The sequence below is a fragment of the Pecten maximus genome, chromosome 11 (genome assembly GCF_902652985.1).
Source record: "Pecten maximus chromosome 11, xPecMax1.1, whole genome shotgun sequence".
NCBI classification, from domain to species: domain Eukaryota; kingdom Metazoa; phylum Mollusca; class Bivalvia; order Pectinida; family Pectinidae; genus Pecten; species Pecten maximus.
In genome coordinates, this window is record NC_047025.1 from 1,642,295 (window position 1) to 1,708,000 (window position 65,706).

General features: G+C 37.3%; 4 protein-coding genes across 5 annotated transcripts; all 4 read left to right on the forward strand.

Moving 5' to 3' along the window:
* The first annotated feature begins 220 nt into the window (after nt 1-220).
* On the forward strand, nt 221-29,250 carry LOC117338038 (bactericidal permeability-increasing protein-like). 2 transcript variants are annotated; one of them, XM_033899197.1, is made up of 15 exons: nt 221-377; nt 2,186-2,285; nt 3,424-3,558; nt 11,655-11,737; nt 13,370-13,530; nt 14,355-14,418; nt 22,354-22,445; nt 23,532-23,708; nt 24,319-24,396; nt 24,482-24,652; nt 25,171-25,238; nt 26,134-26,176; nt 26,340-26,403; nt 26,732-26,808; nt 27,253-29,250. In XM_033899197.1, the coding sequence occupies exons 1-15, from the start codon at nt 254-256 to the stop codon at nt 27,295-27,297; spliced, it is 1,482 nt and encodes a 493-aa protein (XP_033755088.1). In that variant the 5' UTR covers nt 221-253; the 3' UTR covers nt 27,298-29,250. The 2 variants fall into 2 exon arrangements, with proteins under 2 accessions (XP_033755088.1, XP_033755089.1); XM_033899198.1 differs by lacking the exons at nt 221-377; nt 2,186-2,285 and adding an exon at nt 2,894-2,958.
* A 6,523-nt stretch (nt 29,251-35,773) lies between these two features.
* LOC117337716 (tyrosinase-like protein 1) lies at nt 35,774-39,907 on the forward strand. Its single transcript, XM_033898814.1, has 3 exons — nt 35,774-36,148; nt 37,541-37,668; nt 38,377-39,907. The coding sequence occupies exons 1-3, from the start codon at nt 35,774-35,776 to the stop codon at nt 39,860-39,862; spliced, it is 1,989 nt and encodes a 662-aa protein (XP_033754705.1). The 3' UTR covers nt 39,863-39,907.
* A 5,213-nt stretch (nt 39,908-45,120) lies between these two features.
* Nucleotides 45,121-49,514, forward strand: LOC117337997 (tyrosinase-like protein 1). Its single transcript, XM_033899157.1, has 5 exons — nt 45,121-45,370; nt 46,510-46,613; nt 46,827-47,109; nt 47,540-47,667; nt 47,899-49,514. Exons 1-5 carry the CDS (start codon nt 45,368-45,370, stop codon nt 49,469-49,471), a joined length of 2,091 nt encoding a protein of 696 aa, XP_033755048.1. The 5' UTR covers nt 45,121-45,367; the 3' UTR covers nt 49,472-49,514.
* A 3,034-nt stretch (nt 49,515-52,548) lies between these two features.
* LOC117337717 (enoyl-CoA delta isomerase 3-like) lies at nt 52,549-63,634 on the forward strand. The gene is made up of 7 exons (XM_033898815.1): nt 52,549-52,721; nt 55,904-56,082; nt 56,914-57,049; nt 57,777-58,005; nt 58,280-58,301; nt 62,673-62,826; nt 63,330-63,634. Exons 1-7 carry the CDS (start codon nt 52,597-52,599, stop codon nt 63,559-63,561), a joined length of 1,077 nt encoding a protein of 358 aa, XP_033754706.1. The 5' UTR covers nt 52,549-52,596; the 3' UTR covers nt 63,562-63,634.
* Nucleotides 63,635-65,706: the final 2,072 nt, after the last annotated feature.

The window sequence follows — 65,706 nt, forward strand, 5'->3', positions numbered from 1 at the left end:
GCATATTTTGAACCACATAGGAAGTATGTATTTGAAACTGCTACAAATTACAGACAAACCACGCTTGGACCACATGTGTAAGGTATACATACTTAACGGATCACTACCCAACAAAGCGCTCTGTGAATGCCGGTTTATATGTTGTATACATGTACGTATGCGATCGGGTATTCCAGGTTTAAAAATAAACCAGGAAGTTATCGTTGAATTATTTCCTAAGTCTCATTTTAATTGAACTTCTGTTTCCGACAATATGGCTGTCCGTGTCCTGCTCGGCTTTTCTACTTGTATTATAATTTGTATCGGAGTCTCGAGAGCTTCAGGAGATCCCTTGTGTGGGTTGAAAGTACGGATAACGTCCTCCTGTCTAAATTACGGTTAGTATTTCGTGTTTTACCGCATTAACTTAAGGGCGTATGTGTCTTTCATTTACCTGACATGATGATTATCAAAAGTTCTGATTTGAAAATATCTATTTTCTTAATTTATGCATCTGTATGCTTCTTTCATTTACCTGACATGGTAATTAGCAAAAGTTCTAATTTGAAAATGTAAATTTTCTTAATTTTATGCATATTTTTTATAATTTTATATGTATCCAGTATTTCATATATTACTGAATTCATGATTTATTCTGGATTTAGTGAAACTTAAAAAAGACAAAATTTAAAGAAAAACGTTCTTGTTATAGAGTGCTATATAAATACATTGTATATAACATCATCTTTCTCGCTAAATATCCCGATATCTTACTTCAAATTCTTAATAATAATGCTGCTATTTAAATGACACCCAAATATCGTCATATCTCTATTGAAAACAAGTCATATTTTAAAAACGCCGACAACTTACTGAAAATTGTTAACTCAATACTTTGTAGATTGAAAACGAACTAACAGATTTAAAAACAAATCTCACCGAAAATATTAAAGGCAACTGAAATTATATTAACAAACAAACATAAAAAAACTGAATGTTGGTAGGTACACTAATCAAGCAAATTGATATCCCCATTGTCGGTAACCCACGGTAGTATCACGAATTTCCTTCAGGTACAACTGAATGCGTATTATCAAAGATGGCGGTTTCCTTATGGGATGGCTGTATCTATAATTTCTGTGACTGTGAGAAAATGTTAATAAGCATTTGAAAGGTTTGTGTAAATAGAAGTAAATCTTACACGGAAGAGTTTATAAGATCTGTGTATGTAGTGTTTGGGACATTAATGTAATGGCCCAGCGCCAGGTGTGTTTGGACCAGGAAGTTAAGTATATAATGTACAAGTTCACATACAAAATAATTTATACGCTTTGCTCCCAAATGCTATTACATGTAAATCATATTGTTAAATAAACTTATGACGAAGTGAGTCATAATACCTGATATGGACACTGAAATACACACATAAATATACACATATGTTTTAAAGGTAAACATTTCAAAACCTAGGTCTACTGTACAATAGGGAATTTGATTTCGCTTTATTCGTGTTAATTGATAATATTTTTTTTATATTTTTATTTTATTTTATTTATTATTATTAATGTTCATTAACATAGTGCAAAATAAATAACCATTGAATATTAATATATGTACAGTATATAACAAAATGACAGCAGTGTTTACTGCATAACGATTGCACTACATGACTGAAACGTAAAATTACCAACTAAACAACATTTGATATGTTTATTCAAAAATCTCCAATCGTCATTTGTTTACACATTTGTGTTTTTGTTTATGTCATGGAATAACAAACAACACATGGAAACTGATTATGTTCCTATTTAAGCTGTTTAATAATCAGTGTATGAAATTTGAACCAAGATAAGAATTTTACGTTGAGTGATCGGTAAGTAAGACTTTTACGTTGAGTGATCGGTAAGTAAGACTTTTACGTTGAGTGATCGGTAAGTAAGAATTTTCCGTTGAGCGATTGCTAAATAAGAATTTTACGTTGAACGATTGCTAAATAAGAATTTTACGTTGAACGATCACTAAGTAAGAATTTTACGTTGAACGATCGCTAAGTAAGAATTTTACGCTGAACGATCGCTAAATAAAAATGTTACGTTGAACGATCGTTAAGTAAGAATTTTACGCTGAACGATCGCTAAAATGCACTAAATGCGCTAAAATCTTATTCACTATGCTAATAAATCGTTTTCATATTTTCCTCTTTCAGCAAACACCGTCATGATCAATAAGGTAAAAAGGAATACAGAGGGAAACACCATTAAGGACATAAGTCATGAAGGTCATGACCTGAGTTATTGGCTTACCAGGTAAGGCATTGACGTGTTCGTTAAAGGTTTGTACAACAGATATCAGCAACTTTCACAGCAATGTGGGATTTGGGGCTTAGAGGAAAAATGAGTTAAGACTCGTCGGAGATGTTAGGGACATCATACAGCCGTGTAGTCCTTCTATGACTTGTCAGTGATGTTAGGGACATCATACAGATGTTTCGTCTTTCTAGGACTCGTCAATGATGTTATGGACATCATACCGCTGTTTCGTCCTTCTAGGACTTGTCAGTGATGTTATGGACATCATACAGCTGTTTCGTCCTTCTAGGACTTGTCAGTAATGTTATGGACATCATACAGCTGTTTCGTCGTTCTAGAACTAGTCGAGGATGCTATGGACATCATACAGCTGTTTCGTCCTTCTAGATCTCGTCGGCAATGTTAGGGGCATCATACAGCTGTTTCGTCCTTCTAGGACTAGTCGAGGATGTTATGGACATCATACAGCTGTTTCGTCGTTCTAGAACTAGTCGAGGATGCTATGGACATCATACAGCTGTTTCGTCCTTCTAGATCTCGTCGGCAATGTTAGGGGCATCATACAGCTCTTTCGTCCTTCTAGGACTAGTCGAGGATGTTATTGACATCATACAGCTGTTTCGTCCTTCTAGGTCTCGTCGGCAATGTTAGAGACACAATTTCAGCAATGGTAAATTAGCTCGTACATTCGTTTATGGCACAAACAATATCAATGTCATATATCATTACAGCTTTTAAGTGTTAACAAATGTTGGCAGTCATACTCCGGCTGACTATTTGATATAATTATTTAGGCGACAGGTGGGGTTACTGGTCAAGATGAAGTATGTGATTGGTCATTGTAGCGTTAAATACAAAATGCAGATATGCAGTTAAAAACGAAACAAAGTTAAGAATGCAGGATGAATAAGTGGATGTTTCTTTTCAAATAACACTTTAATAAAATTATATTCCAGATTAAAATGCAGTCTTATTATGACCAAAAATGATTCAAACTGATCTAATTTTGTTATCCGTGCTGAAAAGCATTAGTTCGTTGATTTATTTACACCAGCAGTTTTACATTATAACAACCAGCATTAAAACTATGCCTTTGATCTTTTTTAAAGATATTTCTTGTTACTTTTGATTTCAGTGTCTATGTCAAATCATTGTCCCTATCAAGTAGTTCGGTCACCATACATAAAGACACAGGGATACAGTGGAGCGCTCGGGATATTGACATTTCTGTCAGTGCTAACTATAGATACAGATACATCAAACATATGGCGTGAGTGAATCTCTAAATGTAGTCAGATTTCAATGGAAAATAGTTACATAGACAATGACAATATTTTATTCTCATAAACATATAAAGTGTAGAGAATTATATACATACAGAATTGTACAGGACATATGATATAATACATGGATACATTTGGTAAGCAAGAGATTATCTTAAATATTGTTGAGTCGTAGGGGGGGCCGCGGTGGCCGAGTGGTTAAGGTGTCCCGACACTTTATCACTAGCCTTCCACCTCTGGGTTGCGAGTTCGAAACCTACGTGGGGCAGTTGCCAGGTACTGACTGTAGGCCGGTGGTTTTTCTCCGGGTTTCCTCCACCTCCAAAACCTGGCACGTCCTTAAATGGCCCGGGCTGTTAATAGGACGTTAAACAAAATACAAACCAAACAAACCAAATGTTGAGTCGTAGTGATAAGGTTGCCTTCCAGTTTCGCGATTGATGGATATCTCTTTTGCTCCATCGGGGATTTATGAACCGGCAAGCAGAGGTCGGGGGTTTGATTCCCGATACAGTTTGGTTTGTATTTTGTTTAACGTCCTATTAACAGCCAGGGTCATTTAAGGACGTGCCAGGTTTTGGAGGTGGAGGAAAGCCGGAGTACCCGGAGAAAAACCACCGGCCTACGATCAGGTACCTGACAACTGCCCCACGTAGGTTTCGAACTCGCAACCCAGAGGTGGAGGGCTAGTGATAAAGTGTCGGTACACCTTAACCACTCGGCCACCGTGGCCCCTCCCGATAGAGACACACAACTGGCTTTCTACTGTCTTATTATATCATTATAGCGTTTAATAGTTGAGAAATGTGGACAGTAGCATTTATGGTGAATGTATGATATAGTTACAGTTAGATAGTGATACGGTTGCATTCTAGCTTTGCGACTGATGAATATCCCTAGAGCCCAATCGGGGATAGGTGAACCGACATACAGCACAGGCGTCTGCAGTTCTGACAGTAAACTGAGATATAATACCATATAAAAAATAAGAGTATCTACTCTCTTATTTCATAGTAGATACTCTTATTTTTTATATGGTATTATATCTCAGTTTACTGTCAGAACTTCAGACGCCCTGTGCATGCAGAGGGTCGGAGGTTTGATTCCGGTGTCATATAAAATATTGACCCCCCATAAAATACCGACCCGGGTCAGTATTTTATGCATAAAATAATGACCTACCCCATAAAATATTGACCCCCACCTAACTTGTGATGAAACAATTTACATAAAAGCAAACTTGACAGCATTATTAAATCATCTAAGCTTTTATACATAATTCTTACATGTCAGTCCTGCAAGAAATAAACAGGTTGTCAGTCTCACACCTGAGGATAGGGCCAGGGGGCTAATTATAATCAGCTGCAAAAGTGAGATCATGACCAGTTGCTATAGGTGACCAGCACTCAGGTGTGGCCTTCAGGCCTATACAATATTACCAGGTATATACAATGTATATGGCTAAAGAAAGTTTATAGTATTAATGATTAAGTATCAATTAATCTATCTATATTTTTACATTTTAACATGATATACATGTATATACTATATGTTTTTCTGATTTAAATAAACAAGGATATGATATCAGAAATCTGTATAACTATATACTGTATATACAAATGAAAATGAAGTAAGTTATATATACATCTCTGATTAATTGATTCTTAAACTTTGACAAACGAAAGTTAAATGCTGTCTAATGTCTAACATCTGCATTTTCTGTACTTTACAAGAAAAAAATGATCTACATAATTATGTATTTTAAATCAATATGGCAGAACAAGATTTTATGTTAGTTTTGGGGTAACTCATACTTAAAAAGATATATAAGTTATGATGCATAAATTGAAGATGTTTTAAACCCTACTTTAAAACAATGTTTTGTAATTTTATATATATATATATATATATATATACAAGTATATTTTCATTGCTTATATGAGGATATACATGCATATAGATAATATTACTTTCAAACTATAATCTAAATAAATAAAATAAATGCCTCAAATAAAATTCAATTATCATAAATGTGTCATCCTGTTTTCCCAAAAACTGAAATCCTGGATGCCCCAAAAACTTATAAAATTTATAGAATATTTACCAATTTTACTTTAATACATACATATAATTTGTGTAGAAAAAATACTTCACATTGCATGGTTTGATGAATAGGATGAATAATAGGGAGACCAACTGTTGCAATTAAGACTTTCTAAATAGACAGTGTTGGCAAATACTTTAGACATATCAATTTTTATAATTAACTTTTTTTCCAAGTGATATATTATATTAGTACGAAAGCCGATTGGGACCATTTTCGTAGATGAAAATAATATTCTTTTCGCGTCATTACGCGAAACTAACGCGTATTATTATATGACTGTGATTTTTCCCATTTCCTGATTAGCCAATTCTAAACATTCTCACTGCTCAAATATTATTATCAACCCCGAAACCGCGCTACAGAGTGATATAACTACACAATAACTCGAGTTCGTACCCGAGTATAATAACAAGGGACTTTCCTGCAATCCGTGACGTCAAATCCAGGGTGACACAACAATCCAACAACTCGATTACCCACCCAAATATAGTAACAAGGGAATTTCCAACTATCCGTGTCGTCAAAAATGTATGCTTACATGTACATGTAGGTATGTGCTCCTAGACCGAGTTAAATAGAATGAAATCTTAAATGTTTTAGCATTTACATTTTGTTGAATTTTAAGCAATAATAAATAATGAAGTCTAAATTCATTGCTGACTTTGACTTTTTAATTGTCATTTTGAACTTTTCTCCTGTCGATCACTAGTATGTATTCAATCCTATGACAGGTAATGGTAAAACATTCTGTAATATGAAAATGTTGCAGTTTTGTCATATAAAAAAGCAGTTATCGACCTGTTTTCAGGTGAATACGATGACCTTCGGCCTCGGTAAATATCATTTTCTCGAGTTTATAAATCATCATATTCACCTGAAAACAGGTCGATAATTGTATAATATCACGAAACTTCAGCGTTATTATGCGAAGCAGGTTATATCAGACGATGAAATGGTTTCAGAGTATCAGATACTGACTGTAAAGATGGTGGGAGAGAACGAAGTTTTTTTTTTCTCTCCAGAATTTTGTAATTCATTGAGAATGAATATTGCAACATCGTATATAACAGAGAACTTACTTCCTTATTGTTAAACACTATCGTTTCAAATATCGTTTAAGTGTTGAATTGCTTAGAACAACTCTATCTGCTATTGCTAAAAAAAACCTCAAAATTTCGGCTTTGGATAGGCCAAGCTCAAAATAAAATCTCACTAAACTGTCGTGTCTCATGTCGATAATCTTCAAAAGTAGCCGATACTTCTTATATAACACGTTAGTTTCGCGATATAACACGTTAGTTTCGCGTAATAACGCGAAAAAAAATTATTTTCTTCTACGAAAATGGTCCCAACCGGCTTTCGTATATTAGAGCGGTAATGTGAATAAATTCATACCATCACCATCTTATTATATGCCAGAAACAGTCCCCAATAAAGAACACCAACCTCTATGATGCATCCTCCTACCGTAACTACCTCTATCATACAGCCTCTTACAGTAACAACCTCTATCATAGACCCTCCTACAGTTACAACCTCTATCATACAGCCTCCCAAAGTAACAACCTCTATCATACAGCCTCCCAAAGTAGCAACCACTATCATACATCCTCCTACAGTAACAACCTCTATCATACAGCCTCCCAAAGTAACAACCTCTTTCGTACATCCTCCTACAGTAACAACCTCTATCATACATCCTACTAAACAGTAACAACCTCTATCATACAACCTCCCAAAGTAACAATCACTATCATACATCCTCCTACAGTAACAACCTCTATCATACATCCTCTTACAGTAACAACCTCTATCATACAGCCTCCTAAAGTAACAACCTCTATCATGCTTCCTCCTACAGTAACAACCTCTATCATGCTTCCTCCTACAGTAACAACCTCTATCATACATCCTCTTACAGTAACAACCTCTATCATACATCCTCTTACAGTAACAACCTCTATCATACATCCTCCTACAGTAACAGCCTCTATCATACATCCTCTTACAGTAACAACCTCTATCATACATCCTCCTAAAGTAACAACCTCTATCATGCTTCCTCCTACAGTAACAACCTCTATCATACATCCTCTTACAGTAACAACCTCTATCATACAGCCTCCTAAAGTAACAACCTCTATCATGCTTCCTCCTACAGTAACAACCTCTATCATGCTTCCTCCTACAGTAACAACCTCTATCATACTTCCTCTTACAGTAACAACCTCTATCATGCTTCCTCTTATAGTAACAACCTCTATCATGCTTCCTCCTACAGTAACAACCTCTAGCATACATCCTCCTACAGTAACAACCTCTATCATACTTCCTCCTACAGTAACAACCTCTATCATACATCCTCCTACAGTAACAACCTCTATCATATATCCTCTTACAGTAACAACCTCTATCATACATCCTCCTACAGTAACAACCTCTATCACACATCCTCCTACAGTAACAACCTCTATAATACATCCTCCTACAGTAACAGCCTCTATCATACATCCTCCTACAGTAACAGCCTCTATCATACAGCCTCCTACAGTAACAACCTCTATTAGACAGCCTCCCACAGTAACAGCCTCTATCATACAGCCTCCTACAGTAACAGCCTCTATCATACATCCTCTTACAGTAACAACCTCTAGCATACATCCTCCCACAGTAACAACATCTATCATACATCCTCCTACAGTAACAACCTCTATCATACAGCCTCTTATAGTAACAACCTCTATCATAATTCCTCCTACAGTAACAGCCTCTATCATACAGCCTCCTACAGTAACAACCTCTATCATACTTCCTCCTACAGTAACAACCTCTATCATACAGCCTCCTATAGTAACAACCTTTATCATACAGCCTCCTACAGTAACAACCTCTATCATACAGCCTCCTATAGTAACAACCTTTATCATACAGCCTCCTACAGTAACAGCCTCTATCATACAGCCTCCTACAGTAACAACCTCTATCATACATCCTCCTACAGTAACAACCTCTATCATACATCCTCCTACAGTAACAACCTCTATCATACTTCCTACTACAGTAACAACCTCTATCATACATCCTCCTACAGTAACAGCATCTATCATACAGCCTCCCAAACCAATTAAGTTATATGTACTCCCATAAAATACTGACCTACTCCCATAAAATACTGACCTACTCCCATAAAATACTGACCTACCCCGATAAAATACATATCACTAATACCCTTTATAACACACCTATCAACTCCCACAATGTATACAACCACCCTATGTTTGGCTTACTAAGAAGATATCCATGAAATACATTTTTTTGTAAAATGCTCATATATTCTTTTTTTATACATTTGTATGCATCCATAAATGATGATGTGATTTACATTATCATTGTTACTATGTTATACAGTGATGTCAAAAAATAAAACCTTTCATTTCGCACAAAGAACTTTTAATTGCTCTGCAAGCAGGTGAAAATACCTTGATAACAATATAAATATCATCAGTAATAATATATATTAAAAAACACGGATTCATTTAAATTGTTATATTGGTATAAAACTTGTTTCACTTAATTAAATTGTACATATAATTATACAATAATATTGTCATGTTCCTCATTAAAGGACAGAATAAAATCATCTTTTTTTGGGGGGGGGGGGGGGGGATGCTATATCTTTGGCAAATGATAATTGTATTAATGTTATTGTTATATATTAAATCTATGGAAACTATACAATAATTATAGATGCATGTATGCCAATCAATTAGAAAACAAATTTACCTATATATGGTCACCTACTTGGCAACATGGTGTTTATGTTCAGTTCTTCAATATCGAATGAAATTTACAGCATCACCAATTAAATCAATGAAATAATCAATGATTGATGGAATTCTATAATCTTACCATCGGTAAAAACTTATTCCACTTACACACCTCCTTCCAAAATTTGTTTAAAAATATGAAAATATGAAGGAGAAGTTTGCATTGTATATATAATTAAACATATCATAAAGCACTCATCTACCCTCATAAAACATAAGATATAAATGTTTATAAAAGTAAAATTTTAGTGTATAATCTTAATTCATTTCACTTCTACAGTATTTGATAATTACAAGCTTTATAAGGCTTCAAATTAATTTCTCTGCAGTAAAATATCACATCTTTACAGGTGTGCTGGTCACCCGTCTGTGTCACCTGCTCACACATGTACTGTTATAACTATAATTAGCCCCTGGGGTCCCACAACACAGGTACACATATATGACACCCTGTGTATTACCTGGGCTAACTTGTGGAAACAATGAATTACAGATTAGATGATTTAATAATGCTTGAAATCTTGTATTGATGTAAATTGTTTCAGCACAGTTACGGGGGGGGGGGGGGGGGGGGGGTGTCAAGATCTTATAGGGGGGGGGGGGGGGGGGGGGGAGAGAGAAATATTAATAATGACCCGGGTCGGTATTTCATGGGGATCAGAATTTTATAGGACACCGGTAGAGACACACTACTGACACACTACTGACTTTCCTGTTGCAATATCATGAATCGTAAATCACCGAAAATACTTTGCATTCATAACAGCCGTGAGGAAGTTTTTAAATGCAGTATTTTATAGATGCGATGACTCAGACAGGATTTAACTTCAGGAATATAGTTCCGACATAGTAAAAATATTGTATTTGTAGTCGATTTTGACCTAAAACTAAAATGAGAGTTAAAACGCAAGATAAAGATATGAAGTAAATAATGATAAAAATAGCTATTCTTTCTAGCTTTAAATACCTGCATTTAATGCAGGGTATGATATTGCGTAATTAAGAAAATTACACCAGGTATACCCAGGTTTAAATTCTTCAGGATTAATTTCAGACAATGTCTTTTAAAAGAAATTCAATGTTGCCAAAATAAAATGAAAAATATCACATGGAAATAAACTGAATGACATTATATAAAGTGTGTTCGAGAAAATAGAGTATTGTGGAAGAAAAGAGATAATGGTCAAATATAGGTACTGGATCCTAACATAGTATTGTATAGGGTCTAGTAAGTAATGATGACGGTACGGTCCAATATAGGTACTGGATCCTAACATAGTGTTGTATAGGGTCTAGTAAGTAATAACGACGGTACGGTCCAATATAGGTACTGGATCCTAACATAGTGTTGTATAGGGTCTAGTAAGTAATGATGACGGTATGGTCCAATATAGGTACTGGATCATAACATAGTGTGGTATAGGGTCTAGTAAGTAATAACGACGGTACGGTCCAATATAGGTACTGGATCCTAACATAGTGTAAGTAATAACGACGGTATGGTCCAATATAGGTACTGGATCCTAACATAGTGTTGTATAGGGTCTAGTAAGTAATAACGACGGTATGGTCCAATATAGGTACTGGATCCTAACATAGTGTTGTATAGGGTCTAGTAAGTAATAACGACGGTACGGTCCAATATAGGTACTGGATCCTAACATAGTGTTGTATAGGGTCTAGTAAGTAATAACGACGGTACGGTCCAATATAGGTACTGGATCCTAACATAGTGTTGTATAGGGTCTAGTAAGTAATAACGATGGTATGGTCCAATATAGGTACTGGATCCTAACATAGTGTTGTATATGGTCTAGCAAGTAATAACGACGGTACGGTCCAATATAGGTACTGGATCCTAACATAGTGTTGTATAGGGTCTAGTTAGTAGTAACGACGGTACGGTCCAATATAGGTACTGGATCCTAACATAGTGTTGTATATGGTCTAGCAAGTAATAACGACGGTACGGTCCAATATAGGTACTAGATCCTAACATAGTATTGTATAGGGTCTAGTAAGTAATAACGACGGTACGGTCCAATATAGGTACTGGATCCTAACATAGTGTTATATAGGGTCTAGTAAGTAATAACGACGGTATGTATTAACAGAATGAAACATTATTATTACCTTCACTATCTCAAAGGTTCATCCCGATACATATCAGTGACCATGGAGATATCGATGCAACCGTCAGCGGTGCCACGTTTGATGTACGGATGGAAATGGGTAAGTCAAAAAGTAACGCTATGAACACACAAAAAAAACTAGTGTTTAAAGTAGACTGGATTACCTGCCTTAGTACCATTTCTCTCCGCTAGGCTGCACTCATGAATACTATTGTATTTTCGAAGCGAAGTCTAGCGGAGAGTAGAAAAACTACGGCAGGTAATCCCGTCTAATGTTAAAAGGAAGTAAATAAAAGGATCTTTTCATTCTGAATAATTTCTTGTATCATGCATATCATTTTATGTGACTGAAATTCTAAAATTAAAGTTAAAAAGTCAAATGTATCATGAAAATCGGTAATATCAGATATCATATTCGATATATTGTCTTTAAATAGCATTTTTGTTGAACATGTCAGATATTTTAACACATCAATATGATTTTTTTCAGTTTCCAATAAATTTATTTTTGAGAAACACAAGCAGTTACAAAAATGTCCTCATACAAGAGGGCTCTCACTCGTCACACATCATTTATTCATTCAGTCCGGATAAATTGTTTTTGATATAATTGAATAATTATTATATACTTCTGTTTACTTCCGATGATACGATTCCACTACGGTAAATATAAAGTGTTTTACTTTTTTATTATAACGCGTCTGTTAAAATAAACTTAATAAACACTATAATATCGGATTACAGACGTTTTCTCTACCGGAAAACATGGTCTAATTCTCATTGTACTTTTTCAATTGTCTTTATGCAAATATATAATTTTTGTTCATATTTTGATCTCGTGTTATCGGCTTCATTTCAATGCCAGCATCCGCTGATATTTTAATTGTTACAGCAACTTACAGGTAACAGGACAATTAGTGACTGATGAAGTGGCTTCCTAAGTTAGCATTGCTGCCAGGGGAGTTGAGTAATTAAGGCTTTGCTTGTTATTTAGAAACGTTTTACACACAAATATCAACACGGCTATGGTTTCACGTGTCCGTTATACAGAATTTTTAACAACTTTACGGACAAAAATAAGTGTCCGCTGTCCGCATTAGGAAGGTGTCCGCTATATACATGATATTTATATAGTGATGTTCATTGGGGATTCCTGGAAGTGTCCGTTATGGACAGGTGTCCGCTATATAAGGGTGTCCGCTATTACAAGTTTGACTGTACTTTACTTAATTGCCATCCTTTTTTAATGTACACCATGTATATGATATAATGAATATAAATCTTGAGAATATCGAGATAAATATATTCAGAAACGGTCAAGGGAAATACAATTGTGTACAAAGAAACAGCACATGTCATTAGTTAATGATCGAGATAATATCACACGCCTCCCTTTTAATTTGAGTTTGTTTTTAATCACCTTCCTCAGAAGTTTATTATTAACCAATCAAATTTATTTCTAAATGCATCATATCTATATAAAAATAAATGTGTAAGTTGGTGTTAGACATCTGATGGTTTTAAAATTTGATGAATATCAATTCATTGAGAAATCGTAAAAGAGACCGAAAGCATTTAAGATATGGAACTCTTGGAAGGAATTAAAAAGAAGCATGACCAGAAGAAGCAACCTTTAAAAAAGACACGACACAGGAAACCAAATGTTATCTCTAAATGAGGAAATTTTTGGACCTTCTTTAAAACTTTTTCCAACTTTTATATTTCTCCACAGGAATCGATAGCACCAGACGACCAAGTGTACGTTCTGCATCATGTCACTCTTATATAGACAGAGTCAATGTCCATTTCTCTGGTGGAGGACTAGGACCAACGATTTTGAACCTTCTCAGCTCGCCGATAGAAAGTTATTTCAAAAACGTTTTGAGATCAACAGTAAGAATACTTAGATGGTGCATTTTCAAAAGTTTTTGTAGCTTGATTATATCGTATATGCCTCTCCACTTATAATAAGCATAACACAAAAACAGCATAAAAACGAATGGCAACCAACAACGTTGAAATTGGGAAATTGGGCTTCTAACTTCACATTTTGTTTGATTATCGATTGAATGAGAACATCAAATATAGAATATAGAGTAGTTGCAATCACACAGATGTAGTAATTGGAATCAAAATATAAATATAAAAAATACTTGAGTGGGCTTCCAGAACACGCCTTGCCAAAGTCCCAATACAAAATACAAATACGACGATGAATATACTAATATATTCTGTGCCAAAAACTTATCAAATGAAATTAATAACAAACCTAAAGTCAAATGAGGGTTGGAGGAGTATTGTTGAGTGTGATAGGATTAACAAGATGGCTACCAAAAGCTAAGAGATGCGTCCCTTTATGCCTTTTTGGTCATTAAGTATCTAGTATTCACATCACGCATCACTACCTTATTAATGTGTTTTACCCCTCCCTATCCTACCATGATGTCTTTGGTAGATAACTTGTTGAAAACATTAAACACGTGTAGTCATAAATGCTTCAAAGATTATTTATGTGGTGTTACACGCATAGCATAAGCTAATTCATTATTTCATTCACTTCTAAAAAAATACTTACATTATTGTTGTTTTTTTTCATAATTGTTGTAAGCCGATTATAACAAAAACATACGATTTCGTCAGACCAACAAGATAAAAAATACATATATCTAAGATAATTCTTAATTAGTAAATCTTCAATTTATTTTTTTTAATTCCAGTTGTGTGATGCTCTCAAAAAAGTGGTAGATGAGGACTTAGAAAAGTCACTGCACCGTGCACGCAGTAAGTATTGAGAGATGGGTTGATTTCTAAAGAAATAAGCATGCTGGACATTGCTAAAGCAATACATGTCCCCTACTGGCCAAAGTTAAAATAGTAACTCTAACCTTGAAATTTGCCCGAAAATCCTGAAACTCGACTTTGATCTGAGGTTACTCATACTGAAGTCACATGCCAACTGTCACTAACAAGTATGGCTGAGAAAAGTGCGGTATTTCAATTTCAAAATATTTTATTAACAATACATATATAATACATACAAATATGTATGCATGCAAATACAGCATTGTTCAAATAATCAAACAGGTTAAGCCTATATAAGTCTTCTTCCAGAAAAAACTTCAGCTTAAACCTGACAGAAAGATGTTACGCTCCCTCTTTTGAGGCTAAAGTATAATTGTAAAGAATGTAAGGTAAATTGAGGTTTTTAAAGTAAAACCAATTTTCATGAGGTAATACTTACCATAACTTTAGTATGCATATTCATCACTTACACCCATCTTTGTATCCCCAAAAAACAAGATTCAAAAATCCCGCCCTCCCTACCGTCACGTGACCTGTATCTTAATGATTACGCAACAGAGTGATCTCCCATCCTCAAAAACCTTTATGGAGCCACATGGGCAGCCAGGATAATGAGTTAAGGGGAGGAATAAAAGGGTGGGACTCCATAAAGTTATGGTAAGTATTACCTCATGAAAATTGGTTTTACTTTAAAAACCTCAATTTCATTTCAGTAATAATTACCATAACTTTAGTATGCGAATTCGTCTTACCGTAGTGGAGACTCGAAGCCAGGCAGCCCATAACGACGGCACAGCAACCCAGACGCAACTCCAGGTAGGTAGGGAGATAAATAGGTTCAAGAACCCCCCAATTTTAGCCGACAATGATTAAAAAATGGCAACTACCTCCGCGTATGCAGAGCAGGTGTACCATTGTGATGCCTGATCGCATGATAAAATAAAAAACCCTACAGATTACTGTGGAGGCACAGCCACAGACTGTGCCACCACCACCGGACCAAGAGAGTACAACCCATCTGAATGCGAAGCCAATGACCGGAGATAAAAATCTGTAAAGGTATTCTGCCCACGCCAGAAGGCAGCGGACATGACATCCTGAAAGGAGGAGCCATTGAGAAGAGCCCATGATGTAGCAAGGGCCCTAACCTCATGAGCTCTCACCTTGTAACGAGCCTGAACCTGATCATCAGAATGGTCATAAGCAAACTTGATAACCTGACAGATCCATCTGGAAATGGACTGGGAGGAGATCTCCTGCTGACCCTGCTTGATGGACAAGAAAAGCCGGGATCGAGTACCCCGCCCCCCCCCTTGGTTTTCTCAAGGTAAAACCTAAGTGCCCGACAGGGACAGAACCCATTGAGCCCTGCAAGGAAGGGATCTTGATAGGCTCAGGCAAGAAACCAGGAACCTGATTCTTAGCCAAAAAGGCAGGATCAGTGAGAAGGGTCACGGCAGAAAAGTTCCTAGCCCAACGGAGGCAAGAGGGGTGAGAGGACAAAGCATGGATCTCACTTCTCCTACGACCAGAAGCCAAGGCGATGAGGAACACCACCTTGAAAGTAAGAAACTTCAAGGTGGCCGACTCCAAAGGCTCATAAGGAGCACGCGTCAGAGAATCGAGCACCAGAGCCAGATTCCATTGAGGAGCCAACTGCCGTATTCTAGGTCTGTCCAACCCAAACCCCCTAATCAGGGCAGATAGAGAAGAGGATGAGCTCACCTCTGATCTACCCTGAAAGGAAAGCACACTGGCTATCGCCGTACGATAACCAGCAATTGTGCCCGGGGCAAGATTGCGATCTCTGAACAACCAAAGCAGAAAATCAGCAATCAGTTGTACAGATGCCTTGACCGGATCAACCTTCCTGCCGACACACCAATCACAGAAAATCTTCCATCGTGATTGGTAGACGGCAGAAGAGGAAGACCTAATCGATCGAGCGATGCGAGCTGACACGTCTCTAGAAAAGCCCGCCTGAGCGAGGCCTCCTGAGATAGCCTCCACGCGTGAAGGTGGAGTATCTCTGGACGAGAGTGCATCGTCCTGGACCGAGGCTGGCGAAGGAGATTCGTTCTGAGTGGGAGAATCAGAGGATCTTCCACCAGAAACGACAAAAGCTCCGGAAACCAAGGCTGCCTCGGCCACAGGGGTGCTATCAGGAGCAGGGAGCAATGATGCTTCCGAAACTTCTGCAACACCCTGCCCACCAAATTGAAGGGGGGGAATGCATAAGCATGCATCCCCTCCCAGTCAAGAGATAGAGCGTCCACGGCCCAAGCCCTCGGATCTGGAACCGGAGAGACAAACGTTGGCAACTGATTGTTCAGGGATGTGGCGAACAGATCTATGTGAGGTCTGTCCCACACCTGACAGACTCCCTCGAAAATCGAAGGATTCAGTTGCCATTCCGTCAACACCGGTTGGCGGCGCCTGGACAGAGTATCCGCCAACACATTCAATCTGCCCGGAAGATGCTTGACAAGGATAGTTAATTGCATCTCCTGGCACAGAAGAAGAACACGGATAGCGAGGGCACACAGGATGTGGGACCTGGTACCCCCCTGCCTCTCCAGATACGCGACAACTGTTGAGTTGTCCATAGCCACACAAATCACCTTGGATTGCAAGATCCCCCGAAGAGACTGCAATGCCAATAGAACAGACCTCATCTCGAGCACGTTGATGTGCTCGGAGAGCTGTTCCCCAGACCACTCCCCCGACCGGCAATGCCCGTCGAGGTACGCCCCCCAACCCGTCATGGAAGCATCCGTGAACAGGGTCATAGTGGGAACGGGCTTGGACAAAGGAACACCACGGAGAACGTTGTCCTGAAGGGTCCACCAACGGGCAAACTCCTTGACCGACTGGTCCAGAGGAATCCAAGCTTCCCAGTCCCTTGACGAAGGGACCCAATTGCCAAGAAGGAACATCTGGAGAGGTCTGATGTGAAGTCTCCCCAAGGGGACCACATCTGCCAGGGAGTTGAGAAATCCCAGGAAACTGAGAAACCAACGCACCTGGACCCGAGACCAGCCGATGAAAGTCAGGGCGAGATCCCTGGCTTTCTCGAACTTCTCCATTGGTGGAAGGGCAATGCCCTGAACCGTGTTGAAACGGTTTCCCAGGAAAACGAAATCCTGAGATGGGGTCACCTCCGACTTCTCCCTGGATGGAATGAAACCGACCTTTAGGAAGAGTTTCAGGACCAATCGGGTGTCCTGCAACAAGGATCTCCTCACTAGGTGAAGCATGAGGGAATCGTCGAAATAGATGTGAACATCTATTCCCCGAGAATGCAGGAATCCCACGACCACCTGCAGCAGCTTGGTAAACACCAAAGGTGCAGTCGTGAGCCCGGATGGCATGGCCCGGAACTGAAAGACCTTCCCGTTACAAGTGAACCGGAGGAACTTCCGTGCCGACTTCTTGATGGGGATGTGGAAGTAGGCATCCTTCAAATCTATTGAAGTGGCCCACATTCCATCTCTCACGGAGGCGATTATGCCCCGAGGAGTCTCCATCTTGAAGTGAGGAGAATCCACGTGCCTGTTGAAGGCACTTAGATCTATGATCGGGCGCCACGCCCCGGACTTTTTCCGTACCAGAAACATTCTGGAATAGAAGCCGGGGGTGCACTCCGCCAAAGGTACCTCCTCGACCGCGCCCTTGACAAGCATGGTCCTTACTTCCTCCTGGAGAGCCAAAGCCTTTCCTGGATCCCCGGGAGGAGGAAAAAAGATTGGCCTTGACGCTAACGGCGGATCCCGCAAAAGCGGAATGCCTAGCCCCTCCTTGACCACAGACAAGGCCCAGGCGTCCTCCGTGATCTCCCTCCACTCTGGAAGGAAGGCGGATAGACGTCCCCCCACAGGAAGATCTGGCCGTGGCAGATCGAGCCCTTGCCAAGCAAGAGAGTCGTCTGCCAAGCCTGATCCTAATCCTGCGAGAGACGGACCGGAATCTGAAACGGGAGGACTGCACTCCTCCCGTACAAACTCCTCGTCTGAAAGGACCAAGGAGGGTAGAAGAGAGTCAGGAACTCTTCTTCTTACCCCCAGGAGGGTTCTTCCCTTTCTTACCTTTCCCTTTGTTGCCCTTGAAGGAAGGCTTCGCCTTTGGCTGAGCAAAAGTTTGCGTAGCCGAAGGTTTTGCCTTCTTCTTAGGAGGCGCTGACCCCTGCGAGGTGCGGGCCTTCTCAGCCTGAATCCTCTTCACCAAAAGTGCTGAGGCGACTGAGTCCTCCTTCAAATCCTTCTGAACAGAAGGAAGGGACCCTCCAAAAAGAGTGGACCCAGAGAAGGGGGCAGTCAACAACCGGGAGCGGTAAGGTTCATCGACCGGGCGGTTTTTCAAAACTGAAAAACGCCTAGCCAACAAGACATTGACCAGCAAAGACACCTGCAAGGCTGCCAGAGCTCTCAATGCCCCGTTCAGGGCAGAGGTCATCCTGTCCTGGATGTCGGCCTGTTCTGTCTCGGAAATCCGACCCTCAGGCACATCGGAAACCCTATACAGACAAACTGTCAGAAAGTCTATATATGACAGAATCTGGATGGAAAGACGCAGCAGTCTCTCCATCTTGTGGTGCTCTTTAGATCCAAACACCACCTGATCCACTGACTTACCGGGCCAAGCCGCCAGCTCTCTCGATTCCAGTCTAGCTGGTTGAGAAACAAGCAGGCCATCATGTGTGGCATAGTCAGAGGGATGAACCTCAGACAGGTCACCAACACTGAGCTGCAACCCAGCAAACCCAGGCGTACGGGTTGAAGACGAATTCTTCTCCAGAACCCGTGACTGGGCAGTGGCCAGAGCTGAAGACACAATAGTGCCTTCTGGCAGAGAGCGGTCCGACTGGGCGGATGCTCTAGGAGCCACCAAGGAACCCAAAAGGGTGGTGGACTCCGGGATAGATGACGCAGAAGGAGGTGGGCAAACCTTCTCCCCGAGAATCCGGGAAACGTCGGCCCTAAGGGCCCGCATACCGGACAAGACGTGCTGGGCCTCAGCCTCAGCAGCCTCAGGGTCACCCTCATCCTGGGAATCCCCACCTAGAGGATCGTCATCAGACGACCCGGACAGACCAGCGTCTATGTCCGAGCACCCAGGAGAGAGATGAACGACATCCTCCTCATCTGCCATACCCGCGTCCTCACAGTCCATAGCCTCCACACTAGCGGGACATGAAGTCTCGACTGCATGGAACGGGCCAGCCATAGGAACCAATTCAGGAGAATCCTGAAGGGGCTCCACAAAACGGCGTTTAGGTGCAGATCGCCTAACAACCGTGGCTGCAGGCTTAGACTTAGAAGTCACAGCCCTGCCCTTGGACCCGGAGACAAACGAGTCCGCACGCGAGGCAGAAGTCCTAAAGGTGCGGCAAACCTTCTTAGGACCGGCCACAGTGGCCCCCGAAGAAGCAGAGCGCTGGAGGGGGTCAGCGGAACTGCCAAAACGTCTCCGTGAGGGGGAGACCAAACCCCAAGGGTTCCAAGCAGGAAAAGCCATAGGGTTAAAACCATATCCCTGAGGAAATGGAAAAGGTCCCGCGGGTTGGGAGTGACCCCAGAACTGGTCAAACTGACCCGCCTGAGACTGGGGCTGGCCACCCAGTCCGAAAGACATGGGTGGACCACCACTCCCACCAGGTGGAAACCCGGACATGTGCGGGCTAGGCCCGCAACTGCCGGGATGCTGACGATACCCAAAACCATCCGCAGGCTGGTTTGGGTGGCCCAAGGATGGTTGCCCGCAGGCAACCCTATACCCTGAACCAGAGGGAAACGGCGCCTGGAACCCAGTCGCCTTTCCAGCAAAACACTCCCGTGGGAGAACACCCCCTGGGAAACCCGAACCAGCACACTCCGGGCTGGACCTAATAGGACCAGGGCCGGGTAACTGGCCAGGATGAAAAACCGGACCAGAATTGATGCAGGAATAAGACAGCTGCGCATCCCTTACCCCAGTGGAAGTGGACAATCCCGCAAGAAAATCCGTAACCCCTGGACCTGAACTCGGAGGAACAGGCCCTGCATCAAAACTGCCCCCATCGACAACACCACCTGGATTGCCGAGATCACTGACCAAACCAGTGACCGGCGGCTGAAATTCCCTACCCAAAGGCAAGCTCGAAAGCTTACGGGAATTGTCAGCCAATTCGACCCTGGGCAGAGTTAAACCAGGGTCGGGATGTCCCTCCCCTACTCCAGGGAGTTCCTGAATGGGAAGGACCACCCTCCCGTCACGAGAAGAACCCGACGACACGGGAGCTCCCGAGATAGGAACAACAGAGTTGACAACCGACTCAGAGCCGGGAGCAACATTCTTAACATGCTTCCCTCTCTTGCCGGAAGATAAAGACGAATCCTTCCTACGGGAAGAAGAGGGTCGCCCAGGTGCTAGAGAAACCCCGTCATGAGGTTCGTCCTGAGTAGTAACGCACGGCAAATCCTCATGACCGGAACGATCAAGGGAACATATCTCATTAGAATCCCGTTCTCCGTAGAGATAGGAACGCTCATGAGACGAACCCCGTCGTAGTCCCGAGCGAGACATACTACCTACTAGCACACGACGTTTGTATTCAAAAAACAACAAACACGTAAAAAACAAACTAAAACATACAACGTACGTAAACAAGAATGAACTTTACATGCAGTGTAAAACAGGAACGATGTCAAAAAAAAAACAACGAAAAACTGCTACAAACGGCCGAACAAAGACCGGCGATTTACAAACGACAGCGACTGCAAAACAATGGCGGACCACGTGGTACACCGCCCGCACACGTGGAATGTAAACACCGGCCGAAAACGGCACAAAACAAAAATATGTATATACAAAATGTATGTAACTCAACACAAAAGGGGAGATGGGCAAAAAGCAAACAAGCGTTGCCAAAATTTGACCAAATAGTCAAAACAAACAGCTAAATAACAATGTCGGGATATCCACAAACTATGAGCCGTCAGCTATCAGCAAGCGCCATAAAGGAAAGAGGATGGGAGATCACTCTGTTGCGTAATCATTAAGATACAGGTCACGTGACGGTAGGGAGGGCGGGATTTTTGAATCTTGTTTTTTGGGGATACAAAGATGGGTGTAAGTGATGAATATGCATACTAAAGTTATGGTAATTATTACTGAAATGAAATGTATTTTTACAAGAGTAAGACGGTGAGAGAACAGTACATAAATAGAAGGCATACTTTATTAAATAGTCCAATGGCGTTGCTAAGATTCATAAAAGAGCACAGCATCTTTCTGCCATGCCTATGAACGATGACTTGTATGTAATAAAATAAAGATTCACTCACACATTCGTTCACACATTCATACTAGAATGTTGTTACAATATACAAAAACAAAACTTGCTAGAGATAGAAATATATATCTGTATATACTATATAGTATGTTTGCTAACAACGTCATGTTACATAGAGAAACGTTTAGATGATTTAATATATTGGTTAACATGATTAAGTATGAAATTATTTAAATGATTAGATGCATTGAGAATACCGTATAATAAACAATGAGGATTTGATAAATTATAAATGATATGGTGTCTGAAGTTGGAATATAGGGGACATTGAAAGAAAAAAATGCACAATATCCTCTCTAGGTGCACCACGGGAACAGAAAGCGTTATCAACCAGGTGATCTTGGAATTTATCACTATTTAAATTACTTTTAAAATTCCAAGTATAAAGAGAGTTTTCTGTAATAAATATTCCGTAGGCATTAAAGTAAGCTTCCGTAATATGATATAGATGTCTTTTCTGCTCAAGTCTCAAAGATATTATACAGTATAAAATATAGCTATAAATTAGAGTAAACTCAACACAAATGTACTAGTATCAAAGCCAATAATATTTCAATATTTTGTTTTCTTTCTTTTTTCTTAAGTCACTTCAAAAATTGGTTCAAAGTTTGTACTTGACTATGGGCTACAGGCGCCTCCCGTATTCAATACAAGATCCATGGAAACATTTCATAAGGTAAATTTATCTTGAATCATTTTTTACTAATAGTATATTGATATTAATTCTATATTTATACTGAATTTTGGCAGAAAAGCAAGGTTAGTTAAGGAAACAATAATTTGTGGATAATTAGTTTTGGATATTGTAATTCATTATCAATGAATAAATTTAAATGTATCTATGACTATAATTCCGTCGAATTGAGGTTTTCAAATAGTAATTTGTCATGATTTTTGCCCATATGTTTACCAAACCGTACTGTGTATTTCTTTTTTTTTTGCGTTTTCCAAACGGTACTGTGGGCATACTAGAAATAAAATGGTCAAGCGACACAAATGCAGCTTAAATGCTTTAAAAAGCAATTATTATTGAGATGTTAACAGTTGAACACTTTTGCATCCACATATACCGTACATGATGTACATAACGATAGTCGCCTTTTATGACCAGTTTAGCATCACTGGCGAGGTCAAGAAGAATTTGAAACAGCTGTATGATGCATTTCATTTTAGCTCTACTATATCTCTCATCAATTTGCTTATATCTTTTGTCTTTTGTACAAGCCTTCCGTTAGCAGCCATAAATGACAATAGAGACCACATGTATCGTGGTTTATACTAAACAGCGTACACACGTCAGTAAACTTTATTTTACAACAACTGCGAAACAAGTTATATCAACTTATATCAATCACGCTTGTTGGCCCGGATTGAAGCGCTCGAGGGGTTGGTCAAAATAGAAATTCTGGCAACTTAAGTTATATATAAAAAAAACTCCATGCAGATAAGGCCTTGTTATATAGGGAACAACCAACTAATTGTAAAAATAGACTTTTGAAACATCCCCTGTGTATAGAAAGTTGAGACAGGGATAACATGTATGGCAGCCACTGATTGGCCAGTATGTTATGAAGTTACAAAATAGTTATGTAGCATAATAATTAACCTAAACTTTTGTTATAAAACATAATTGCCATATTGAATTCAAGAATTTCAATGATATACTCCAAAAAGTTAACACTCAAGTCTATGGATAATAATTGGTTGATTGGTCGCTTAAAAGAATCATCTTTGTTTCATTCCTTTTGCGATTTATTTTCAGGGTATTATATACTGGAAGAATAAAACCGAACCTTTGCCATTCAGTCCGAGTCCATTCCCGCCGGCTACCAGCACCAACAAAATGGTGTACGCATGGGTGTCGGGCTACGTGTTTCATTCGTTGACTTACAAGGCGCAGATGAATGACATTCTGAAGAAAACGCTCACGAACGATGACGTATATTGATTTATATTTCATGATAAGGTTTCCATAGCAACTACTGCATATTCCACAATAAACAAATATTTACTAGCAAATGAATATATGGTACCAATGTAGCAAGTATGAATTCACAACTTGGATATCGTTTTCAACATGAATATGAAAAGAGTCTTTGACTTCAAATTATTGTTTTAGATTTGATTTTCATATACATTTAAACATATATGAAAATGTTTTTAATAATATTAATAATTGCATTGATGTATATATAACAGCTACATCAGACCTACTAATACTAATGTATAGTTTTTATGTAGAACCTATATATTTAGTATTTAACGCGAAGCTGTACTATTTTTGTTAATAAGTCTTTATGTTAAAATTATGTGTGCGGTTGTTAATTGGCATGTTTTATGCCTGACCTATGTATATTGTATAAATTTGATTTTGATGAGAGACCCAATAAACATGGTTTAGGAATATCCTTTAAATATGGTATCTATTTCTACTCTATAAGTTCATTATATTTTGAAAAACTTATACAACTGACCCCACGTTTAATTAATTTACGCTAGAGTTCGATAAATCACGGCAAAGTGTGTATGTAATATTTCATATATTTCAGTTTGCAAATGGCATTGGTGGGTTTCTGAATACATCGTGCAAGTTTGGAAGTATGTGTGTTGGAAAGTTTTTACCGCAGGTGAGTGAAAAATTAAATTATCTGAACTTGTTATTTAATATGAACCAACTCAGAACGAAATTCAATAAAATATTATATTTTTCAGTTGCAACATCAATTTCCTCATCAAGTTGTTGAAGTAGAGTTAAAGTCTAGAAAAGCCCCAAATATCGTCTTGGTAAACGGAGAACTGCATCTGATAATGAATGGAAGCATGGCTTTGTATGTGAAACCGCCAACTGCACCAGAACGACAATACCTCTTTACCATGGATGTGGTAAGGTTTGATAATATATTGATGACAGCATTACACGGTAATCTATTGTATATATATAATATATATAATTTGTCAAGTAGTAATAACGACAGTACAGACAAGTAAATTGTCGAATTTTCGAGGCAATCTGCCCCTTTATCAAGACACAAGTAAATTACAAACGATTACATATAGACATAGAACATGGAAGAGTCACACAAATATGGTAGGTATAAACAACTATACATATCGTTATGTTGTGAAAACGATCCCCTCGGTCGATAATTAGGGTAATATATATATATATATACAAGTATTTAATATAAGCTTAGTGTATACCCATCTTGTCATGTTGATAAACACATGAATGTAGAATATGTCGTGTTTTGGTAACTGTACAAGTAAAAGGTAAAAGTCAGATTAGTTTATGATGTTGATGATATAACCAAATCTCTTATTTGTAGTATCATCACCTTCTGATTTTCGATATATATATTTTTTTTCAATTGTGATGTATTGATTCAACTTTTCATATTTAGGATATGGCGTCTTCCATCAAAGTCAGGTACTCCGCTGGTTACCTGCATTCAAAGCTAGGGAAAATGAAGTAAGTTTTTTGGCCTGTAGCCGAGGAGTATTTAGAAATATGTAATCTATATTAACATATACTGGACGAATTTTAATATATACCCTCATTGTTTAAAGATGGAGAATTTAAAAACAGAAGTTTTCGAGAGATGCTAGTTGATGAAGACAATGTCAAAGTTCTTTGGTCGACATCATGATTTCATTTGAACATATTCTTTTCTTTTGAGCGATTCAGACGTTTTTGATGTTTGTTGATATACTCAATTGTTCCGTTATCACCACCTTAGCTTTCTTGTTTTTTAATATGACTTAGCCTAGACTTGTACGACAGGTGTCGTCGATGAGGCAGAAGACGCCTACTTTACTGGAATTCCTGGTCTTATTCTCATTATACTTTTTCAGGGATCTCCATGCAAATATATATTTGTGTTTACATTCTGCCCTCGATGTATCAATTCTAATTTCTTTCCATTATTATGTTGGATTCTAAGAAAAAAAATCATGTCATTTTATCAATAAAAATAGCTCGATCGGCTTTTCCTTCCTGTCTGGACAGGCATTCAGATGTTTTTGGGCATTTTTTATCAGTATAAGAGGAACTACAATTAATAGCGTCAATCTTTCAGACAAAAATTATGGGATGATAAACCAAGAAAATAATGTAAAGGACTTTACATGATGAATATTTCTATGTATGTATTTATCTGTTTATATATTAAGCTGCATATATTTATCTGTGTATATACTTACCTGAATCTATTTACCTGTGTATATATTTATCTGCAATACCTGGACTGAGCAAGAATAAACAAATCGCCTGAAGATGGCCAGCAAGGCCTGAAAACGTTAGCGAAAATGCCGTGTTGATTTCATTATTTCTGTTTACCTGTATATATATTTTTTTCTTTAAACAGCTTCAATATCTGCATATCGAACTCAACCCTGCATCCACTTTATGTAAGTAAATGGTATCATTTCAGTTAATATAAGTTTTGTACAATATATGATGAATTTACACATTCTATGATACGTATATACGTACACGCCCTCCCTCATCCGACCAAAATGCCTTATTTATCTATGAACACCACAATTGAACAAAAACCTTTATTTTCCACAGGAACACGCCCTCAATTTCATTATGCAAAATATAGTGAAACATTACATGCAACCTGAATTGGATGGTAAGTAATATAAGCTTTCATGATATTTTAAACCTTTCAACTGAAATGATTTTACAAAGACATACAATATATAAGTCTCCTTTAAACTAACCTGAGAGATACATTATCTTTACCACCTATACGAATTTCCAATTACAGTCTGAAGCTCGTTATTTCAAAGTAAGTGTGGTCATAATAAACTTCGAGATATCCCGAGTTATCGAATTTGAGATAACGCAGTTTGACTTCATATGGAATATAAATATTCATATCAACTTGTTGATTATATGTTTTTGACGCCTGTGTTTTTACTTAACGCTCTGTTCTAATTTAAACATATGTTTTATAGACCAAGGAGCGAAAGGTTTACCTTTGCTGAAGTCGGATGACATCAAACTCATCAACACAGACCTAACACTCACACAGGTACATTGTATTTCTTTCTCAACTTAATTCTCGTCAATCATGGAAAGTATTTATGTTGAGGCACGGTGGTCTAGTGGTAAGACAAAGGGTTTAGTGACTGAAGGGTTGTTAGCTGGAGTCCCGACACTGGCGGTGTGTTGTATTCTAAAACTAGATACTTAACCCATTGTTTTCCAACATTTTGGCTAAGCTGTAAGTGAGTATATGATAGGACAGTACGAAAAAATTTTTGTGTACGCTACTTGCGCAAAAATGGCAGCTCCGGCTGGAGCTTCCGAAAGTATTGAAAAACAAATTTGCTGCTAGCTAAAGACTCAATAATCATAGATGATGATTTGTGAACCGCTTTGAGACGGCTTTTATGCTGTGATACAGTGGTATATATAAAGCTAAATATTATTATATAACTATGATTATATAATTATCATTTCTATTTTTTTCCAGGACGCCATTATCATAGGTACTGATCTGGAGGTCATTGACATTTGATTGGATGGTCCAAGTTGTCATCACATTACCTGAGATGACCTCCTGCGCAAGTGACAAAAACAACAAACAAAACCAGAGTTCGATAGAAAGTGGACAAAATTAAGACTGACCAACGACATGTCACATGTACATGATGTTGCTAAAATTGCATGGATGTTTAAAAACAATGATCACAAACGCGTGGTAACCAAGACCAAGTAAATGGACGTATCTTGTATCATATGGAAACCTTACGTTTGGCTATAGTCTCATAGTTCATCATGAAGAGTTGAGTTGAGTGGCCTCTGTATACAGACATCCGAAACGCGTACCCTGACGCCGACTTGCACAAAATTATTTTTGTCCAGTACTACGCAGAATTCAGAATAATGTGTTAGCGCATTATGCTATGGGCTTTAGTGGTTTTAGGTCATATGCACGATACTTCATCAAAACTTTTTCTAACGAGGAAGAGTTCAAATATATTTGCCATGTTCTGTTTTGATGTTACTTCCCTATTTAAAATCATTATGATACGAATGAGATTATTGTATGCTGATGCAGTTTGTTCATGACCTCTTCGTAAAGGTCAGAGTATGATGTTCCATAATGAAGGAAGAAATATATTGACATCCCCACTTTCTACACCACTACAATACAGTAATCTACAGATGATTAATCTGTTTACCTTATCTACATCAGAAGGTACGATAATGACAACTACTGTATAATACACACACACACGTACGGATGGAAAAGCCCGAATTTGGAGGAGACCGAAATGTCTGGGGAAACCCCACGTGGTCCGGCTACCTCGTAACGTTCCCGTTCGATCGAGGAATTGAAGCCGGTCGCCTTGGTGACAGGCAATGTGTAACCACTGTGCCATCCGACTACAAAACAGTTCTTCCTTACTTTTTCTTATTTGCTTTGTAAAGTAATGTAATGTGTGTAATTATGAATTAACTTCAGTTTCTTTCTATAAACATGTATTTGGGGTTTTTTGGAGGGGGGGGGGGGATTTATACAGTTTTATTTTCTATCATTTGTATTAAAAAGACAACTCTGCACATTTTGACAAACAATTTCCCGCAATAGGTTCGGTGGCCGAGTGGGCTAGGTACTTTATCACTAGCCCTCCACCTCTGGGTCATAAGTCACGAAACCTACGTAGGGCAGTTGCCAGGTACTGACCGTAGGTCGGTGGTTTTTCTCCGGGTACTCGGGCTTTCCTCCACCTCGAAAACCTGGCACATCCTTAAATGACCCTGGCTGTTTTAATAGGAACTTAAACAAAATAAACCAGATAAACCAAATTATCCTGCAACTATCCCTTAAATGTCAACGCATTGGCAAACAACATAGAAGAATGCTATAACACACAGAAATACAAATGGTCGAAACGATTTTTTCAAAACAAAATTCACGAATACCTGAAGTAAATGGAGCAAATTATTAGTCATCTTAATATTTAATAGCTAAAACTTATGCCTTTGTAACTTAAAACTCTGTCCTTATCCACGTTACTCCCCACATCTCAAAACCTAGAGGAAACTCTCATCATTCGATTTCCATCTCTCAACAGAAATAAATAAGTTAATATATATGTATAACTGTTTTCCTTGTTTCGATCTCTTTTTTCTGTCTCCGCCCCACCTCCCATCCCCCACCCTCTCGCCATATTTCATATTTAGTGTTTTGAGTGTGGAGATATACTTTTCATGTTTGCATGTAGTCATGGATGTAAATGAAAGAACGGCTGCATATATAAATATTGATTCAATAAGTAAGTTTGTAATAGAGTATATGATGATATATGTGTGTATGTAAGAATATATGTGTACTGTATGAATGAAAATGCAGTAGTAATAAACTAAATATTAATTTGTAATACTGTCTCTGTGTGTCATGTGATTATACATGTGTGTAATATATTATGTTTGTACAATATGATTTCAAAATAAAAAAACAAATGAAATTAAAAAAAAAATATCCCGCAATATATAATGATAAGACTTGCAATCACGGAGACAAGTCGACCCCATCATTTGAAAGCGTCATGATATACCACTGACGAGAACGCCAGTTCGTTATTGAGACATATATCTCGATATCTTTAATAGTATATTCAACGTTTTTAATGTGCCAAACGGTACATTAATAAACCACCTCTTGTTGCGTATATACGTGCTTCGCTCTAATCCTGTAATGGCGGACATTTTGGACAGATACTTCTGCTCGAGCGGTAACGTGTCCTTTGACACCTATGATATAAATATCATTGTAACTTGATTTATTATTCAAAAGTAATTATCACAAGATGAATTGTCGAAGCTCGCTGTGACATTTAAAGCCCTATTTATGTAAATACAAAGAATACGGATGTAGATGTAACACATTTATTGCCATGTACCAGCTAGAACTATTTGACAAGAGCAAGCTATGATTATGAATATGACGTTTATAACGCATTAAATTGCTGAACAACCAATAGGGCTTTGAAGTACTTTAGACATTTGAGTGTCTTATGTGAGAAGGCGCACGTCTCGATGTGCCCTTTCCGCTCAGTTCCTCCCCTTATACGTCACAAAAGGTGATGATGGAAATCCACGCATAATGATTTATTTCCGTTTTTATTTCCATGTGATGTTACTCTTCAAAGCTATTTCGGATATGGTGAAAGAATTCTAAATATTCTTCACACGAAATTAAGATATAACCTATGGTGGCATATTTCTGCCATCGAGTTGCCGACATACGACTTAAAGATGTCGATATATTTCCGAGAAGATGTCAACATCATAAAGAAATATGTCGACATAAACCAACACATATCTCGACTTATTAGCTTAATTGCCGAGATAATAATGCCGTGATAATTATCTAGGAAGTCGGAAACTCGGCTTTATATCGCACGGTGGCATATTTCTGCCAGCCACTTCCTAGATAATTATCACGGCAATATTATCGCGATAAGTAAACTATTAAGTCGACATATTTTTCGGTTTATGTCGACATCTTCTCGGAAATATGTCGACATCTTTAAGTCGTAAGTTGGCAACTCGATGGCAGAAATATGCCACATAATAACTACATTTCCCTTAATTACGACTTATTCGGGGTTAACATTGTAGATAACCCCTCATGTTTATTTGGATCTCGAAGTGAAAATAAATTTATTTCTTTTTTTACTGTCCTTTTTTTCAAATCAGAAGTACGAGTTGTTTCAAAATCTAAATTCTAAAAACATTAATCAATTAATTTTAGATTTTGATTATCCGATATTCCAGATATGTCCGTCAGAACTAACGAAGATCTTTTTCAAGTTGTGCACCTATTCGTATTGACTAGAGTAGATTTAATAATATAAATATTTTAGAATCTTTATAATGGTGAGAATGTGCACAGGGGTTTGGTTTTCTTTTTTGTTGTTCGTGTTAATAGTTTTATAATGTTATTTATGTTATAAATATTATGAATATTATATTACTGCCATTTTGTAAATATGATGTACATATTTGAGGAAAGGACGTTAATGATGCTGTAATAATGTTATAACAAATCCTCGTATCATTTTCTTGGCAATAAAGTATGTTTAAACGAAACTAATAAGACCTCAAATTGTGTTATTTTTAATAGTTATGTTGTAGCTATTATTATTATTATCTTTTTTACAAATTCGTTTAACGTCAATATGGGTACCATATCGTGTTTGTCTTTATCAATAACTGTTTGTAACATACGACAAGCTCTTCTGTTGTTTTTACTGTTTGAACGTTTTTATCGTAATCATACACATGTACATTGAGGTTTTACAGAGACCGAAGAAAGTCGAATAGAGCATATATAACAGCATCAACATACGAAATTGGAAATGAAACGAAAGGAAAGAAAAATAATGAATTGTACGGAGAACAAAAGACAATATGAACAGTAGATAATATACGACACGTAGATCAGGTGCCATTTTTAGACAAACATTTGATGACGACCAGAAGTCTTTTCATATATGAACTAAATTTATGATATATATATAAGATTCCTTCAAGAGCCATTTTAACCATTTTTATCTTTTTATCGTAATATAAGCCACAATTAAAAGCGATAACTATTAAACACAGACTGTGAGCAATGATCTCATGGACACGAGGGCTGACCAGACGAACATAAAGTATATTTCAATGCCCAAATAAGGAAATATTGGTCAATTATGCATTCCATTTTATCTGAAATATATATTTATCTAATTAAAATTATTTAGCGTTAAATACATAATTATGCAGCTGCGAGGTCATATGACAATTAGTTGTAAATATATGTCCGTTAAGTAGTAGATAATTGTCAACTAAATATGTGTCAGAAACTGCTGAAGTATGTGTCAAGACACTGAACAGTCCCACATTACGATCAACGATTCTATTTGTTTGGTAGGTAGCCTTACTCAGCACTTTCTCTGTCAGTCTATAATTAGATGATGTGCCAAAATAATTTATCATAATTTAGGTATACACCAAAGAAGTGTTTTTTGAAAAAAATATTCGTTTTTTTTATTCATATCTAAAACTGATAAAACATACCATTTGTTGGTTAAGTAAAGTTTGTTATGTAAAAGAGGCAATACTTGTACATTGCAAATTATAATAGCACGCGTGAGAAAAAGTTCCGGTCAATTTAATAAGAAACATTTATTTTTAAATGCTTCTTAAATTGAAAATAACTTAAACAAATCGGGCTTTATCGTTTTACACTACTGACTACTGAAATGTAAACAAAGATGCAATACAAAATGTTAAATATCATTATTAATTCAAACCATGAATAATGCTTCAGGTGAAAATACAATGATGATATGTTCCAAAATCAGGAGCGTCTTCTGCCTCCGTTACGACGCCGGTCATATATGTCTAGACGCTGTGATGTGATGACTCAGGGTTGATTAAGGATATGGTTACCCTGGTAAAGGGAAGTAGTGTTACACGCGGTCATATTACACCTATGTTTGTACGCTTTGAACTTACGTCATTACACATGTCATCCCGGCCATGTTCAGCATGTACATTTCAACAAATTAGCATACGTGTAAATGTCACAGGCCAAGGGGCACTAGTGGGAAGAGTCGGCAGATTGTATTTCGAACAAAAATGACACGGTTGGTATGTAATTGACAACTTTCATGACGACATTAATAGATTTTCCTGTTTATTGACTAAGTAAGAACATAAATACAGTTCCCGACTGGAATATTAGATTAATTTATTTTACTTTACAGAAAGTAAACAAGATTCTAATAATTCATAAAGTAAAATCACCGATTTCACTGTCTGTCCACGAAATCTGTTTATTTCTGCACTTCCTATAACCTCAGGTATTTCCTGAACTTGTAAAATCACTGTCTCGGTATGAGGCTGTAAAAGCAAGTAGGACATTTGTCAACGCAACCGGAACTATTCTAATTCAAAATCTACAAAAAGGCGCTAAAAATGAACAAAGCATATAAAGTAGTGACACCCTTGAAAATATATCAGAAGCGATTCCCCGACGACTACTGCCAGGTATATAGGTCATATTCAGGTGATACCTTGTTCTCAAACTGGGAAGAGAGTGGCTACATCAGGCTTTCAATACAGCTTCTAACACGTTCAACTTCATATCGCACAGGGAAATAAAATACAATCTCACGAGATCGTCTATAAAGCCCCTAAAGTTTCCATCAAGGTGTATATATAAACCATTTATAGATGTTTACATTTTTTTTCTTTGTGTGACGTCTCTGTTAACCAGAGGGGCCGCGATAGCTCAGTCGATTAGAGCGCTGACCTGGTAACCTCAGGTGAAAATGGTGTTGATCGGCAGGCTTAGAAATGGTCCTTGTCTGCGCTGTTCAGGTTGTGTCCTTGGGTAAAACATTTGACCCTAATTGTTCTGGATGGCATGCGACGGACCTCCCGTATGTTGTTCATTGATGTATTCTCCAATTTATAGTCCGGCCTCAAAAATGACCCTGGCTGTTCAAGGGGCGATTAACAAACAAACATACAGTTTTCCAAAGTACATTGCACGTGTACATGCGTCTGATCAATATATCAGAAATGAAACTTATCGACTTTAACATTTACGACTGCAATCAAAAACGTGTTGTTGACACAAATATGTTGTATTATCACAAGAACATCATTGTCAGTGTTTTCTTTTATCATGCATATGGTATTCCTCGTGTTACTTAATTCAATGCAATTCGCTCATTGTTAGTATGTTTTGACCGGGTGGTGTATCCTGCTGGAGGGACCGCGGTGGCCGAGTGGTTAAGGTGTACCGACACTTTAACACTAGCCCTCCACCACTGGGTTGCGAGTTCGAAACCTACGTGGGGCAGTTGCCAGGTACTGACTGTATGCCGGTGGTTTTTCTCCGGGTACTCCGGCTTTCCTCCACCTCCAAAACCTGGCACGTCCTTAAATGACCCTGGCTGTTAATAGGACGTTAAACAAAAACAAACAAAAAACAAACAAGTATCCTGCTGGATGTTTTCGGCAGTATGCTTCAGCGAGGTAGCACTATTAAGTCGGCATCAGTTCCGCGCTATCAAAAGGAGACAAACGCGATTTTGCCGCAACCTCCAAAAGCCTCCCAAAAGACACATACACTGCACATGCATCTCGCACGCATGGGGTTGGAGTCCTTATTTTACCATATCTGTTGATAGGATATACTTTAAATGTTGAAATTGCCTCCTAAAATGACATTGGTTATCAAAATAAATCGATGACGGAGTCTTTACATCACTACATCTTAGAAGGCTGTTAAGGTGTTTGGAACTAATTTTTATTTCAATTCGCCTAATTGATCTGCACAAGGCAATCTATTATTTCCGGTTTTACTTGTGCTAAAACGTTGAAATATGCACCACTTTTTAGATAGTATTAAAATGTATATCAAAATTACGTTTTGACCTTAGAAAGATGATATGTTCAAGGATCTTTCTTATCGAAAGAGTCACATCTATACAAATATAAACATACACTATAACTATTTTAGGAAACAGTTCTTATCCCAATTTACATTTTATTGACAGTAGAAAATGTCAAAATACCCTTTCTCATTAAGGCAAAGAGGGAATGGAACACATATGAATGAGATAGATTGCCGTTAAGGCCTCTGCTGCACCTTTCGAGATCACAACCCTGTTATCTTCAGGATGAACTTTGACAGGTGTAAGTAGGTAAATGTATATTTTAGTCAGGTGCGAGTATTATGACCACAGCAGAGAGTGCCATAAACACCCATTAAACAGTCTAAAACGTATGCAAATGCCGTAACTGTCAGTCAATCATTAAGCCCATTAGGTTTAATTAGTAGGCGAGCTCGTTATGACCCAAGAATAGTTTAATGCTAATTATTTTTATCAATTATATTCAAAGGACGAAACCTAAAAATGGATAAAACTGTCTTGCTAGTATTGCATACCATCCCTATCATATGACGGAAATCTTTATCAAATTAGCATAGAATGTATATAAAAAGTACGGACTTTACGTATTCCTCTGCAGTCACTAGCTCGTCATCGCCTGATAGGGTCCGTCATGGTAAGAACTGCTATATCTACTTTGATGAAATGTTGATATGTTATGTAGCCCGTCGACGAATTGCTATGTCTATAACAAACCTTTTGTAAAAATGCATCCATTGGAATTATCTTTTTTAGTATATTTAAGTATTATTACTATTGAAAGTATAAGCATGGTAGATCTAGATAACGACATTTAATATACCAACTAATAGGATCATAAAAATGAAGAAGTTATATGATTTATTTATTTTTTTTTTCTCTTATTTTTTTTTCTTTTGCTATTCTAATTAAAATGAGATAAAGATTCAACGTAAACATTTTAAATGCCGATTTACTCTAATTGCAGATGCAACATTATTTATTGTTTCATCCCTCTATAATGGAATGCTACATCTGCTCATAATTTTTGTTGATATATATCATGTTATCAATAGGTACATGTAAACCGTACTATCTGCTAGTTTATATATTTAATTGGATATACACAAATAATGCTCGCTTTCCTAACTCGTGTACTTTTAGCATTTTCTTTCAGTTGTAGGTAAAATTGTTCAGTCCGATAAAAACTTTAGTCTTTCTACATTAGTTAGGTAGCGTCGTTAAATACACTAACACACACAAACCAACAAAATCAAACAGACAGGAAATTGTTTTGCAAAACTAAGTATTACTATTGGCAAATCCCCTTCAAAATAAATACATTATTATTATTGTTCAATATATCCTTCAATGTAAATATAATGTTATATGCATTGAACTGGGTATAATGGTGTCCTTGAGTTAGGCGAGAGATGACATCTGATGTTATCATAGTTTTCTTTTCATTCTAGTTTAACATTAGTTTGGAAATAATTCCTTTGTTCCTTTTTCTTTACAAAGACTTCCAGAAGTATGTGCCCCTTCATTCTTGCCACAGTACTTCTCGGGTTTATGACTGGAACAACTCATGGCTTTGTCGAGCAAATACCAATGCCAGACGTCTTGCAGGAGTGCTACAAATACCAAACAAAGAACATAGATTACACTGAGAAACCCTCTCAGGAAATCAACATGCTTTGTATCACAAAATACCTCTACCAGACTGCACATCTTCGGCCACAACGACAGGTGACCAACCAAACAATCGCCTATGTCGGAGAACTAATGCGAAAGGTCATTAGTAAACATGAGAAAAAAGGTCATAGGTCAAAAAGACAAGGTTTCCCAGGCGCAAGTATTATGGGTGTAAGAAGAGAAATCAGAACTCTGTCACGTCGGGAATGGGAAACCTTCGTGTTTAGACTTAACCAGCTGCAACAACCAATTGTAAGTAAAAGCTTATTGCATTTTAGTAACGTCGGGTAAATCGTCATTCCACATAAAATGTCATTACGTTTACAAATCCGTTACATATTTTTTTTTAAATCCAGCATCTACTAGTATTTGCAATGTTTCCCCAATACGAAATCTGACAAAACAGAACGTAGTTGTGTTTTGATTTTCCTTCAGCGTGAAATATATCTGTTAATAATTATCCATTCGTCTTATTACTGTACACTATTCTTGAGATAGCTTGTAGGTTATCTCTGCTGGCGGACTTTTGGTCGCGATGTTTACCATTACCATTACCCTCTAGGCAAAACAATTCAGTAATGCGCTTCTACTTATTCAACCTAAACTCTGTCTGGTACTAATTCGTATTTAAAATTACTTTTTGGTGTAATACAAAAAAGAAACCTTTTTGGATGTTCAGTGGTTGATTAATTATTTACAGGCAGAATATTCAACATGATTTTGTCTACCGGATATATAATTTTAGACGAAACTAAAATTTCATACTTGACATTACGTCAATGAGGGAAAGAGAAATAGCCATGCAAATGTAGGTAACAGTGAAATTCTCGAAAGATCCTCTGTGACTGTCATACCTTTATATGTTAGTTGAGGTTAATATGCTGACCTCAGATATAAAAACGGGCAAAATTGTATGCAAATGTTGTTAATTATCGTCATTAGGTCCATTGTGTCTAGATAGATGACACAGGTGAGGCGATCTTGACCTATGCAAATTTTATACCTATTATTACTTTAATTAATTTTAAATGATACAATTTAAACATCATCATCATTATCGGCGCCATCGTCGTCGTCGACGGCAGCGGCGTAAATATGGTTTAATAATTACCATAATATAAGACGAATTATAGTTGTAAGTTGGATTGGCGTCACATTTCCTAAGAATTTATACAAATAATACGCCATGCGTTACCAATCATTAAGAAATGATAATAAAGAGAATTTCGTATTTATTACACAGTCAAATAAAACTTGGTATTGTGATTCCAGATCTAAAGGTGATATTTTCACCAAACAATATACACTGTCAATAAAATACAATAATTGTTATTGCTTATATAACTTCTTCTGACTAAATGTTGATAGACTTTTTTTTTTTAAATGGTCGATAAATCTCCATATGGATGCGCAATGAGGATTACGGAATGCGCTTGTTTGCTTGATTGCTGTTTTTTTTTTTTTTTTTAATTTCATTTTGTTTTATTTATTTTATTTTATTTATTTATTTTAATTTTTTTATTTAATTTTTTGTCTTTTTTTTTGTCATACGTCTTCGTTCATGTACAGCCTGAAAAATATCACATAAGTGCTATTTTATCCGTATAACATAAGTTACAACGAAATATTCCCTTCTTGTTACAGTTGACCCCGGGACAGCCCCCATTTGTGCCGTACTACGCTATTGCTGAAATGCACCTGCCCCCTGCGATCATACAGGCAGCTCACAATGGCCCTAGCTTCCTCGGCTGGCACAGGATCTACCTGCTCTTGTGAGTTATATTGTTTTAGAACGGACCTAGTACAACCAGAAACTTAAGAAAACTAAAAATATCACTAGGGGCAAATGGTGTTAGGCGCGATATCACAACGCGAATAATACTTCATTTCCTTATACGATATTAAACAACATATTATTAGTCACCAGAAATAACCTGTATAGAAAATATAGTAAGAAGAAATTATAATGACCTGCCTTGTTAGATACAAACATTTTATTTGCAATGTTTTATTAGTCGCAAGAATTAAACTGTATACCAATATAGTAAGAAGCTTTTACAATGACCCGCCTTCTGGTTGGATACAAATATTTTATTTGCAATTTTTATTAAAGGGAATATCAGAAACATGCACAATTTCTATTGATGAAATCTATGTCCGAACGATGATTATATGAGTGTTTGTGCCTACAAATAATGAAATTAACGCCGAAATGTACAGGGGAAAAGGCGTATCATATACAAATACTGTATGTCTTTGCTGTAATTAGTTATACTTCGGGTCGAATTAATAATTTTCAGGACTTACTACTCGAAGAACTTTGGTTTATCTTGAGAGTAAAAATGCCTTATTAATGTAAATATTATAACTTTTACTATTTGGGAAAAAATGAATATAAGTTTAATTTTGACAACCTTAACTTAATTCAAACGAAGGATTGCCCCTGTAAGTAACGTAGATTTTGTTTTACCTGATGACAGATTGGAGGAGGCTTTGGGTATGCCAATACCTTACTGGGATAGTCGGCTTGACTTCAGAATGCCCCAACCTACAGACTCCGTCATATGGACACCAGAGTTCTTTGGAGAAGGGTTTGGAAGTGTCGCGTCAGGCCCGTTTGGAGGTTGGCCGAGGATCCCCACACCTGATCGTGTCCCTCTTGTCCGTAACATAGGAAATGATGGATCTTTGGTCAGCGATAGTGCCGTCAATGCTATAATGTCAGCCTACAGTCACTTTGATGTCTCAGAACCCGCCCCACTACCCCAGATGACCTTTGAAGCTATTCACAACGCCGTCCATGTTTGGATTGACGGTCAAATGTCGGGAATTTCCACTTCGCCACAGGATCCTATTTTCTTTATGCACCATGCGTTTATTGATTATCTTTGGAGCATGTTTAGAAACATTCTACGGAATTCCGGTGTAAATCCAGAAAACGACTACCCGCGAAAAGGTAATCGGATGCATGCCCCTCTGTCACAAATGATTCCATTCAGCTTGTTAAATATTCAGGGCTTCCGAAACGACATTGAGTCCCCATATGCACCTTCCCCTACCTGCCCAGAATGCGGTGGCAGTCCGTACCTGCAGTGTGTGCCTCCTGGATATTGTGTGTCAGTCAGGGGGTTTGCTCCTGGATTCACCAGCACACCAGGTGCACGTGGGTCAAGGCCAGTTCCAGTCAGAGAGAGGTTTGAAACAGGCTTACGCGATCCCCGTACTCGTGGAGATGCGTCAATGACCACCATTCCAGTCCGTAGACGTCGAAGTGTTCAGGAAACAACAAACACGACAACTCATTTTTCAAATGATGCATCACAAATGAACAACCCATACCAAAATACATTCGTCATAGATGGAATCAGTGACGTCAGCAAATGGTCCTTTGTTCCTGTTAGGATCATATTTGAAAGACCACCTGAAGCTAAATTTGAATCATTCATAATGAAAGACGGAAAGTTAGTAAATAGTACTGATATGTTCTCCCCAGCAAAGTACAACACATTCAAAGTAGAAATAAAACAGAAAGTCCCTGCAACTTATTCAAAGTGCCACATATCCGGTTCGGGTGCTTCAAAGGTTTTTGTGCAAACGGACGGTATAGACTATTCAGGGAGGTATAAGGATTATGCAGTGGTCGATGAACGGCTACCTATTTCTTCCTCTATGGCTTATGTTGGAGTAAAGAAACCAGAAAATGGCGCAGCTAAATTTTACATGACAGCATATGACTCGTGTGGCAGGGTGTGTACACCTAGATGTCTAGTGAATGGCAGGTATCAGGAATGTTCAGGAGCTTTTCAGATCTCAACAGCGTTTCCAAAAATGTATGGGAGAACTTATGAAGAAGCCGTACAAACAGTTTGGACAATTGGGGATCAACTCCTCGCGGAGGCTCATGGTGCCGAGATCCCGATAGCATTTATTTGTAAAATCAAAAAACAGTGGCCATGGCGATCGTAGTAGGGGCTTGCATTAAATGGCTAGTATTAAAAAATTAAACGAGAAAATGCCTTTTGTTTCTTTACTTAATTTATAATAAAATTATTATCATATTGTATTTGATGCATTTTGTTTCTATTTTCAATTGAACTTTCTATGAATATCCTCAAATTATTAAATTTCATTGCGGCAAATAGAATAGACCGTTCTGATTGGTCAATACCAGAAATGATATCATAAATGGTGAGGATGCAAAAAGTGAAGACATGTTTTTATCAAGGTGATAATTTCTGATATTTCACCGGTAAAATGTACTTTAGCTAGCAATAGATGAACTAGTATATATATAAGTGTGTTAACAATCTGTAAACGCATGCATTAGGATGATTAGTTGAACATCGATATAAAGTGTATCAGTTTTTAAAATAAATTATGTTTTAAGATCGACTTCAGATCCATAAATAAAATGCATTCCTTTTTGACATGTGATCATAATATTCAAACTGATACTGATAAATCGAAGATTCAAATTTAAAAGAAATATATATTCTGTTTGTTATCTATATGATGAAGTTTTTATTTTGCTTAACGTCCTATTAACAGCCACGGCCATTTAAGGACGAACGTGGTTTTGGAGGTGGAGGAAAGCCGAAGTACCCAAAGAAAAACCGCCGGCTTACGGTCAGTACCAGGCAACTGCCCCACGTTAGTTTCGAAATCGCGACCGACAGATGGAGGGCTAGCGATAAAGTGGCGGGACACCTTAATCAAAAAAAGGAAACAACAAAGAATACTTACATGTAAACAAACCCTTAATTCTAACTGAAAGAGATCAAACGAGGACGAAATACAAACGAAATATAGATTTGAACGGAATCCAATATGCAAGCTGATAGAGGACAACACTAGGTGTTCCGAAATGATGAGCGCTTCATGGAAATATTGGTCAAATCCGGTTTGAGACACGCCCTAAATATAAGAACTAGGGTATTCTAGTTCATTCGGCAAGAACTATTTCAGATTTATGTTTGCGTTGTTACCTAGCTGCTCTCCGCAGTCTACATGTATATACAGTTGTACACAGTCTTGGTTTATGTTAATATCTAATTGTGTAAACGTTGATAGATAAATTCTAAAAAAAAAAAAAAAAAAATTGAAATAATATCTACAGAGTCTCTGACATCAGTGCATCCTTCCCATTCTATATTTTGTGATTGTGTCCCGGGCATTAATGTTTTACGCTAACAATAGATCATATCTATTATGGCGTCCTTATAGTCTAGAATGAATACACCATCGGACACTCCGACTAACATTTTGTAGTTATTTAATGGATATTTTTTTGTGTTGATTTTATCGTAAATTTATAAATGTAGGTCATCCACCTAAAACAAACCCAAACAACATGTATTGTATCCTTCGATGCCTATCCCGGTCTCAGACTTAAATCATCTTACTATTTAACCTGAAATATTCGTGGGTACATCTTTCCGTGATTTTGAGTTGCTGTATAGTTGGTTATTTTCGTGGCGGATTTCATTTCCCTATATTCGCGGACATTAAAACTGATATCCAGTGAATATTCACTACATAATGTTTACAAGACGGTGTTTATACCATATATTTGATACCCGCGAAGTAGTCCGGGACAACCACGAAAGACTAGACTCGTGAAAATTAGCAATTATACAGCATCGTCATAGTTTCATGGTTCAAACTCTTTTTATGCTAAGAAATCGTAGTCCGAGTGTATCTATATTTGGCGGTCTCCTATCAACCACGAATATTTTACATCGTGCACATTTCATATCATGCAGTATCTCCGAAAAGATTAATTTGCATTGATACATGTCTAGATATAACTGGGGAAGGTCCCAGTGGTTTGATTGAGACAATAGGAACTGATATGATTTGACGGCAAATATCCTGTTATGCTATATGATATAACACATACAAACTAAATATTACTGGCGTAAACCTAGTATGGCACAATTTGAATATTATGATAATCCAATACCGGTAACCTAGATTCTGAATGACACCGTTTAGATAGTATGATAATCCAATACCGGTAACCTAGATTCTGAATGACACCGTTTGGATATTATCCAATCCAATACCGGTAACCTAGATTCTGAATGACACCGTTTGGATAGTATGATAATCCAATACCGGTAACCTAGATTCTGAATGGCACCGTTTAGATAGTATGATAATCCAATACCGGTAACCTAGATTCTGAATGACACCGTTTGGATATTATGCTAATCCAATGCCGGTAACCTAGATTCTGAATGACACCGTTTGGATATTATCCAATCCAATGCCGGTAACCTAGATTCTTAATCGTGAGACAATATAATAATTTTAACAATGTTGAGAATATCTAAGATTAAAACTGTTGACAGACATTTATATAACAATAGTATTCAGAATAAATTGCTTATATCAGCTGCAGTGAAATGAACATCTACGCAAATATCGCCAAATGTAAAAATGATGAAACAAAAATCCTTGGTTATTTGTTATGTAACTTGCATATAAATTACTTACCTTATCGGTGGATATACGTAGTTACACCTTTCACGGTAATGTCCAGCTCAATAAAATATCTGGAGACCGAGATAATATAGGTTTACCTTGTTGTGTTAACATGCACACGACAAACATGAACACATTTACGTCAGTAGCTTGGCATTTATTCTGTTTTCCTTTTTAAAAACATGAAGCAAACAGGATAGCAATTTATCTCATGTTAAAAATGTCCATATGTTATGTACAATAGACACGTTTAAGCCACAAAATTGCATCTTCATGAATGTTTATGATTTAAAGGATGACAAAAAGACTGGTCGGTGCATCACAGGTTATAAACTAGAACATAATTAGTTAATTATATTTACACTCGTGAATCATTATTAAGGAAACATGTCCGATAAATCAGGAAATGTAGTGGGCGAACTTGAATATTTTAACTCCCATCTTTTCAAATACAATGCAGTGACAACAAACCTATATTCTGGATTTGTGAAACAGGTGCATCTCGCTTAGAAGATTTGGTTATAATTTCGATATATTTTTTTTCGTAAGGGAACACATTGCTTATTTAACATTGTGTACTACATTCATATCTATAGGAAATAATAACATACATTCGTCGTTAAATGTTACTCATTAAAATGATTAGTGCCCTTGATTTAATCAAACAAGGTTAATTTATAAAATGGTAACAAATCGATAAAGTAGAACAAAACATACCGACATAACGACACTATAATTATAGTTCAGCCAATTAAAGAGGATCTATTTATAAACAAACATATACATGTGCATGTATACTCAAGCAAGAGTACAAAGAGAATGCGACCAGGAGCTCAGGAAGAGTAAGCGTCTTCTGCTTGATTGACACCCGCCATACAAATCTAGGTCAATCGAACCATTCGGAATATTAAGTACAACACAATCCGACTTGAGACCTTATTAAGAAATATGAATACTTCAAAACGAGAATTTATGTCAGTCCATTTTCTGATGATATTCTACATTTTATTCTATGAATTCTTTTTCGGAGACAAAGTCACAGGTTTGCATGATAGTGAATAATCACTTGTGATATGAATTACGACAGTATGGTAATTGCTGTCAAGGATATCCCGAACCTAAGACCACCACCAGTCGACACAGGATGTGTGCATTTGTCATGTTTAAAGGACGTGTCATATGGATAGGGATATGTATTAATTAATGTTTTGGTTTTGTATAACAGCTGTAAACGGAACTAATGCATTTTAATACGCTGATGTACTTAAACTTGGGACTGCACTGTCATTTATCAGAACAATGTGTCTTTAAAAAGACTCGTATTGTATAATCTGAAATAAAACAGCTGTCCTTCAATTCATTTAGTTTCGGTTTGTGTTAAATAAAAAATGTCTACATAAGATGCGATCATATGAACATGACATGCAATATGCACAAAGTTAGCTCGAAAGACTAAAGCAGAACCTCAAATACATATACATGTAATAAAAAAACAGAACTGCGGAGATGCCGAAACTTCCCTCAATATGATTATCCTTGTCACAAGCGAGCAATTTTACTATCATAATATCGCATGCGTGAGGCATGTTATAATCTACAAACTAATTCAAAGCCTTAAGGAAGATCTTATTACCCTTAAATCCCTTAGTATATATGTGAAATTGAGGAAATGCATAGTTGTAAGAAACATGAGAGGTACAGAAATTAGTACAACAAACTTGATTCTCGCGTTATTGAATTTCCTGTCGTAGTTGTACTGAGAGAAATATTTATAATATAATGTACAATTCGTATCCATGTATGTAAATACATTGCGATCCACAGGTATTCATATCATCTTATAGATGACTTCCACAATGATCATGTCAGGTTATCGGGCCGACCATCACTGCGCCATTGAAACGTTCTTTTTTAAGAACGCCGATGTGGCGCAGCGGGTATTTCTTGGCTAGGCGATTGGGTGCCATAGATCGTGAGTTCGAGGCCCGATCAGGGCACGAGTCAAAAAGTTGTCTTCCTTCGTCATTTGTGTTACTATATTATCGACAATTTACTTGTCTGTACTGTCGTTATTACTACTTGACAATAATATATAATATATTACATGTATATAATAATAGATAATAAATTACCATAACATTGCTCTTTCCTGAAATACACTTCTTTATGATATCAGAAAATGTATCATTTATTACGAGTGTTATGCAATATGCATTTCTTGCCTATTCTTATTAAGTACATTTTTCCAATGTCACGTTTTCATTGGGGGGCGGAGGGGGAAGGGTCTATGGATTTTACAAAGGACACACAAGATATTAACGCTTTATGGTTAGATACAGATAAAAACAGATAAAATTAAATGAATTAATTTGCATAATATCATGAATTTTGAATTGTTCCGAGGTCTTATTTGTCGAAAATACATGAAAAAAATTCAGTTTAAATCATGAAGATATTTCTAGAGTTATCTTTGATCATCAAATGTAAACATCCTATGTCAGCAGATTTCGAATACATCCCTTCAACTACAACGGAAATTAGCTTGATGAAACATTTTAACATGTCATGGTTTCTTCAAATTACAATGACTAATCCATACAGATGCCATATTTAGATGTGTACATCGTATTGTGTCTGTTGTGGATTGACACGATATTGTTGCACACTCTTGTATTGAAGATGTTCACCACGAAACAAACATTACAAATTTGATGTTTTGTTTCATCGGTGGCAACTTGAGGTCAAACCTATGATGCATCCAATATGTTAAGCTGTGTTTTATTTCTGAAACACACATCTCCCATACAAGCCTACTGCCGGAAACGTCGAGGTGATCTACGTTATGGATCATAGGTTGAAACATGTTGAAAGCAGTGGACACGATTGGTATTATGTGAGATATCGAGAATGGTGTGGATGTGTTTAAAGCAAATGAATGTGTGAAGAGATATAGCTGTTCACAGTTGTTCTGATACAACAGGTAAGATGGTGAGTAAAACAATTTATTTGCAAAAATATTATGTATCCGAAAGAATTTATTTTGTTTTGTGTTTTTTGGCATTTTAACATTCTGGCTGATGTTTGGCTGAGTTTGTACATGTGAAGGAACCACTGTTTTTTACAATGTCATCACACTGAATCACATTATATGAACACTTCAGTTTTAAGGGTGAAGGAACAACTGGTAGAGATTTTTACAGTGCCATCACACTTAATCACCATATCTGGACATTGTAGTATTGAGGGTGAATGATCCACTGGCGGACTTTTTTAAAGTGTCATCACACTGAATCACCATATCTGGATACTATAGTATTAAACTCGTTCAAAACAATTATACTGTCAACTTGGCTTGCCAGCTCTTTCCGCAAATGTTGGTGCTGCATGTTAAGCACAGATTAACTAGTACAAATTGCAAATACTCCTCTGTCAGGGACATAACTCCCCAGCGGGGTTGACAATTGGGCAGTAAGTGAGAGCTTAAGAAGTAAAGCATCAGATAAGAAAAATGGTAGTTGAAAAATCTTGACACGAAATTTAGTAATTGGAGCAGCAGATTTATTTTTCGACCTATTTTATTTTAGATTTTGACGGTTGCCCCCTAGGTATCAACACTTTAGGCCCTTACGGATGAGTCCTAGAAGGAGGAAACAGCTGTATGATACAGTTTAATTAATTTTGTCTCCAAAGTATCTAGTTCTCGATTTGATCTAAAGGGGCATTCCTTCGTTCGGACATCAGAAACGTGCAAAATTTCTATTGATTAAATATATGTCCGAATGAGGATTATATGAGTGTTTGTGCCTACCAATAATGAAAGTAACGCCGAAATGTACAGAAAAATGACGTTTCGTACGCAAATACCGTCTGCCTTTGCGATAATTAGTGATACTTGAGAGTAAAACTGTCGTATTAATTTAAAGATTATAACTTTTACTACTTGGGAAAAATACACATTTCCCATTAAGTTTTACTTTATTCAAACGAAGGAATGCTCCTTTAAGAGATGCCAATATCGTGTCTTTTGTATATATACCTGCAGTAACTTTCCTGTCTCAACGTTGTTGTTGTTGTTGATGATGATGATGATGAGGAGGATGATGATGATGTATTCTTATACAAATTAGGTCTACCTCACTGTCTTACTGGTGGTATCATTTGCTACCACGGGTGTGGTCTTTGGCCTACTGGATCCATTACCGATGCCGGATATCCTTCGAGAATGTTACAGGTAAGACAATACTCTGTAGTCCCTTGTGTGTTCAATTGTTAATCTTTGTAAAGGATAACAGTATTTTCAACAAATCAAAGAAAAAAATGAAAAATCATCGTAAAATTCTAAGACACATAGCCTGAATCTTGAAAAATTGTACGCGTATTCGTCATTCTTTTAAAACAAATATTTTTCAGACTGCTTCTGAAAATTTGCGTATATGATTCACAGGTACAGGACCGAGAATATTAGCGTATCGGAAATGACATCACAGAGCCTTAACAGTTTCTGCATCACAGACTTCCTCTCCCAAACCGTTCTCCTACGGCCCCAGAGGGAGATATCAAACACTTCCATCCTGTATGCCCAGGAACTCGTCAGGAGAGTCATACAACGGGTCGAAACCGGAAGTAGATCCAAGAGACACGTTAGGGAGAGGAAGGAAGTCCGAACTTTGACGCGGGCGGAATGGAACACATTCACAACCAGACTGAATATCCTCAAACGACCTGTGGTGAGATTGGTCTTTTCAAATACAAAGTTGTAATTTTAAACTGACATATCATCCGTCCATTCCGTGAAATTTCATCCTTGGTTGAACCGACTTAAAGAGTAAAATATAACATGAATGAATTTTTGAAGGACAAAAAGGTCAACTTCCTTTCGAAGGCACATTTCCAACCAAGTAACACGAATAAATAGCAGTGCAAATTATCCGATCGTATTTCGAAATAACAGTCTTGTATCTGCTATGAATAATATTGTTCATATGCCTGTGCTGGCATCACTTTGACATTTTTTAATTTTTAATTTACGTATTTTTATTATAATTTTCTTTTTTATTTATTTTAATTAGGGTTTTTTTTCGCTCATTTTGGCACTGTTTTCCCCAATTATTACGCATCATTTCTTTTGTAAACTTACTCTGAGGTTGTTTCCCCCAGATGTTGGCGAATGGGGAGCAGTTCGTACCGTACGATGCTATTTCTGATATCCACATGCCGCCATACATCCTGCTGGCAGCACATATAGGACCAAATTTTCTCGGCTGGCATCGGGTTTACCTTCTCCTGTACGTAAAATGTCTCTAATTCTTCTTCTTCTTCTTCTTCTTCTTCTTCTTCTTCTTCTTCTTGCCCTTCTTTTAATTCATTTATTTGATATTTTTCAACTTTCAACAAAACATTGGCTTGACGGTGGCTGTGTTATCATACCCTATGTTTATATGTTAATATTGATGATGAGGTGAGGTGTAATTTCTTTTGACTATTTGTCCCCTCTTCATGATACTCTATCATTTTAGACTTGAAGAAGCACTTGGTGTAGCGCTGCCATACTGGGATAGCAGACTGGACTTTGATATGGTAGAGCCAACCGATTCAATTCTCTGGTCACCAGAGTTTTTCGGACAAGGTTTTGGAGTTGTGAACAACGGACCTTTTGCTGGATGGATTACGCCCCAGGGGATCAACCTTATCCGGAATATTGGAAATGACGGATCCCTCATAACTGATGAACAAGTCCTGGGAATTCTCATACAGGGCAGTCACTACGAAGTCACAGAACCCATTCCGAGATTAAGCATTGAACGTGTTCACGATGGACCGCACGTCTGGGTTGATGGTCAATTGTCCGCACTTGCCACCGCTCCACAGGAGCCCGTCTTCTTCCTGCACCACGCCTTCGTGGACTATATCTGGTATTTGTTCAGGAACAGTCTACGAATGGAATATCCGGGAATAGATCCACAGTATGATTACCCACTGAAAGGAAATGTTCTACATGCTCCAAATGCACCAATGATACCTTTTAATAATCTACGAAACATCCAGGGGTACAATAACTACTTTGAGTCTCGCACGGCCTATGCACCATCACCGACATGCCCTGACTGCGGCAGAAGTCCTTACTTAACTTGCAATGTAACGATTGGAAGGTGCCGTTCTCTTTCTGTAGCAGAATTCTCGCCGGCTATGTTAGCGTCATTCGGAGCTGCAGCAGCATTTGCAGGTGCAACTGCCGCGGTCGGCCAACTCAGGGCACAGACACTGGTACAGCAGGTAGGTCCACTTCCAATTGGATCTCGATTTAGAGTGTTTAGCCGAGATCCGAGGACAAGGGGGGATACACTGCCAAATGCACCACTAGCTGCTTCGAGGAAGCGACGTAGTATAAGTAACGATTCAAGTGTCAATGAAGAAAAGCTCCAAACTACAAGTATGAAAAGCATGCGTCGTGTAGAGGATCCTCAGATCAATAAACCATACCTGAACACGTTTGTTCTGAACGGCGTCAGCGATGTTAACCTCTGGGTTTTTATACCGGTAAAGGTTATTTACGAGAAACCCTCTGATACATCAGGCAGCATGGATGGATCACCAAAGAATATATATTCCCAAACACCTGATAACAACGGGACATCGTTAGAAGAAAAAACAATACCGGCTTCGTCTCATAAATGTCGTGTTTCCGGTTCCGGTGCGTCCAAGGTTTATGTCCAGACCGACGGTATTGACTATTCCGGCAGGTACAAGGACTATGCAGTTGTGGATGAACGGCTATCTATCTCGTCATCTATGACGTATGTCGGTGTCAAAAACCCCAAGCACGGTGCAGCACAGTTTTATATGAGTTCTTTTGACTCGTGTGGTCATGTCTGTAAACCTAAGTGTCTGCTAAATGGTAAATATAGTGCATGTTCTGGAACCTTCCAGATAACTTCATCGTCCCCCTTGATGTACGGAGTGACCGTTGACGAGGCAGTCAGGGAATTATGGGATATTGAAGAAGCACTTCCGGCTGTCGCACCACAGGGAAAGGCACCGGTAGTGTTCACCTGTAAGATGTACTCAGATTGGCCATGGGAATTATCTTAACTGGTCATTTATTTAGTTATAAATAAATAACACCAAAATAATATTCTGATATATGCGTTTTACATTATAAAATCAAGAATCAAACTTGAAACCAATTCTTTACTGGAATACAACACAGACATGTTACTCCTATCGTCATTACCCATGTGATCTCTCTTTATAGCTCTGATAGATCCCTCGGGAGCACTGGCACAAAAAATCTCGTATTCAAGAATTATTCCTGAGCCATATCCAGCAATCCGATTGGTTCCGTAGAAAATGGCTACGGAACATCGGACTATCAAAACGTCGTTTTATGATCTTTAATTTGTTTGGCGAGATTGGTGGTATTCTGTTTCTATTTTCCAGGCGAAAAAGAGCTTCATTAGTAAGATGCCTTTTTGACTGGTCGATAAACATAATGTATATCTATGTCAAACCGAACATTTCAAGCCAGTGCTCCCACAGGTCAAACGAGTAAAGAGAAGATTCTGTGGGGGCCGATGATTTGTTACTCGTTTCTTGTATTTATCACCCGTGAACAGCAAGGGTCATTTTTAGTCGGGGTTTCCTTGTAGTAGTTGGTGACTACCTCACTTACCAAAATACGAGATGCCTGTCGCATGCCATCCAGAGCAATTAGAGTAAAGTGTTTTACCCAAGGACACAACCAAGACAGCACAGACCGGTCAGTTTCTCGGCTTCCCGAGAAACACAAACCGACACGGGCAGGGAGCATCTAACCATGCACCTCGGATGTTCACCTGATGTTACGTGGCCGCGCTCTAACCGCCTGAGCTATCGTGGTTCTCTAATGTGTCACTGCGTCGCAAAATTCATATTTGTTATGTGTTACCATCGATTATCAATATTATTTAAATCTACCTCCATGCTATCCTTACAAGTCCAGTATCAACCGTTTCTTAGTGTCTTAACATGCCGAGTATTTAAATATTCTGTCGGAGACAAAAAAAATCTTCTTCCCAACTAACACGACAGACGTTATCGCTAATAGACCTCCGTCTCGTTTGCTCATTCCAAATATAGACTGTATATAATTATACCTACTGACAGAATGCATTTCCTCGCTGTACTCTAACAATAAATCTATTATTTTGATCGGTTTAATTTATGATGACAATACTTTGATTTAAAACACGTGGCTGATCATGAAGCTAATCACGACTTTTTGCGACGCTTTTTTTAGGAACCGCAGACAGCATGCACGTGACTATATAGGACATATCACAATGAAGCAAACATATAGTTCCTTCAATTAATATTAATTTACTACGATTGTCTTATAAAAGACTAAAAAGCCGAAAATGTATTTACAGAATTGATCATCCCTTCTTGTCATCAATACTTACAATACCTTTGAAATACATGTACATGGTTTATGTGGAACAAATTGACATTTTTATATCTTTGTTTTCACAACACTGTACCCATTGACCCATATCCTGTTTACGCCCAACACAATATTAATTAAACAACCTTTAAGGTGTATTTGTTTCTTGTCCTTAATTACGATGGCATTATCATGGTCATAGTTTTAAAAGTGTTCATGTTTTATATTTATTTACCGCGGTCCATTCAATAGGTCTCCGGACCAGCTCATATTTCCTCATAAAATGTATCGTAATAAAATTCGACCACGAACTCAATTTGACGATGACTATGAACAAAGTACACATATATGTAACATCTACTTATACGGACTCTAGTGAACTATCAGACACCGTAGCTAACAACCCTAAAGTGCTGCTTTTGTTTGTTTTGTTGTTGTTGTTGTTTTGTTGGTTTTTTTTTTTTTTTTTTTTGGTTTTTTTGGGGGGGGTTGTTTTTCTTTTGTTTTTTTTTTTACGTTTTTTTGGTTTTGTTTTGGGGTCTTTTAAGAAGAAGAAGAAGAAGAAGAAGAAGAAGAAGAAGAAGAAGAAGAAGAAGAAGGAGAAGAAGAAGGAGAAGAAGCTCATCTTGATATTAACGTAGTATCCATCATGTCACAAAAAGACCAAATTCGTAAAAACTAATTTTTATTTTCTCATGTTTACATACTAATCGCCGACAGGTAGAAATATACAGCATCAATTATTATCTATTTACAATAACAATGGTAAATTATAACCCAGTGAGATATCATATAATATTACATAATATGATAAGTTATATATTACATGGTATGATATATGACATATTATGTTTCATATGACATGACATATTATATATTAACTGACGAAGAAATATCGAAAAGCACAACAAAATCCCAGTCCGTGTTGTTAAGTGCAGAGCATAACTTGCCAAAGTGGGTTAAAGGTCATAATAACAAATGATGATGACATCATTACCGTCAAAGGTCACGTTCGTCATAACGTTTAAAAGGCATTAGATGCATATTTAATCACATTCAATATAATTAACTTGACCTGAACGGTGAATATGACTGCGGAATTAGTAATTAACAGTAGAATTCAAGCACGTTACGTGAAATTACGAAAGGCAAACCGGAATATGAAACAAATATATTAAAATACGTTGTCTGCCGTGGAAAACATGTAGTAATTGTATACATAACAGAATCAGCTGTATATAAAATATTATGTAACATAGAATTCGGACACTTGAACCACTTGATCCAGTTTTACAACTGCATAAACATTGTAGATTAACACTGCTAGGTATATATTTTATTGTGTAGTCGTTCAAGGTTGGCAGATCAGAATGTTTTACGTAGTCGGCCTAGCTTCTATAAATCAAAGTTCGACCATGAATACAAGCATGCTAAACACCGGTATATGGTATATGCCTGGTAGCAATTAATCACACAGGGACTTGCATGGATTTCAAGCCCACGGGTCATATCTATACATTTTCAGAGTATATGTATTGAGCGTATGTCGGAAATTTGTTTCAAAGTCCCTGTATGTTTGTAAAATCAAGTGCCTATGATAACACAGGGTTTCGGCACGAAATCTTAATTAACCCACAGTCCATAGTTCTAAAATACACATATGTACCACAGCGACATTTCTGCTTACCCTTTGACCGTCACATGTCACAAATGATAGGGTACAGAGATTTTGTGTCCCTGTGATTGAGGTATCTGAGTGTCAGTACGTTATCGCTTGTGTCGTCTGCTGGTCAACATGGCGGTTATGAAAGTGGAGTACACAGCGGATGGATTCGCCATCATTACTATGCAAAATGGGGAAAACAGACTCAACCAAACCTTCATCAATGAAATGACAAAAATTCTAGATGATATTGAAAGGTCAGTATACAACGTTATATGGGGGGAGCCATCGGTAACGAAGGGTCAGTATATAGAACGCTATAGGTGGACACGAGTGTATATCAATATGTGTATACCGGTGATACTGTTGGAAATTCGTCCCTGATCGTACAAGTATTCTGGATAACGAAATGTAAAGTTTAAATGATTAATACTTTTTTTAATTACTTCATCAGAGTAGTACATAAGACAAAACTTTACAACTACAGAAAATATTCGTGTGAAGTTAGAAATTACAGGTAGATATGTACACCAATAGTCCCACTAAATGGGCTACCAATCTAAATTTAGTCCACTAATAGTCCACACCAAATGGACTTTTAGTCTAAACCTACTACATTCATAGCCCAAACCTAATGGACCATCAGTCTAAACATAGTTCACTTATAGTCCACACCAAATGGGCTATCGGTCTAAACCTAGTCCACTTATAGTCCACACCAAATGGACTATCAGTCTAAATCTTGTACACTAATAGTCCACACCAAATGGACTATCAGTCTAAACCTAGTACACTAGTAGTCCACACCAAATTGACTATCAGTCTAAATCTTGTACACTAATAGTCTACACCAAATGGACTATCAGTCTAAACCTAGTACACTAATAGTCTAAACCTATACACTAATAATCCATACCAAATGGACTATCAGTCTAAACCTAGTAAACTAATAGTCCACACCAAATGGGCTATCGGTCTAAACCTAGTCCACTAATAGTCCACACCAAATGGACTATCAGTCTAAACCTAGTACACTAATAGTCCACACCAAATTGACTATCAGTCTAAATCTTGTACACTAATAGTCTACACCAAATGGACTATCAGTCTAAACCTAGTACACTAATAGTCTAAACCTATACACTAATAATCCATACCAAATGGACTATCAGTCTAAACCTAGTAAACTAATAGTCCACACCAAATGGGCTATCGGTCTAAACCTAGTCCACTAATAGTCCACACCAAATGGACTATCAGTCTAAACCTAGTACACTAATAGTCCACACCAAATGGACTATCAGTCTAAACCTAGTACACTAATAGTCTAAACCTATACACTAATAATCCATACCAAATGGACTATCAGTCTAAACCTAGTAAACTAATAGTCCACACCAAATGGACTATCAGTCTAAACCTAGTACACTAGTAGTCCACACCAAATGGACTATCGGTCTAAATCGTGTACACTAATAGTCAACACCAAATGGACTATCAGTCTAAACCTAGTACACTAGTAGTCCACACCAAATTGACTATCAGTCTAAATCTTGTACACTAATAGTCTACACCAAATGGACTATCAGTCTAAACCTAGTACACTAATAGTCTAAACCTATACACTAATAATCCATACCAAATGGACTATCAGTCTAAACCTAGTAAACTAATAGTCCACACCAAATTGACTATCAGTCTAAATCTTGTACACTAATAGTCCACACTAAATGGACTATCAGTCTAAACCTAGTACACTAATAGTCTAAACCAAACGGACTATCAGTCTAAACCAATTTTTTTTTACAAATGACACAGAAGATATGATCACCTTTCAAAACAACTTCTAGGACTCGTCAGTGATAAAAAGCGACCGGAAGTGTAATTAAATATTTTTCAAAAGACTCGTTAATTTGTATAACGAGTACGCGGTATGCTTCATACAGCTATACCGTACTTCTAGGACTCGTCAGTGATGTTAGGGACATCATACAGCTGTATCGGCCTTCTAGGACTTGTCAGTGATGTTAGGGACATCATACAGCTGTATCGTCCTTCTAGGACTCGTCAGTGACGTTAGGGACATCATACAGCTGTATCGTCCTTCGAGGACTCGTCATTGATGTTAGGGACATCATACAGCTGTATCGTCCTTCGAGGACTTGTCAGCGATGTTAGGGACATCATACAGCTGTATCGATCATACAGCTGTATCGTCCTTCGAGGACTTGTCAGCGATGTTAGGGACATCATACAGCTGTATCGTCCTTCTAGGACTCGTCAGTGACGTTAGGGACATCATACAGCTGTATCGTCCTTCGAGGACTCGTCATTGATGTTAGGGACATCATACAGCTGTATCGTCCTTCTAGGACTCGTCAGTGACGTTAGGGACATCATACAGCTGTATCGTCCTTCTAGGACTCGTCAGTCTTGTTAGGATTATCACCAAGCTGTTTCGTCTCTCTGGGACTTGCCAGAGATGTTAGGGAATCATACAGCTGTTTCTTCCTTCTAGGAGTCGTCAATGATGTTAGGGAGCTTATACATCTACAGCTGTATCGCCCTTTTAGGACTTGTCATGAATGCTTGGAACATCATAAAACTGTTCCGTTTTTCTGGGACTCGCCAGTGATGCTAAAGGCATAAAGTGTTGACAAATAGGAGGCGACCGAAAATTAAAAAATAAGTTCAAAGTCTTGATACGGTTGTGCAAAAGGCCCACGATTGATATTTCAATTTATTGAATATTATGAATTTGTTGACAGAACTCTTTCAGACAGTCATATTACAGAAAATACCTTTGAAACTCCCTGTTTCGGTGTCGTCGAATATGGGCAACAACTAACCTAGCTTTAAAGAACAGATCGTAGACAGGCGGCAGGTGCGAATTTTGAAGCTTGCAGTTATGGTAGGTTTTAAACGGAATATGATAAATGGTTGCTTCAGGTCAAGAGTATCGACGTGCATGGTTTACCGAAGACAAGACTATGGTTTCGCTAGAGCATTTGGTCTGTGGTGATCAATATTAATTAGATAAACACTTAATTAGATTGTGTGCTAGGTCACAAGTCATATAGATAAAACATATCTCCCTTCAAAATCAAATCACTGTTCCATTCGTTGAAGTAAGTAAAATGTATATCAGGTTTCCCCCCAATAGTTGTGATTCGTCATCAATAAACTAGTCGGTATCTCATGGACATGCCCTTAACTCTTCCTTCACATAAGTACTATAAAAACTATAAGATTAATGATGATTCATATTGAAAATGTTTCCAGCCTGTTCTTCCAAATGTCGCTATTAGTAATTGTAAGCATTGGTGGTAAGTATCCATGCCACATGAATCTATACAGTTTCTTATGTAAATATGTTCAACGAACAAAAAATGAAAATTTATATATATATAAAAATGCATTTGGCCATTTGACATTGTAGAAATAAAGACGTGAAGGCAGTTATCACAACCGGAGAAGGGAAGTTCTATAGCAACGGCCTTGACCTGAAGTGGATGACATCAGAGACAGAGGATGTGGTCAACAACTTTCGGAAAAACCTCGGGAATTTACAATGGCGTCTCACGCATTTTCCTCTCCCGACGGTAGCACTGCTTAATGGTAAAGTCTGCTGTTATTGAAATTATCTAACATAGAATTGTAAGGGCCTGTTTATCACATAAATCACTTATATTTCGGGTTGGATTTATTTCAACATAAATACGCGAGAAAAGTCACTCGCGAATTAAGATTCCATGCGACTAAAACCTTTGGCTGGCGCCCAACTACTTGCAAGGTCCATGACTCTAATAGGTCATCAGCCGCAAATCTAAAGTCATTTCTAGATCAGCGTATCATGTATTCGCGAATATGTCTGAAAAAGTAAGTTCGCGAAAAAAAGTATTCGCGAAATCTAAGTGATTTCATGTATATTCAGTCTATTTATTTTAGTAGCAAAGAATACGCTTTATCAAACAGAGATGTTTAGACTCTTTTGATAATTGTCCTATTGCCAACTTAATTGTATTTATTTTTACTATGGGAAATATTGAGTTTTGTTAACAAAAACTATTAATAGGGAAACATAACACAAGGTCACCTAAGGTTAATAAAATGCCTATAGTTTATCTTGCGACATTGTCGAAACATCATTGGGCTACGAATGCATTGTAAACTTTATTTACTTTACAACAATTGCATTATGTAAGCTTATATTAATCACGCTTGTTGGCCCGGATGTAAGCGTGCGAGGGGTCTTACTGTGGGAGGACACCGGAGTATCCGGGGAAAACCCACGTGGTCGGGCAAATGAACCCGTACCTTTTCACGTCCGATCGGGGTGTCGAACCCCGGCCGCCGAGGTGAAAGCCGAGTGTGTTACTACTGTGCTACCTGACCACCCACGAATCAGTCCTTTTTATCATCTTTTGGTCATATGTTTTTTTTCTGCAGGGCATACATTTGCTGGAGGAGCATTTATTGCAGCCGCGCATGATTATCGTGTAATGAACTCAAAACGAGGCTGGATATGTTGGAATGAGGTACACCTTAATCTCCGGTTAGCACAGGATGCTTTAGATCTACTTCGGTAAGTACATAAACGAGTGACATTGGGAATCCATTCATCCTGATTCTTAATAATCCGAAAACTTACACGTATGTAGGATTAAATCATTCAGAAAGAGTTCGGGTTTAATTTGTTTTTAACTTGGGGAATGTGTGTTAATTAAATTCATATTGCCGATTGTCCTTACTGGACTTGATATATTATTTTCAAATCATGAAAACGAGATCATAGTATAATAATCTGTCTCTAAATCATTTTTGAGTAAGGTATACTGTATGACATGACATATTCTCGTGTACTTTCTTTAGTGGTGTCAGGTTTTATTGATTTAGATACGGTACAGACGTTATCAATCTAGATACTGTGGCGGTACAAACTTTCGTGGTTTCAAACTTTATCAATTTAGATACTTTCGCGGTACAAATTTTCGTGAATATCCCTTACTAAGCAAATATCAGTCTAATGTAACAACTAAAAGTTTACATTCGAGACCACTACATTCACACCACATTTTAGTGTCAATTGCTATGTTTCGAGTTGCATTTGCCACCATTTCGGATTACGAAGATCGAAAGCCAAAAAGTACTCTTACACAATCTACGGTTTAGTATTTTTAATTATTTATAAAGTCTATGTAGCCGACTTTCATCCCTTTTACAGTTTAATCTACGTTTTAAAAATCGTATTATCATTGTTGTAAGTTTGTGAACAAGACCAAGCGACATTACAAAGCCCATTGTTTTTGTAGTTATAAATTCGGTCACATGGCTGCCATAAGGGAAGCTGTCTTGTTTGCCAAACGGGTTCCAGCCAAAACAGCCGTGGAGCTAGGAATAGTGGATTTGGCAGTCGAGCCAGATAATCTTCTCAAAGAAGCCAAACAGATGGCTATTAAAGCTTTAGGGCCGAATGGAATAGACCGCGGGATGCTTCAGACCATGAAGAAAGATTTGTACCCACGACTTAATGCTAAACTGTAACAGAGGACGTTTTGTGTTAGTGTATTGTTTCACTGATGGTGCCAGTTATACAGATGTTGTTATCAAATGTTCTGAGTGAGTTATACAGATGTTGTTATCAAATGTTCTGAGTGAGTTTTTCGGATGTTTTATCAATTGTTCAGAGTACGTTATACAGATGTTATTCACTATTTGTACCCTTTTTTTTATCAAATGTTCTAAGTGAGTTATATAGATGTTATAAACTATTCTGCGTGAGTTATCAAGTTATTGATATGAACTAATTATACAGATATCGATATCAAATGTTCAGAGTGAGTTATACAGATGTTGTTATCAACTGTTCAGAGTGAGATATACAGATGTTGTTATCAACTGTTCAGAGTGAGATATACAGATGTTGTTATCAACTGTTCAGAGTGAGATATACAGATGTTGTTATCAACTGTTCAGAGTGAGTTATACAGATGTACTGTACTAGGTCATATAGATGCTTTTATAATCTTATCTGAGTAAGTCATACAAATATTAATCAGTTGTTCAATTGTTCAGATTGAGTCATATATATGCTGTTACAAAGTGTTGTTTCAGTTTTTACTGTGGTTACCATACTTGCCAAAGTGGAGAATAGACGCCATTGTTAGAATATATAAAAAGATTGTAAAGTTGATGTGATTGTGTTCCTTCAAAGTTTCAGATAACAATTGTTAAGCATCAAGAAGTCTAAAATGTGCGGAAGATATTAAATATTCAGAAGCATTAACATATCCTGTGCGTCTACTATAGTACGTGGTTGATTGTTTGTACGCGTGATTCAGTTTAGATTATAATTTTTCGTGATGTTGAATAAGTAAAACATTTTCTGATTATTTTCTTACTGTGATTTTTATTGTAATATTTCAAAGTAAGTATTTCATATGAATCCAATACACAGTCATATGCAAACTTCAACCCAAAAATACATAAATCCCAAAGACAAAAGAAACGTTAATGTACATGTATTTCCTGTTTCTACACCAAAGACCAACTAAACAATGAATTACTGGAGATCGCAAGGCTGCATGATATATTTGACGACAACTTTTCTGAAATACATTTTTGTCGAAATTAAGATGTATACACGAGATATATTGTTGGTAAGATAGAAACACAAGATAAATTGTTGGTAAGATAAAAACACGAGATAAATTGTTGGTAAGATAAAAACACGAGATATTTTGTTGGTAAGATAAATAAACGAGATATATTGTTGGTAAGATAAATACACGAGATATATTGTTGGTAAGATAAATAAACGAGATATATTGTTGGTAAGATAAATAAACGAGATATATTGTTGGTAAGATAAGAACATGACATATCATATGATAGCTGAAGAAGGAATATCAAAAAGCTTTCCAAAATCCAAACCCTTGTGTTTGATAAACATTTTGGCTTGTATGTTAAATGGCAAATCATAACTTACCGAAGGGTGTTAAAGGGTCATCATTACCGTCTAAGGTCACGTTCGTCTTTATGTTTCAAATGCATTAAATGCATTTTTAATAACCTATGATAATTAATTTGACCTGAAAGGTGAATATGATATGCAGAAAGCATAGTAAGCATTTACAGCACAAATGTAATGCGAAACCATGAAAAGCGATTAAAATATATTAAACGTTGTCTGCAGTGGAAACCCTGTAATAACTACTTACGTAACGGCTGTAGATAAAACATTACGTCACTTATGTATACACTTCGGACACTTGTATCATGCTTTACTTTTAAAACTGCATACACACTGTATCATTAACCCTGCTAGAGATACTATTGTGTAGGCGATCAAGGTTGGCAGATCAGAATGTTCTACATAGTAGCTTCTATAAATCATAAGTCGATCGTGAATACGAGCGTGCTAAACACTTATTTCTTTGCACAGATTCCCATCCCACAGGCCATATCTATATTGTTTGTTTTTGTTTAACGTCCTATTAACAGCCATGGTCATTTAAGGACGTGCCAGGTTTTGGAGTAGGAGGAAAGTCGGAGTACCCGGAGAAAAACCACCGGCCTACGGTCAGTACCTGGCAACTGCCCCACGTAGGTTTTGAACTCGCAACCCAGAGGTGGACGGCTAGTGTTAAAGTGTCGGGACACCTGAACCACTCGGCTACGGCGGCCCCACCATATCTATATATATTCTCATATAATATGATATGCATGATCTGTATGTCGATATATCAAATCTCGCATTCTTGCGTTTTTGACCATAGGTCGAAAACGCGAGGGAGCGAAAACACGACGGAGCGAAAACGCGATGGCGAAGGAGCTATAACTCCGAGAATGCGAAAACGCGAAAATATGAAACGCGACGTCGAGGGAGCGAAATCTCGACGGCGAGAGTGCGAGATTAATCTCGCGTTTTTCTCGTTGCTTTTCCGCATTATCGCCGTCGAGTTTTCGCTCTTTCGCATTCTCGTTCCCCCGCCGTCGCGTTTTCACATTCTCGCATTTTCGACCTAAGGTCGGGAGAGCTAGATATGATATTTGGCCCTAACGAGCCACCATGTTTCGGCACGTAGTTCTGAACCACAGCAACACGTGACTATTGTATGTCTTTGTTTACACTTCAGTTTTCATTTTATTAAAAATATTTGGTGTCGCTGTATATAAAAACACATGCATCGCGCGACGTTATCTTTTGTTTCGTCTGTTGGTCAAAATGGCGCTTATGAAAGTGGAGTACACAACGATGCAAAATGGTGAAAACAGACTCATCCCAACCTTCATCAATGAAATGACGAAAATTCTAGATGATATTTAAAGGTCAGTATACAACGTTATATGGGGAAAGCTCCCGGTAACGAGGTCAGTATATAGAACGCTATAGGTGGACAAGATTGCATAACAATATGTGTGCATACTGGTATTCGTTCTTACAAGTAATCTGGATAACGAAACGTAAAGTTAAAATGATTTATACTTCTTTAAATTACCTCCTCAGACTAGATTTTAGATAAGCATAAAACATTTAATACAACTACACGTTTAAGAAAATATTCACGTGAAGATAACAATTGTATACCATAAGGCTAAACCTAGTGCATAACTACTAAACATAGTGCACAGCCACAGGGGCTTGGCTCGATTTTCCAAATAATAGTCCATATATATATGTATATAGTACTATATACATATATATATAGACTATCATTTGGAATGGACAATCGTGCCAAGCCCCTGTGTGCACAGCTACTAAACATAGTGCACAGCTACTAAACATAGTGCACAGCTACTAAACATAGTGCTCGAATAGTCTCTACCTATTGCACACTTTGTCACAACCTAGTGTATAACGGGTTTACCAGACATATCAACAGGCATCAAACAGGTTTACCTTTATACGTGTATTACACAAAGGAATAAAATGTTTTCAGATGATATGATGACCACACAACTTCTCTGTTGTCCTTCTCAACCTGCATCTCTGAAAACTCTTAATAGTTTATCCGACACCTGTCACGGAATTTGTAATAAAAGCGACACGTCCTTCAATATCAAACCAACCGGAGAATGTTAACGGGAATGTTACTATGTAGAAATGGAAAATTACAATTGGAAAATCGGAATCATCACTCTTACGAAATAGTTTAGTTACAAGACGTCTAGATTTATTTCTTATCAGAACCATATTCTTTCACCAATTAAACAGGAAAATAACTTCAAATGTACGACTTCAAAGGACTGGTGAAATCATCATTTCGTCACATTTCGATTTCAGTGATTGCCTCATTTCGTATATTCTTCAATATAACATATGGAATCTGGATTAAAGACTAGAGAATAAACAGGGGTTGGTCAGAATTTTGGAGCTTGGAGTTATGGTAGGTTTAAAACGGAAAATGATAGACGGATTGTTTCAGGTTAAAAGATTGGTTTACCGACAGGCAAGACCAGGGTTTTGCTTAAATATTGGTTTAACATTTAGAATGTTTGCTAGTTATAAGTTTTAAGCATTGGTGGTGAGTATTCATAACACGTAAATCTATGCAGTATCTTCGCAAATTTGCACCAATGACAAAAAATGAAAATATATCAAAAATTGTATTTGGCCATTTGACATTGTTTAGAAATAAAGACGTGAAGGCGGTCATCACAACCGGAGAAGGAAAGTTCTATAGCAACGGCAATGATCTGAAGTTGATGAACTTAAAGACGGTATATAGACGGCGGATTTCAGAGAAGCCTCTCGAATTTACTATGGCGTCTAACATATTTTCCTCTACCGACTGTAGCACTGGTTAATGATAAATACTTCCATTGTTAAATTATCTAATAGAGAATTTTAGGGCCTTTTCATCAATATATAGCTTACCTTGTATATTCAGTCTATATATTTTAGTAGCAAAGAATACGTTTTATCAAATTAAATCGAGATGTCTATACTCTTAAAACAACTGGCATTTTCCCTACATACCTATATCTGTTTTTCATATGGAAAATATAGGTTTTTGTTAACAAAAGGTATTTATTCAATATGGATCTATCTTAAATAACTAAATTGCCTAGTATATCGTATGACGTTACCGAAACATGTAGTCTTATGAATTATGTACACAAACAAGCCGTCATTTTAAAATCAGTCCTTTTCATTTATCTTTTGGTCGCATGTTATTATCTTAGCTGTGATATGTTGTGATAAGAACATTTCGTTTCTGTAGGACATGCGTTTGCTGGAGGAGCGTTTATTGCAGCTGCGCATGACTATCGTGTAATGAACTCAAAACGAGGCTGGATATGTTGGAATGAGTTACATCTTAAACTCGGGTTAGCACAGGATTCGTTAGATCTACTTCGGTAAGTACATAAACGCATGGCGTTAGGAAATAATTAACTCAGAATTTTTAATAATCCGGAAAACTTACACCCATGCAGGACATTGTTATAATAATTAGCTGAAGGGTTCTGGTCACAAGGTTTGCAATAGATTGAATCTTGAACTTTTGGAAAAGTGGGTAAATAAAATTCTTATTAGGTTTCATGATGTGCACAATTGCACACAACATTTTAGACAGTAGTCAATTTTTGGGCGGCATTTGCCACCATTTCATAATGCGAAGATAGAATACCAAAAATTAAACTTGCAAAATTTACGTTTTGTGTATCTACAGAGAGTTTATGTAGACGACATTCATCCCCTATCCTATAGTTTAATTAACGTTGTTTTTTTAAGGGGGGGGGGGGGGGGGGGGGGTATTTTTTGTTTTTGTTTTTTGTTTTTTGTTTTTTTTTTACTAATTTTGTGTACTTAAAATAATATAAAGATAATCCAACATAACCAAAACTCATTGTATTTGTAGTTATAAATTCAATCACATGACTGCCATGAGGGAAGCTGTCTTGTTTGCCAAACGGGTTCCAGCCCAAACAGCTGTGGAGCTAGGAATAGTGGATTTAGCAGTCGAGCCAGATAATCTTCTCAAAGAAGCCAAACAGATGGCTATTAAAGCTTTAGGGCCGAATGGAATAGACCGTGGGATGCTTCAGACCATGAAGAAAGATTTGTACCCACGACTTAATGCTAAACTGTAACTGTTGGTATATTGTTTAACTGGTGGCATTTTGTGTTGGGGTATAATATCTAACTATTAAGTTACACAGATATTATTATCAACTGTATTTTAAAGTGAGTTATACAGATGTTGTTATCAACTGTTCAGAGTGAGATATACAGGTGTTGTTATCGACTGTTCAGAGTAAGTTATACAGATGTTGTTATCAATTTTTCAGAGGTGAGTAATATTGGCTAAAAGCATGTGTTTTCACCAAGAAAAAATGATATACAAAAGGAAGGCATGTTGGAGAATTGACACCATTGTTAGAATATGTAAAAAGATATTTGTGAAAATGAATATGATTCACTTGTAAGTTTCAGATAACACTTGTAAGATATTATAAAAGTCAGGCATGTATGGATGATATCAAATATTCAGAAGCATTAAACATATCCTGTGCATCTATTATATTGTACGTGAATAATCATTTGGACGTGTGATTCAGTTTAAATTAACATTGGCCATGATCCGATGCGTGACAGTTTCCAATTCCTTTTTACAGTTTTTGTTTTTGTTTTGTTTATTCTATTTCAAGGTAACTATTTCATATGCATCAAATACACAGTCATGTGCAAATTTTAAAACAAACAAACCGAAATCCCAAACGCAAACGAAACACTAATGTATTTTCTGTTTCTACACCAATGACCAACTATACAATGAATTACTTGAGATCGCAAGGCTGCATGATATATTTGACGACAGCTTTTCAGAATTACATTTTTGTCGAAATTAAGATGTATACATGACATATATTGTTGGTAAGATAAATACACAAGATATATTGTTGGTAAGATAAAAACACGATATATAAGTAGATGTAAACTAAGGTGATTCAGCCTCATCATATCTCATCATTAAGGATGAGGCAGGATGAGGTAAGATGAGGTATAGTATCAATGTTAATTCAAGGAGGATGAGGTAAAGAGGTGCAAGATGAGGAGGATGTGATCAGACCATATATATATATACAACTGAAACATCTTTCAAATCCGGAGAAACTAAAATGTTACATTTTAGCCTTCATTTTTATACAGACGACAACAAGGAAGAAACTACCGTGATAATGATCATGCATGAATTGTTTTACTTGAACTATTAAAATGACATTTAAATTTTGTTGTTGTTTATTGTTTTCTCAGAATTGTCTGTGGTTGTGTCACTTAATGTGCATTATATATTGTATACAGTGTATCACAATGAAGTAGTTGACTTTAAATTCATTGATAATGTACCAATTCAATATAAACTTACGTTTGAAATTAACACTCTAAAATATAGTATATCTACGTAATTAATAATAATAAAAAAAACCTCTTTTTTTCAATCATTAAAAAGTTGGGTTTTTTGAAATGGTAATAAAATTGATCTCCTGTGATACATGTTTATGTATTAAGTAAACATAATGTACAAACTGTGAACAACATGTAGCACCGATAATGCAGGTAACGTATGCAGGTAATACAGGTAATCCGAGAATCTGCAACTTTTCCGAAACAGACTATAACCTTACCTGTAATTAGTTCTTTTGTTCTCTAATGTTCCTACCCCCAATGTTAAATTAGCTATTTGTTGGCTAAATGGGAAGACAGGAAGTATATCTCTCTCATCTTCCCCTCATCACTTTGTTTTTCTTTTATATGTTATTAAACTTGTCTCCATATTCTTAATTTTCACACAGTGACAATTGAAGAATTATAATTGAAGTTTTACGTTGGATTTGTAATTCACATTATATACATTCAACGATGGACATACAGAAAAGACAAAAAATAGATTAGATATCATATCTTTTCGAAATAGTTTAATTGCTTCAATTATTTTCTATTAGAACGTAAAAACGAAAAAGATATTGTCAATGATTTTTGACAAGAGGACTACATGTATCTAGCTACATGTATGACCTACAATGTATATATATGTGTATCAATAATGATATTTGAATTATTTCATAGTTATCTTAATTAACAAAAAAATGTGATCATACATAATGTATTGTATTCTTATATTATTTAATGAAAAATAAGCGTCATGATTACATTCGTTATAAATTAATTTCATAAAACGAAATGTACATGTAACTGCCCAAAAGTCACCACACACACTTTACCGGCATGGAATT

What these genes read in the sequence shown, in the direction of transcription:
- LOC117338038 (XM_033899197.1), top strand. Translation starts at nt 254, where the DNA reads ATGGCTGTCCGTGTCCTGCTCGGCTTTTCTACTTGTATTATAATTTGT. An exon ending in GTCCTCCTGTCTAAATTACG is followed by an intron (nt 378 to 2,185) that starts GTTAGTATTTCG and finishes TTCCTCTTTCAG; the next exon opens with CAAACACCGTCATGATCAAT. An exon ending in AAACGCTCACGAACGATGAC is followed by an intron (nt 23,709 to 24,318) that starts GTATATTGATTT and finishes CATATATTTCAG; the next exon opens with TTTGCAAATGGCATTGGTGG.
- LOC117337716 (XM_033898814.1), top strand. Translation starts at nt 35,774, where the DNA reads ATGACTGGAACAACTCATGGCTTTGTCGAGCAAATACCAATGCCAGAC. An exon ending in ACCAGCTGCAACAACCAATT is followed by an intron (nt 36,149 to 37,540) that starts GTAAGTAAAAGC and finishes TTCTTGTTACAG; the next exon opens with TTGACCCCGGGACAGCCCCC. An exon ending in CACAGGATCTACCTGCTCTT is followed by an intron (nt 37,669 to 38,376) that starts GTGAGTTATATT and finishes ACCTGATGACAG; the next exon opens with ATTGGAGGAGGCTTTGGGTA.
- LOC117337997 (XM_033899157.1), top strand. An exon ending in ATCCTTCGAGAATGTTACAG is followed by an intron (nt 46,614 to 46,826) that starts GTAAGACAATAC and finishes TATGATTCACAG; the next exon opens with GTACAGGACCGAGAATATTA. An exon ending in CATCGGGTTTACCTTCTCCT is followed by an intron (nt 47,668 to 47,898) that starts GTACGTAAAATG and finishes CTATCATTTTAG; the next exon opens with ACTTGAAGAAGCACTTGGTG.
- LOC117337717 (XM_033898815.1), top strand. Translation starts at nt 52,597, where the DNA reads ATGGCGGTTATGAAAGTGGAGTACACAGCGGATGGATTCGCCATCATT. An exon ending in ATTCTAGATGATATTGAAAG is followed by an intron (nt 52,722 to 55,903) that starts GTCAGTATACAA and finishes TTGACATTGTAG; the next exon opens with AAATAAAGACGTGAAGGCAG. An exon ending in GACGGTAGCACTGCTTAATG is followed by an intron (nt 56,083 to 56,913) that starts GTAAAGTCTGCT and finishes TTTTTTCTGCAG; the next exon opens with GGCATACATTTGCTGGAGGA.